Source organism: Diabrotica virgifera, chromosome 1 (genome assembly GCF_917563875.1).
Source record: "Diabrotica virgifera virgifera chromosome 1, PGI_DIABVI_V3a".
Classification (NCBI taxonomy): Eukaryota; Metazoa; Arthropoda; class Insecta; order Coleoptera; family Chrysomelidae; genus Diabrotica; species Diabrotica virgifera.
Genome location: NC_065443.1, coordinates 318,188,173 through 318,243,951, shown reverse-complemented (window position 1 = coordinate 318,243,951; position 55,779 = coordinate 318,188,173). Strand labels below are relative to the sequence as shown.

Here is a 55,779-nt window from a genome sequence, read left to right as displayed (position 1 = left end):
AATATAAATTTTTATGTGGCTAATCCCATATAAATAAAATATTTAATTGAAGGATAGACCTGTTAGAAGTTGATGCAAGGGGGAGAGGAATACTGAGAAGAAGAAAGGACTGTGTGCCAGGAGACGTGAGAGAGAAAGGTTTAGGTGAAGAAGACACGATAGACAGCAATCCCTGAAAGGAAAAAGTCTGAGGAACAAGAAGAAGAAAAGGGGCATTTAATAATGTTACTACCAACTCTTTGGTAAACAAAATAAGTAGATGAAGCATCTATCTATCTAATAAGCCCTAAACATCCATCCTTGGATGTAGGCCCCCTCTTCCTTCTTCCATGCCTCTCTATCTTAGGCAACTTGCATCCAATTTGACCCAGTGTGTTTCTTCAGGTCATCCGACCATCGCATCTGTGGCCTTCCCCTTTTTCGTTTGTGGTTCCACGGTCTCCAATGTATAATCATCTTAATCCATCTTTCATCCTTCTGCCGTAGGGTGTGTCCGGCGAACTTCCATTTAAGCTTTGCTACTTGGGTAGAGACATCTTTCACTTTTGTTTTGTTACGGATCCATTCGTTTCTTCTCCTGTCTGATAGTTTAATGTTCAGCATTTGTCTTTCCATGGATCTTTATGTCTTTGCTATTTTTTCCATTTTTTCTTTTGTAAACGTCCATGTCTGAGAGCCATATATTAGAACAGGCCAGGGGGTATACATTGATTGAATACTCTTGTTTTTAAGTATTGCGGGTATTTTCTGTTCTTTAGAATATAAGACAGTTTTCCGAATGATGCCCAGGCCAATTTTATTCTTCTCTTTATTTCTTCGGTTTGATTTTCTTTATTTAATCTAGTGATTTGTCCTAGATATACAGGGTGTCCCGAAAAGAATGGTCATAAATTATATCAGACATTCTGGGATCAAAAATAGTTCGATTGAACCTAACTTACCTTAGTACAAATGTGCTCATAAAAAAAGTTACAGCCCTTTGAAGTTACAAAATGAAAATCGATTTTTTTCAGTATATCGAAAACTATTAGAGATCTTTTATTGAAAATGGACATGTGGCATTCTTATGGCAGGAACATCTTAAAACAAAATTATAGCTAATTTGTCCACCCCATAAAAATTGTATGGGGGTTTTGTTCCCTTAAACCCCCCAAACTTTTGTGTACGTTCCAATTAATTCATTATTGTAGTACCATTAGTTAAGCACAACGTTTTTAAAACTTTTTGCCTCTTAGTATTTTTTCGATAAGCCAGTTTTTATCGAGATGCGGCTTCTTTTTTAATATGTCCACATAAAAATTTTATGGGGGTTTTGTTCCTTTAAACCCCCCAAATGTTTGGGTACGTTCCAATTAAACTATTATTGTAGTACCATTAGTTAAACACAGTGTTTTTAAAACTTTTTTGCCTCCTAGTCTTTTTTTGATAAGTCACCTTTTATCGAGATATGGCTTCTTTTTCAAAGTATACCTAATAATGTAAATTATAAAAAAAATTTCAGATTATTTACAGGGCTCTATAATCGTACTTAACCATATACAAATATGTGGTGGATTCGACAAATATTCAAAATATCTCGATAAACACTGGCTTATCGAAAAAGTACTAAGAAGCAAAAAAGTTTTAAAAATATTGTGTTTAACTAATGGTGCCACAATAATAATTTAATTCGAACGTACACAAAAGTTTGGGGGGGTTAAAGGGAACAAAACCCCATAAAAATTTTATGGGATACACAAATTTCACTTTAATTTTTTTTAAGATGGTGCTGCCATAAGAATGCCACATTTCAATTTTCAATAAAAAATCTCTAAGAGTTTTCGATATATGAAAAAAAATCGATATTCATTTTGTAATTTCAAAGGGCTGTAACTTTTTTTGTGTGCAATATTGTATATAGGTAAGTGAAGTTCAATCAACCTATTTTTGATCTCAGAATCTGTGGTATAATTTATGACCAATCTTTTCGGGACACCCTGACTCTATTACTTGTTCTATTCTTGTTTGTGCCACTGTAATTATTGGTTTTTCTTGTTGATTGCTTATGGTTTTTGTTTTACTGTAATTCATCTTCAGTCCTATCTTGGTCGATTCTCTATCTAGTTCTTCCAGCATTCTTTGCAATTCTTTACTTCTTTCTGTTATTAATACAATATCATCAGCATATCGTAAGTGATTCAGATATTTCCCGTTTATGTTTATACCCAAGCCACCCCAATGTAGTTTTTTGAACACATCTTCTAGCGCTAGGTTGAATAGCTTGGGCGAGATGGTATCTCCTTGTCTTACTCCTCGGTTTATTTTAATAGGCTCCGTTTGTTTCATTAGCTTAATAGTTGTTGCCTTATCATATATATTTGTAATTAAGTCGTCGGTATATCGGTAGTCTATTCTGCTGTTTTGTACGGAATTCTTTACTGCCCAGTGTTCCACACTAACAAATGCTTTTTCGAAGTCAATAAATGCCATGTATAACGGGATATACAGCCGCCGAGGAAGGCCGCCTACACGATGGACAGATGATATCAGGCGGATTAGTAAAAACTGGCAAAAATCAGCACAAAACCGTGAAGTGTGGAAACAATTGGGGGAGACCTATGTCCAGCAGTGGACGTAAATTGGTTGGATGATGATGAACGGGATATGATATTCGTTAGCTTTTTCGATTAATATCTTTATCGTTAAAAGGTGGTCACTTGTACTGAAGCCCTTTCTAAATCCGGCTTGTTCTCTTGCCTGGTATCCATCTAATTTAGGCCAGGGTAATAAGACAAAAATATACCCTGTTCGTGATACTCCAGCAGCCAGGGTACTGAAGCGTTTTTCCGACAGGTAATACCTATAGGAACAAATTATAACTAATTCCTGCGTAGGATCTGGCGGCCATTTTTATTTATAAACAATTATATATATATATATATATATATATATATATATATATATATATATATATATATATATATATCGGTTTTAAAACGTTCTCCTACGTCTTCCGATGCCTAGTCGCCATTCACTTCGGTCCATCCAAAGGTCTTCATCCAATTCTCTTTCTCTCATTTCTCGATTTATGCCTTCTCTCCAACTCAGGCGGGGTCTTCCTCTTTTTCGTCTACCATGAGGGGTCCACGTTAGGATTTGTTTCGGGAGTCGTTCTTCGGACATTCTTTGTACGTGTCCATACCATCTAAGCTGTTTGGTACTAATGTCATCTACTATTGTGTGTTTCACATTCATTATTTCCCTAATTCTGTTGTTGGTTACCCTTTCTAATCTTGATTTTCCTGCTGAGCGCCTCCAGAAATCCATTTCTGTTGCTTCAAGTTTTCTCTTGTATCTTTCTTTTATTTGCCATACTTCACTGCTGTAAGTGATTATACTCTTAACAATTGTATTGTATATTCTATGTTTGTTGTTGTTTGATATTGACTGGTCCCAGAGGATGCTATTGAGAAGAGTAATTGCTTTTCTTCCCTGGTTGTTTCTTTCTCCTATCGTCCGGTCTACGCTTCCTTCTTGTGTGATGGTCATACCAAGGTATTTATATGCGTCGCAATGTTTAATAATTTCGCCATTCCCCAGTGTAAGGTCCTGCTGTGTCCCACCGATACACATATATTCGGTCTTCTTTATGTTTATTTCCAAACCACCTTTTTTGTACTCCTCTATTAATTTCCTTGTCATATATTCTATATCATATAAACAATTAACTGTCAACAAATGGCATTTCCCCTTTTTTTCAAATCAACGGAAAACAGTGAAACATGATTTTTTTAGTATAAATAGTGTGACCAACTCCAATTCAGTCGAATTCGGGACAAGGCTGAAAAAATATACCTAAAATCCGGGACGTTTCGAAGAAAATCGGGCCATTTTTTTAATATGGAACTTTATTATTATCATTTTATTTATTATTTAACATTTTTGTGTTGACACTGATATTTTTGATGGGATTCAGCCACAATTGAATGTTAATTACATTTTTGTTAGTTTTTGACGTTTCGACTTCCAATCCGAAAATTGTTCTCAAAAAAGGAAAAATTAGAAAAAAAATCAACCAATTGTGGCTTAATCCCATCAAAAATATAATTTTAAAACATGCCAAAGGAAAATCGCTCCAGAAGATTTTTATGTTGATTACTTCTTACTATTATATGTTGTTTCTTAAAATTATATTTGTCTTGCGATGAAATATAATACCACCATGTAAAACGTAGGTATGCATTTTGGATGTGGTATTAGAATATTACACTCTAGAAATTGTCGACTTTTTTCGTCTCACCAATTCAATTTGAAATGAATTTTTAGAAGAATAACGTAGTCAAAATTTGAAAATAAAAGGTTACCAAAACGTTGAAAATTCGGATGGCCCGGAAGCCTTGTCCGGGACGCCGGGACACGACTTCGTAATTCGGGCCATGTCCCGGATTTTTCGGGCTAGTTGGTCACACTAAGTATAAATATCTTCAAGATTATGGAAAAGCTTTAAAATGACGTGTTACAAAATTTAATATACTCATTTATTGTTAATATAATTGTGAAAAAAGGTCGGAATTGCAAAAAAAATATTTTATCAATAACTGTTGTAAAAATTAGTGTACAGAGTTGAAATTTTTGCCAAATGAGGGCTCTTTGGTGCTTAATATGTGATAAAAATTTCAAAGCGATTCATTCAATGGTTTAAATTTTATTCAAATTGTTTATCCCAGAGAACATTTTTTTGCAATAACTAAGTCAGAAAAAAATTACCTTAGAACCATTCCACAGGTGTTAAATGAAAAAGCATGAGCATGACCTACATTTTCAACATGGTTTAAAAAAGTGAATAAAAAATGCATTTATTAGTAATAAATAATTATGCAAAAGTATCGTCAATGTTTCTTTATAAACTTTTTGAATAACTTTTTCCAAAAAAATTAACTTTTTTACCCTGTTTTAAGTGCACAGCTACCAAGTAATAATACCGATAGCATAATTGATAAAAAATTGTAATAAATATGTATAATTTCTTATATAACAAAATAAAAAGTTTATAAGGAAAGATTTACGATACTTTTGCATAATTATTTTTTACCAAGAAATGCATTTTTTATTCGCTTTTTTTAAATCAAGTTGAAAATATAGCTCATGCTCTTTCGTTTGACACCTGTGGAATGGTTCTAACGTCATTTTATTCTGACTTATGTTATTGCAAAAAATGCTCTCCAGGATAAAAAATTTGAATATAATTTAAACAATTGAATGAATCGCTTTAAAATTTTTTTCGTACTTCCGGGCCTAAAGTGACAACTTCACTCCCTTGTGACAGGTACTAAAGTGTCACATTTAATCCCTCCGGGATTAAATATTGACGAAACTCCCGGAACGATTAAATCACAAACAAACGAATTTAAGGGATATTTTATTGAAAAATATAATTAATTAGAATGGTAATTAACGTTAATATTCAAATTAATATTGTGACAGTTCGTCATATTGACCAGTCTTTCCTGGGTTAATGCAGCAGGTAACTGACGAGTAACAGATAGGTCCTTTTCATATTGAACTGGTGTTTGTTTCGAAGATCCTGCGGAAACAGGAAGCGAGAATGAGGACTGTGGCATAACTATAGTGGACGAATCGGCGACTTGACCAAATATTTTATCTGAAATTTTTTGTTTATTTTTAATAGACGATTCAATATATCCCTCGGCCACGTTGGAGGATTTCCATCCTCCATGTCTCTTCAGCACGTCTATTGTTGCTCCCGAATCAGCTAACAAAGACGCAGATGTGCGTCTAAAACAATGTCCCGTATAAGACGTCGCATTTTCTAATTTCAAGAAAGCTGCTATTTGCCGTGGAATTGTACCAAACATGTTTTTTCCTACTACTCGCGTAGTACATTCTTTGTTGATGTATTGAACAAAAAATTTTGAATGAGTTGTCCCTGTCTTTCGCAATGCCACATATTTCCGAAATATCGCCACAAAACTGATGGCACTGTTTTCTGAATTTTTGATCACAAAATTTCGGTCAATTTTATTTTTGGTGTTTCTAATCGCAATTAGGAAGGAATCGCCCAAATCTCTCACATCGTCGATTTCTAAATCAACCAACTCTTTTCCACGACAAGCTCCCGCAACGCCCAAAATAAGTGCAACCTACAAAAAAATTGATTTCTTAAAATTTCTGAATATAAACAAATTTCCAAATTTACCTTAAGCATTAAATATTTATCATCCGGAGCCTCCCGTAAGAACTGATCTACCTGCTCAGACGTGAGAATTCTTGACTTCTTTGGCTTAAATCCCTCATTTCTTCTCTTCAAAAAAGCTAATAATTTTGGAAATTTACTTATATCAATATCTTCTCTAATGTTAATAACCGATTTCAGCATTGAGTAATGTGCCCAGAGAGTTGAGGCACAAACCGCTTTTGATTTATCATCGAAGTAGACTAACAGCGCATTTTCAGTAGGTTGTCTCACATTTTTTAAGCGGCACCACTTTTTAAAAGCATCGTACTGCTGCTCGTATAGTTTTCTAGATTTCGGTGGTAACAATTCTTCACCTACTTCGGCTGCTCTTTTATCAATATCAGATACACCTTCTTCACTCATGATACCAATAATTATCAATAACAATGTTTCTTTACAATGACACTAGTAATGACAATGTTTCTAAATTATAACTGTCACAACGCAATGTTACTATGGTAACTTATTTTAAAGACAGTTTATTAAATGAGTTGAAGAGAGAAAAAACTGATTGAAATTATTGAAATAATTAATAAAATCATACCGGAAGTACGAAAAGTATCGTATATACCTTGCGACTGAAGTACATTTAATCCTTCAGGTAAATTATGGCCCTCCCTGCGGTCGGGCCATAAACTTTACCTTCAGGATTAAATGTACTACTTCAGTCCCGCGGTATATAATGTACTATATCACATATTAAGAACCAAAAAACCGTTATTTGACAAAAATTTTAAAGCTGTACACTAATTTTACTGCAGTTATTGCAGTAATATAAGTTATTGCGAAAATATTTTTTTTTGCAATTCCGACCTTTTTTCGCAATTATATTAACAATAAATGAGTATATTATCAAACTTTGTAATACGTCATTTTAAAGCTCTTTCCATAATCTCGAAGATATTTGTACTAAAAAACCATAAGTTTCCCTGTTTTCCATTGATTTGAAAAAAAGGTGAAAAATGCCATCTTTTGACACTTAATTGTTTATAAATAAAAATGGCCGCCAGATCCTACGCAGGAAATAGTTACAATATGCTCTTATAGCTATTACCTGTTGAAAAAACGCTTCAGTACCCTGGCTGTTGAAGTGTCAAGGAAAAAACCTTATTACCCTGGACTAATTTAGTTGTTAATCTGTTTGTTAACATCTTGGTTAATAGTTTGTACATCACATTGTACATCACAGATGAAGCATACCTGCGATAATATCCAGATGGATAAGGGCATCCCTGGAGAATAGAATAGTAATATCCACTCTGGATACAGAAATGCTAGAAAATAATAATTATTTTTTAGCTACAATATTTCTATCTACAGCGTGTCTACTTGAGTTGGAAACATATGGGAAACTTTTTTATTATTAATTTTACGAAAAAAAGTTATTCTTTATAAAAAGTTCTGCATGCCCCAAAACCTAAGATTCAATTATCAGATATCAAATTTTCTCAATATTATACGAGGTATGTCAAAAAATATGAATTTCGGCTAAGGGTAAAGTACCTTTATTTCTCTCAATATCGAAAATTCTTATTATGAAAAGTTGTTTGGAAATAAAAACCAAGCTCAAATATGTAATTACATGCTTCTAATTGGAAAAAAATATTTTCCAAATTTTTCTCAAATTTATTGATACTAACTTCGTTTTTATTCATTACACATACGATAACTCTTTTATTATTACTTTTACGAAAAAAAGGTATTCTTTATAAAAATCTCTGTATGTCCTAAGACCGAAGATTCAACCAACAGATATGACATTTTATTAATTTTATACGAGTTATGTCAAAAAATATGAATTTCACTCAAGAGTAAAGTACCTTTATTTTTCACAATATTGAAAACGGTTATTAAAAAAGTTGTTTAGAATTAAAAACTATGTGTCAATATGCAATTACATCCTTCTAATTGAAATACTGTGAAATATAAAGGTGCTATAATATTGAGCGAATTTCATATTTTTTGACACACCTCGTATAAAATTAATAAAAGTTGATATATCATGGTTGTGTCTTAGATTTCAGACCATGCAAAGTTTTTTATGAAGAATAACTTTTTTTCGTAAAATGAATAATAAACGAGTTATGATATTTGTAATAATTAAAAACGATGTTGGGTATCCATAAATTTGAGAAAAATATTTTTTTTTTCAATAAGAAGCATGTAATTGCATATTTCATCTTAGTTTTTAATTCCAAACAACTTTTTATCTTAAGAATTTTCGATATTGAGAGAAATAAAGGTACTTTACCCTTAGCCGAAATTCATATTTTTTGACATACCTCGTATAATATTGAGACAATTTGATATCTGATAATTGAATCTTAGGTTTTGGGGCATGCAGAACTTTTTATAAAGAATAACTTTTGTTCGTAAAATTAATAATAAAAAAGTTTCCCATATGTTTCCAACTCGAAGTAGACACGCTGTATAATTATTATGGATAGTGAAATGTCTATTTATTTCTATAATACAATAATACATACTTAACTTTTGCAATTGCATTAAATAATACAATCTGGCAGGTAGTTAGACAATAATTGGAAACATATGTAAATGTAAGAATGGAGTAAAAAAAGTTGTATAAAAAAAGAATGTGTGTACTTTGTACGCACGTAAGAAGTTATACTTCTATTATATGATTTCAACGAAATCAATATACTTAAAACAGTTTCTCTACTACTTTCCAAAAATTTTTATTAAAACAATACCAAAAATTAAAAAAATTAAAGAATAAAACACACACAAACACATTGAAAAATGCCACAAATGATTTCTGAACAATAATTGTTGCCAACAATTTTAATTAAATACGTATTTTCTGAAAAAATTATACAGGGTGTTTCATTAATAATTGTCCATATAGTAACTGGAGAAACCTTAGCACAAAATACGAAGATTTAACCTAGAACACTTAAATAAAATGTGGTTCCTTACTGAGTTACAGGGTGTTTTATTTAAAAATTTAAAAAATATTTTTGCTCAGCATTTTAAAACTATTCGACGTATCCTTTTCATACTTGGCAGTAAGTATAGGTACTGTACAAACTACTAAATTATGTTAAATAAACGTTTATGGCTATTACCAGAGGCGTACGACGGGGGAAAGTAAATGATTGACCCTTTCCAAATTCTACGCCACTGGCGAAATTGCTATTTTAGTTCAATTTTTGGATTCTCCAATACTTTCTATGAAAATAATATATTCTTCATTCGTAATGATAAAGTCATTAGTTTTCGAGATGTTTGAAGTTAAAGATGAAACGACACGGTTATTTTGATCAGTGTATTGTGTCGCTTCATTTTTAATTTCAAATATCTCGAAAACTAATCATTTTATCGTTACGAATGAAGGGTATATTGTTTACATAATAAGTATTGCAAAATCAAAAAATTACACTAAAATAGCAATTTCGTCAGTGGCGTAGAATTTGGGAAGGGCCAACCAGCCACTATCCCCTGTCGTACGCCTCTGGTAGTAGCTAGAAACGTTTGTTTACCATAATTTAGTAGGGTGTGTAGTAGTCGCACTTTCTGCAAAGTATGAAGAGGATACGTGGAATAGTTTTAAAATGTTGAGCAAAAATAGTTTTTAAATTTTTAGATAAAACACCCTGTAACTCAGTAAGGAACCACATTTTATTTAAGTGTTTTAGGTTAAATCTTCGTTTTTTGTGCTAAGGTTTCTCCAGTTACTATATGGACAATTATTAATGAAACACACTGTATAATAATATACTTGCAATCATAAAATCTATAAAAAAAAAAATAAAAAAAATGATATAACTTGCATTGGGCTTGAACCTACTTCCCGTGTATCCCTCCGTACGAGAGTCGAAGCGATTTCAAACTGCACCACCTTCGCGTATACGTCATGTGGGAATATACACAAACTGAACAACATTTTGACATTTTGTTTATATGAATTTTTATTAGTTTGATTTTTGTCGAATTAAAATACAACAATATATAGAGCAAGAAAACGATACATTAGATGAAAATTTGTAGAAAGTTTGTTCGTAATCAGATTATGTAAATTAAAGCATTGCCTACTAGGGGAATAGCATAGCAAGTACTAGGTAAGTACATTATTTTTTTTACATTTTCCAAATACAGAAGTTTGTATGTAGGTATGAAGATAATTTTTTATTGGAATACAACTGAAACATTTAGAATTACGTACCTGTGGCTTTTCAAAACTATTTAAAAAGTCACTATAATTATAAATTTGATTTTATTTCTGTCCTCACAACAATAAAAACTAATATATTATACAACATTTTTGTTTACCGATAACCTCCATATTGAACAATTATTGACAGATCATTTCAACACCCAATCAGAGCCCGTATAAAGACTAATACCAAACTGTCGGTGTGCGCGTGCGCGCAGATCAATATAAATTCACCCTCAATCTCAATCGCGCCTAAAGAAGAATAACTTCAAAAATACTAAATTTAATAGTTAAAAGTAGTTTATATTTTTTGACATCTTTTAAAACCTAACTTCAAACCATCTTCCGGTTGCAGAGTGAAAGTTTTCTTCGATTCTTGTACGGGAATTTGAGTGTCTGCAGTTGGAACTATCTCAAAATTATGCAGTACATGTGCAAACCAGCTCTTGATCTCCATCAGAGCAAATCTTGAACCGATACAATTCCTAGGTCCTAGTCCGAATGGTAGATACGTATATGGGTCAATCTTATCCTTGTTTTCGTCGCTGAATCTTTCTGGATCAAAACGTTCTGGATCGGGGAAGTATTTTGGATCACGGTGGATTGCTTTAATAGGGATGATGATTAGTAAGTCTTTTTGGATGATTATTGGCTTCTCGTTGGGAGCTTCGGGTTCTAGCGTGTAGGTTTTGTTACACCATCGGTCTGACAAGGGAAAACTTGGCCATTTTCTTAGACTTTCTAAAAATCAGGCATGGTTTAAAGCACTATATTTATAATTGTTTAAGTAAACATTACAGTCCTAAAATCGTTTTAAATAGATAGCGACCACATAATGGTAAAAGCCTTGATAGACGTAGATCTTGGGAAAGAGAGATACCGTAAAATCAAAAACAAGTCTACAATAACCTGGAGAGAGCATAATAATATAAATTCTCCACAAGGAAAAAGTTTTCCTGTAGTTGGCTGTATACCATATAATACAAAAAAAAGTAAAATCCTGTATAAAAGGTATATTTAAAATCCCTCAAGAGGGCCACATCAAAATCACATAACTAGTTTTCGACTGGTTTATCAGTCATCATCAGTGCTTACGTGCAATGTACATTCTAACCACCAAGATATTGTTTAACAAAAATATCTGGGTCAAAGCCCATTAAAAGCAGTCCGTCAAGGGAACATTGGTTTAAAATGCTACATTAAGCTAGGATGTTTAAAATATTAGGATTTTAAACATCCTAGCTTAATGTAGCATTTTAAACCAATGTTCCCTTGACGGACTACTTTTACTGGGCATTGACCCACATATTTTTGTTAAACAATATCTTGGTGGTTAGCATGTACATTGCACGTAAGCACTGATGATGACTGGTAAACCAGTCCAAAAATAATTATGTGATTTTGATGTGACCCTTTTGAGGGATTTTAAATATACCTTTTATACAGGATTTTACTGTTTTTTTTTTAATATAAATGCATTTGAACAACACATCAGCAGCATCCTAGAAAACTATAAGAACACAAACCTAAATGTTAACACTCTGAATGGAATCAGAATAGAAACTAAAAAGGAAAGCCAGAAGATACACTGTCAAAAGAAGTCACAAAACAAAAAAATAAGCCCCCAAACGCAAGAATCAATGGAAGAGAGGAGAAAAATGCAAAGTAATAGAAGCAAAGAACACCCTGAACCTAGAGAGATAAAAAAAATAATACTTACAGAAATCTATTAGGACGGACAACCGAAAACATAAAAGTGAACATATCGAACAAACAATTGAAAATAACAAGTGTTTCAATAACGAAATTAAAGGATAAAGATGGAACTATTATCACCAACAGAGATGAATTACTAAGGGGAGTAGAAAACGCTATAAAGAATTATACAAAAGTCTAAAAACCATGATGAGCAAATAACAGAAAATAAAATTCAGGAAAAGAATTAGTCAACCAAAGATCGGAACTGATGCGTGATATATCAACAGATAAAATATGTAATTCACTAAAGAAAATGAACAGAAATAAAGCTCAGGTAGAAGACATCGTACATCGTTATAGAAGCCATAAAGACAGGAGGAGACAGACTTCTAGACAACATAAAGGAACTGTTTAACTTATGTCTGCACCAAAGTGCAACACCTATAAGATGGCACTTACCATTTTATTACAGAAAAAAGGCGATCCAATAGACTTCGAGAACTACCGATTTATAAACCGGTTAAACCATTTCTACAAGATTCAAAAGAATAATAACAAATATGTAGACTGAAAACAAAATTAGATTTTAACCAACTTAGGAAACAGACAGGTTTTAGGATAACTTTGGCACTAACAACCACCTGCACTGCGCAAAAGGTATATATTATAGAAAAATCCATCGAATACAACCGATCATTGGTCCTGGCTTTCGTATACCTTCGCAAAACATTCCATACGATAGACATTAACAAACAGCTTAATGAGAGCGTTGGAGGAGAGTAGTATAGATTATTGGTACTCCAAACTGATCGCGAACATATTACAATCATATATACAATAATGAAATCATGACCGTACGACTACACAAAGATACAAAATGTATAAAAATCAAAAGATGAATTAGACAGGATACTCTGAGACACACAAAACGAGGAAATCAGAAGAAAGACAGGCGTTACAGATGTTGCAGATCAAATAGTCTGGCTCAAGTGGATTTGGGCGAACCATTTGGCCAGAATGAATGAAGGGCGTTGGACCCAGAAAATTACAGTGTAGAGACCACGAGCAGATGGAAGAAGTAGAGGTAGACCATCTATGAATCATCATGATTGGTCGACGTCAAATGGGTCGCTGGAAATTCGCTACAGGATTCTCAAAACCGACAGAACTGAAGGAAATTAGGGGAGACCTATGTTCTGGACGTAGTAGGCTGAATAACATACCTGAGATAACCATGTCTAAATATTTCATCTTCATTAGTGTCTCGTAGTTCATTTTACCGTTACATTCTTTAAAACCTGCGTCAATTTCTTGCCTTAATCTATCTTGTATATCTGGATGAAGAGCTAGTTCGTAGGACATGAATGATATCAAACTAGATACTGAATCAAAACCAGCAAAGAAGAAAATGATAGCATGTGCAGTAATGTCTTCTACGTTGATCTCTTGTATAGCCGAAGAGGACTTTTCTGAAAAAAAATGTATAATACAGATGTGAATCATGTAGTCCATAGATAAACAGGTGAAGAAAAATTGAGTATAAAACATTATTTATATACCTACATAATTATTAGATAATTTATTTTTGTCCATTTTTTATACTCATTGCTATTTTATTTGTTAAATTACTCGCTTAAAGGCTTAAATGACTCGACAACTAAGGCCATTGGCATGGTATAGTTGATTTTGCAATCAGATTATCCAGTGGCGTAACAAAATCTGTCGCCCCCCCCCGCAGAATTGGAAATGGGGCCCCCTTGAAAAATTACTAAATGCGACATGTGTCACAAAAATTTATATCTGTTATAGCCCAGTAAATGAACGTGAAATACGGCGATATCGTGTAATTTTCAATGTCACCACCGAAGTGGTCCAGTCCTTACTACTTTTCGAGTTCTTTACGAGTGAAAATGTTCAACATTTTTCAACAAAAAATCAGTTTTCAGGCGGGTTTTCGCATATAACTCAAAAAGTAAGTACCTATTCATAAGTAAGTAGCAAAAATGCAGCTTATACAAAAATGAAGTCTGTCGACCAAGTTAATGCAAATTTGTAGCTCATGAAGAATTGTTCTTATTTGTCAAATCCAAATCGAATATTTCAACATGAAACAACCAAAAAATTGGGCACTTTTCGGGAAAAACTCATTAAAATTTTTTGTGTTTAAAATAAGTTTTAGTTATTTTTACTTTTTATAAAAATCATCATCATTTATCATCAAAACTAAGCGAGTTACCGGTTAGTAAACTAATCATTACCGCTTTAAAAATTACTTCACCGGTTCAAAGTTCTTATTTTTAAATGGGTTTTATTTGAAAGGGCTCTATTTCTTTACTCTTTGAGATTTTTCGTATCACTAATACAGGGCGGATCCAGGACCGATTTTCGGGGAGGGGGGGGGGGGATGAACTTTTTTTATGATATATGCATAGTTTATAGTTAGCTAGGTTACCTATAGTTATAGTTTCGGTTACCTCACACTTTACCTTGTTCAGCCCAACCTTCACTACCGTTCAGCACAAAGATAAAAACATTTTTCTCGTAGGAAGCAAGATATGTGTTTAAAACAAAAACATTTGAACTGCAAATTTTAAATTTATATTATTGTAAATTCTCGAGGGATGCTCTCTGAGCCCCCTCGAACTTTGAACGTAACTCGCTTAGTTTTGCGATAAAAATGCTATAAAAATAGAAATAAAGCTCATTTTTAAACATTAAAAAAAGTTTCAATGAGGTTTCCCCGAAAAGTGATTCGTTTGTTGGTTATTTCACGTTGAAATATTCGATTTGAAATTAAACGAATATTTTCATGAGCTACAACTTTCCTTTTATTGTGTCGATAGATTTCATGAATAGGTATGTACACCATTTTTTTTTTGATTTTTATAAGCTACATTTTTGCTAAAAATATTTTTTCGATAATTTTTCGATAATACATATTTAATTCGATGAAATACTTATTTTTTTAGTTATTTGCGAAAATCCGCCTGAATACGTGGTTTTTTGTTGAAAAATAAACATTTGTACTCGCAAGTCACTTGAGAAGAATTGACTTTGATAAAGAAGCTCTATAGAACAAAAGCTACTCATAATTAGTCAATTTATCCATTTCGGACTTATTTTAAACGTATATTTTTCACTCCGAGAAGGGGTGACTTTCACCCCCCAAGGAAAAGCAACCAACGGCACAACTCCAACTTTGAAGTGGAGGATAAGTAGAATCTAAATCCAAATTGCCTGGCAAATACGTCGTGACGCTGATAATTACACTCCAAAACAGTCATTTACTGGGCTAATAGTGTATTCATGCACTGTTTAGAACCACTTACATTTTTCATCTTTATTGATATAACATAGAATAAAATAGAAAGAACATTAATAAACGACTACATTATTACATAGTATTATTCTATGAGATGAACAATTTTCTTCGTGCACTACTATCAGCGAATATATCTACAATTTTATTAATACATACAATACATACATACGATACATTGTATCTATCTGATGGGCAACTTCATTTTCAATACTGTAATTGATTCATTATACATTTTCAATACACAATAACACATTTTTACATATATTTATTAGACGACAAGATGGGGCCCCTGACATATTGGGGCCCCCCGCAAGCTTTATGCTGCGGGGGCCTCTATTACGCCCCTGGATTATACTGTTACGTGTAGTGTGTGTTAAGTAAATGTCTTGTTACTTAGTATCGACTATTAAAATAGTTAAACACGTATTTACGAAAATATATTTATTAAAATGGTCAAAATCAATCACACACCAAATTATATTACTTTTCGCCACGAACTTAGGATACCAATTAAAATATCTATCGCCTTCCGCTGTGTTTATGTCATCACAGAACTACCAGTCTCCCCGTATCGACTCTGTCCCAAGCTGATAACCGTATAAGGAAATTAGTCACACAAGCCGACAACCGTATTAGGAATTGACTGTGACTTCTGTCCCAAGCTGATGACCATACAAGAAAATTAGTGACTCAAGTTGACCACCGTATTAGGAATTGAGTGTGACTGCATTAGTAAAGTCGACTTCATTGTCTTTACAAAGAGACGCTAATTGTATCCGAACATCTGCGGTCCCTTCGGTGAGTGCCAATCCCACAAGGATAGAAAATGTTTTTACTTATTAATTTTCAAAAGAAAAATTCTCTACCCAGCTGGGATTCGACCTCACAACCCTTGGATACAAACTAGGTTCTCTTACCACTGAGTCACAGACTGGATTAAAAATAATTTGAAACTATATTATGGAGGAAATATTTAAGGGTTTGTCTTACCAGATTCTTTCTTTGCTTCCATTAATAAATGAATCATATCGGCTCGAACGATATTTTTTTCTTCTCTGTCTTTTATTGTTTTAGATATGAGATCCAAGAAATATTGTCTCGAATATCCATCAAATAAGAAAACGTTGAATAGCTAAAATGACGTATTAAAAATAATTTCATCATAAAATATTTTATTTTATTATAAAATTATAAAATGATTATTATACAAATTACTAAATTTACTAAATCGTGGATAAAATCCACGAAAAAAATAAACTTCCTGTAGCTGGCTGTATACCATAAATCACAATAATACTAGATTTGTTGTAAAAGGTATATTTTAAAATACCCTAAAAAAGGGTCACAAAACAAAACGTTTTTGGATTAAGAAATCCATCATCAGTGTTCTAAAAGCCAAAAAATAGCATGCCTGAGCCACCAAAATGTGTTGGGTAAAAACCTTTTAAATATAAAAGATTATATTATGTTACATATTTATATAAAATGTTAATGATGTTCTAGATATGCCTGGATGTTACCCAGGGCAACACAGGACTCTTACCACGTGGTTGGAATTTTTTTTTGGAGAAAACCTCACATATTGGATTTCAATGGCCAACTATTGGATTTCAGTTGGCCATTGAGATGCCACATGCAACGGATGCAGCTTTTTCTTCTACCGAGTACATAATAGAGTATTGGGGGAATGGGTTTCCTGCCCCTCCTTACTATTATTTGTAGCTTCCATATTTTGGCCCCGTCCTCCCATTTCTTTTATATGAATCACCCACTTTTGGTTCCTATGTTCTAGTAGTACCTGTTTGACTTGTCACTTTAGTTGGTTTGCCATATTTTTGTGTTCCAGACTTTGTGTTCCACACATTTTGTCCCAGACTCTGTTCCTTTTACTTATGATTTCTGTTAGTTCCTGGTTGCTATCTCTAAATTTACCCATGTGTAATATACACTCTTCTTCAGAAGTGCTGTTTCTTAGAGCTTCATTGGTGAGGCTTATTGGTGAATTTCTATGCTTACTAATCTTTTGAAAATTGCCCTTTCTTTTCTTTGTTGTTGTGTGGTCTTGATCCATGTTCATATTTCTAGGAGTATGGGGATGTCATCTGATCCTTCGCTTAAGGTTTGGATTTCTCTCTGTGGTCCTAGATTATTAGCTATTACTCCTGGTAAATGAATTAGTTCAATGACTAACTTACCATGGTGTCTTCTCTGTTTACTAGATAATTATTTATAATTCGTGCGTTTCTGTTTGTACCTCTATTATTCTAGTTAGGGGATCTGACTTTTAGGTGTCTTATTATTATGGACGGTCCTTCCATATTCAGGAATGTATCCAGACCGTCGTTGTTTAGAGAATCTATGTGATTTACATATGAAAAAGTGATCCTGATTTATCTTCTTTCATCTGGACTTTAATTTTGGTTGCCTCCATAGTGTTGGAGTCTGTTGAAAGGTATGAATTATTATTTTTCTCGCTAGGATGACGGTTCCTCCTAAATTGGCTCTATACTAGTTCCTATAATCGTTGCATCCGGGAAATTTTTATGTTGTGTGTAAGTTATTAGCGCACATTGCGTCGCTGTATCATGGATTTTGGGCGTGGTGGAACCCCTCGCAGTAGAAACATTTGGTTGATCCATTACTTTTCTTGAGGCCTTTAATCTCCACTCTCATATAAGTTATCCTAAGTTAAAAAAAATCTAAAAAAAATTTTGCGACACATATATAAGGGCACAAAAGAAAATGGAATTTGGCGAAGAAGGTACAACTTTGAACTATACGAAATATACCAGGATCCAGATATCATAACATTCATTAAAATAGGACGGCTGCGTTGGATGGGACATGTAGAAAGAATGGAAGAAGGCGAAATACCAAACAAAATATTCAAACAGATGCCAGTAGGAAAAAGAACAAGAGGAAGACCGAAGCTGAGATATTTAGAACAAATAGAAAATGATAAAAAAAAACCTTAAAAATAAAAAACTGGAGAAAAAAAGCACGAAACAGATCAGAGTGGAGAAGAATCCTGGAACAGGCCAAGACCCAGAAAGGGCTGTCGAGCCAATGATGATGATGATGATGATGAAGTTAAAAAAAATACTAAATTTGATGTAAAAGGTATATTTTAAAATACCCCAAAAAAGGGTCACAAGACAAAACGTTTTTGGATTCAGAAATTCATCATCAGTGTTCTAAATGCCAAAAAATAGCATGCCTTAGCCACCAAAATGTGTTCGGTAAAAACCCTTTAAATGTAAAAGATTATATTATTATGTTACATATTTATATAAAATGTTAATGATGTTCTAGATATGCCTGGATGTTACCCAGGGCAACACATGACTCATTTTTTTGATATTCTTTTTCGAGAAAACCTCATATATTGGATTCCAAGCCGAAGTAACGACGGGGACTCAAGAGAAATAAAAGAGATGAGAGTATTCCGAAGAATATCAGAAAAAAAGCTTACTGGATAAAGAGAGAAGCGATAACATAATAGGGTACATAATGTAGAAGTCGTAAATATTTTCGTAACCAAATATAAACAGGAATGGAACGAACATTTTAGCAGAATGGCAGAATATAAAATAGGCAGAATTCTTGAAGACACATTGTCAAATAATCGAAGAAATGTTGGAAATCCATGGATGATATTGTGCGATAGTCTCAATAATTCAGAAGACCAATATCGATGCAGAAACAGGGCTAATTACCTTTATATTATAAAAAGGAAGAATATTGGTTGTTTTCTCTTTACTGTTTTAATTTTTTCTATAAGTTTCATAACATTTTACGCTTACCTCTAATAATTTAGGAACTAACATAAACCCGATAATCTTGAAAGACTTTCTTGCAGTAGTAAAATTTGTAAGATCTTCACTCATTACATAAAAATCATTATTCGGATCCTCCATAGCGTTACTGCGGAAACCAAATGCAGTAGAAGCAATGACGTCGCACGCAAATCGTCCAACAATATCCATCATCGTTACTTTCACTACTTCTTGGTCCTTTTGGCTTATATGTTTTACAAACTTGATACAACATTCGTCTATCAGCGCAAACATAGTTTTCATTTTGCTACTGGTGAAGGACGGGGTAAGAATATGGCGCATGTTCCTCCATTTTTGATCTAAAAAACATTATTTAAACTAGAAAAAATGAAACTATGACGTATTCATATGTCTAGTTAACTTTGAGAATGGCTTCGACAAGATACAATACAGAAGGCTTGCCAACATATTACTTAACATAGAAATATATGATCAGGATGTGACAATTATTACAAAATTATACCGATATCAGAAAGCCATAATACGAACAGACCAATAAAAATCTAAAGGGATACCTATAAGAAGAGCAGTACGGCAGGGATGTGTACTATCCCCTCTACTTTTTAATATGTTCTCAGCAGGAATGCCTAAGCATGCACTAGAAGACATCAATGGAGGCAAATCAATTAACGGAACACTAGTGGATAATCGCAGATATGTAGATAATACAATAATCCTTGCGGATGGTAGAGAAGGGCTGCAAATTTTGGTTGATCGCATTACTCAGTACTGCGAGATGATTGTCAGTAAGAACGAGAATGAAGACGAAACCATGCACGTTAAAGGAAAGGCTTTAGAGAAAGTACCCAGATATAGTTACTTAATATGTGATCTAACTGAACAATGAGACCAAAGCCGACGGATTGAGATGGCCAGCATTAAGATGAAAGAAGTATTATACAATTTAAGATTGGGAATATAAATTAGAGCTGTAGTATCAACATGCTACATATTCTTTGTCCTTATATGTGGAGTTGAATCCTGGAGAATTATGGACGCAACTGAAAAAATACTTACCAGCTTTGAGACTTTATCAAAGAAGGTGGAAAATATCATGGACACGACACGTAACATACACGGATACATTAAGAAAGATGAATAAAGAAAAAAATACTGAACACTATGAAGGAAAGAAAAATGAGCCTTTGTTCACATAGTAAGAATTGAAAAATATAAATTGATGCGATTGATTGTATAAGGGAAAGTGGACGAAAATAGAGTTCTGGAGAGACGACGTACGTCCTGGTAAAGCAGTGGAGTATAAAAACAACAATAGAGCTCTTCAGACCCTCTGCAGAAAGGGTAAAATGGGCCATGATAATCCACAATATACTTAAAGGATGAGGAACACGAAGAAGAAGAAAAATGAAAAAATGAATATAAAAATAATTTGATATTTCTTACGAAATATGTCTTGTTTATATACCTTTTAGTCCTATTAAGTTTTTAGTAAATAGTGGGTCTCCGTTTTCAGGAAGAACCTGCCTTCTATTCATAAAATATTCCGCATCTTTTAACGTTACTTTTTTCAATAGCTGTGGATCTTTTATCAGTAATACAGGTGTAGTAAATTGATATATACCCACAATTCTGAAAAATAAATGTTAAATATATTAGTAAAACTCTTTGGAATGTAAATACAGAAATAAAACTCCTCATCATTTATTCGAAAACTCTTTTATGCCGGTGAAAGGAAAATACATATTAGCGGAGTTCGGATAAGTAAGACCAATGACGATCTTTAGTTAATACCCAAAAATCGTGAGGACGGCCGATTAATACAAGCTTGAGATAATATTGACTCCCGATTTATAGAAAGATAATGTAAATAGAGCTGTACAAAAAACAATATCTCGAGAATTTTTTTATCGAGTTATGAAATAGCAAAGAAAAAAGCAAAATAGACAAAAAAAAAAGAGACGAGAATACTGGGAAATTGAGTTACAAAATTATGGAGACTCGTATGTTAAACAAAGAGATTAAGAATTTTTAGAATAGAATAGAATAGAATAGAAATATGCTTTATTGTCACTGAAAATTTTTACAATTTTATGGACAAAGCTTACATACAGTCAAAAGAAAACATAATATCAACAACAAATAACAAATAACAACTACAATTTAATAAAATTAGATAAATCGTCAATATACAGTAAATAAGATATAAAACCAAAGACAAAAACAATTAATTGCAAAATTTATATACATTGCAAATTGAAAATTGGACATACTTACAACAAATAAAATACAACATTAGGAATTGACAGTTTAAGCTACTGCGTATGAAACCCCAAGAGGTCAAAATTAAAAAGCTACGGGTCAGAATACTTTGAGGAACTGCTAAACCCAGAGGAAAATATCAATGGTATACAATCACAAACCAGTCTGGAGTAAAACAGCAATGAAGCCGAAATAAGCGAATCATGATCGAATCAGGAAATAGAGGAAGTAGTAAAGCAGCTGAAAAATAACAACAGTCCAAGAGAAAACGGTATTAACACAGAAATGTTCAAGGAAGGTGGACAGCTATTATTCCCATATGTGGGAAAGAAATATATTACGCAAGATATATGGAGAAGTAAAGGACAATGCGGCGTATGGAAAATAAGAATAAATAAGGTAGTAATGGAACTTTATAATCAACCAAACATAATACATAAAGTAACAGCACAAAGAGTAAGTTTGATGGGAAATGTTTATGGGATACCCACAAAGAGACATTTAAAAAAAATATTAATAAGAGGAGCGAGCGGTCAGCGCAGAAGAGGAAGACCAAAAAAAGAAGTCAAATATGAGTGGAAAAAAACGATTAAAAAAATAGAAGCCATGGGCCATCAATCCATGGGCCTTCAATCCATGGAGTTCTGTTGACAATATCTAAATCATCTGCTCACTATGTCATTAGATTAAGGTAATAGAAGTAATTTTAAGCGGAAAATTTAGTAGTTAATTATATTATTATTCATTATATAATATTTTTCTTACCTGCTGTTAGGATCTAGATCATAGGCTCTCTGGAACATCGATGCAAACGATTCTAACCTAAGAAATATTCTCCAACTATCTCCAAACAACCACATCGGCTTTTGCTGAAGAACTCCTCTTTCCCTCCAATAGCTCATGGGTTTTATGGCATACCAATAAAACAGCACTACTACTAATCCTAAGAGAATTAACTGAAGCATCTTTTGGCCTAATCTAAAATACTCTTAATGGAAATAACTTAATAATAACCGCGAAAAATATTCTGAATGAATCGTCGCGCAACTTTTGTTTTTGTGAAATGTGGTTAGATAAATAAAAACAATCGTAATCATTTTTATTGTAGAGGATGAGATAATTGAAGGTCCTCAAGGTTAGTACGGTACTTTATATCACTAAGTTGGATACACTGAGGTCAATTGTTTAATTGAAACAAAGCTGATCGAAATATCTGTATCACAAATTTGAGTGACGCGCCGAAAATGATAAAAATAAAATACTGATTCCAACTAAAAATGAAAAAATTGGTTTAACGTTTATAATAACTTCTACATTTATTCTTTCTGCAGATTTGCGGAAATAAAAAGCAATAAGTCAATAATGTGATACATAGCCAGTTTGCAACTTTGAAAATTTGACTGATAGTTTAATAAAATAATTAAAAATAATGAAAATATATCTAGCAGTTAATAAAATGAGATGGCTAAAGTTAACAATTTGCACAAAAGGCACCGTTTTAAAAATAATCGTAAATATTTAAGAAATCAAATAGATTACAACAGATTACCTGTAAATGAAAGTATCGGGAATGCTCACAGAAATATTTTCACATTTCCAAGAGTTATATTAATAGTGTAGGAAACAGAGGTTGAACCTTGCAAAATGGACACAGGTCCGGTTTTATTTTTTTTCTGGCATATTAAGGGGTGCTTATTATAAGACTAACTTTTTCTGAAAAAATTTCGCCCTGGAACCCCCCTTTTCACCCCTTTAAAGGGGGTAATTTATGGTTTTTGCAGAACGTAGCCCTTCCTGTACCTTTTACAAAAATTTTTTTTTATAGAAATATGAAGAGGACTATATTTTCTACGATTTATTTCCGACAGCATCTCTCTATCATCCACCGTTTAGCAAGGGTGGCGCCCCAAAGTTGACAAGTTTTTAAAAAAGATGTTTTTAGAAAAAATATATTTTTCGCTAACTGTAACGGAAATTAAAAAGAAATGCTACGGAGATTATTCAAAAATATATGATTGATTTTTTCGTATAGGTTTCACTTAAGGGTAATTGCCCTTTTTTTAATTACAGGGTGTTACATTTTAAAAAACCCCTTTTTATACCATCTGAACCGCTTACGCTAGAGTAAAAAGACTTTCAGCGATTACCCATGTACTGGTGTTATTTACAAATTTGTATAATGCACCCCCATTTTTTCCCCGGAACCACCCAAAAAAGAAGAAGAATTAATAAATAAAGTGATTTTCTTGGAATCCTTCACACACAATGCCCTTCATTAATATGCTTCATATATCATTTTGTGCAAGTTATTATTACCCATGCATGGACACTAAACGCGATTTCCTAGTGCAACCCTTGTAGCCAAAAACAATAAATAAAATGGGGGGTTAAAATTTTTTTTTTGTTTTTTGCTTTTTGATCCATATGGGCATATGCTTCATCAATAGTGCTTTTCAAAAATATATATGGTTATTGCAACATCCCTGCGCAAACCACCCCTATCCTTGAAAATATACTGCAGAAACTACCCCTATACCTTATCCAGCATGTTTTTACGATTTTCTTATTACCTATTCATTTTTTTTAAACAAAACTTATACAAGGTTAAAGACCACTATTTACTCTAAAAATTAGGTCCTATTCATTTTTTTCGTTTAAGCAACCGTTACGGCACAGTGGCGCCGTAAACCTCATATATGCTTTGACGGGCTCCAGTTTTTGTTTATTTTTTCGTCATCTGTTTGTTTTATTGATAAAGTACTTATGTAAAATAAAACAACACAGTGTAACCTACAAATCATGACCTATGCACATTTTACATTCTTTGCTCCCCAAAGCTACAGTGGTGGCCCAAAATAAATTTTTTCATATTTTCGCCACCTACATGCATTTTATTGCGTTAATGCTACCTTAATAGCACAATATTCACCCCTAAGTGGTCGCTAAGCAGTGGCGGATCCAGGGAGGGGTGATGGGGGCGATCACCCCCACCCCTCTCAAACCAAGTGATATTATATTTGAAGATTATAAAAATATTCATTTATTTTTATAGAAATACTTATATAATATTAATATTATTTTTATAAGAATGACTTTTTATGCTTTAGCGACAGTGGTGGATCCAGCATCGTTAAGAGGGGGGTGCCAATTGGTTAAATTTCTATAAAAATAAATGAATATTTTTATAATCTTTGAATATAATATGACTTGGTTTGAGAGGGGGGGAGGTGTTCACCCCCATCACCCCTCCCTGGATCCGCCACTGCGTAGCGACCACCTAAGGGTAATTATTGTGCTGTTAAGGTAGCATTAATGCAATAAAATGCATGTAGGTGGCGAAAATATGCAAAAATTTATTTTGGGCCACCACTGTGGCTTTGGGGAGCAAAGAATGTAAAATGTGCATAAGTCATAATTTGTAGGTTACACTGTGTTGTTTTATTTTGCATAAGTACTTTATCAATAAAACGAACAGATGACGAAAAAAAAAAACAAAAACTGGAGCCCGCCAAAGCATATATGAGGTTTACGGCGCCACTGTGCCGTAACCGTTGCTTATACGAAAAAATGAATGGGACATAATTTTTAGAATAAATAGTGGTCTTTAACCTTGTATAAGTTTTGTTTAAAAATAATACATAGGTAATGAGAAAATCGTAAAAACATGCTCGCCAAGGGATAGGGGTAATTTCTGCAGTACATTTTCAAGGATAGGGGTGGTTTTCGCAGAGATGTTGCAATAACCATATATATTTTTGAAAAGCACTATTGATGAAGCATATGCCCATATGGATCAAAAAGCAAAAAACAAAAAAAAATTTTCAACCCCCCATTTTATTTATTTTTTTTTTGCTTAAGGGGTCGCACTAGAAAATTGCTTTTGGTGTCCATGCATGGGTAATAATAACGTCCACAAAATGATGTATGAAGCATATTAATAAAGGGCATTGTGTGTGAAGGATTCCAAGAAAATCAATTTATTTATTAATTCTTCTTTTTTTTGGGGTGGTTCCGGGGAAAAAATGGGGGTGCATTATACAAATTTGTAAATAGCACCAGTACATGGGTAATCGCTGAAAGTCTTTTTACTCTAGCATAAACGGTTCAGATGGTATAAAAAGAGGTTTTTTAAAATGTAACACCCTGTAATTAAAAAAAGGGCAATTATGCTTAAGTAAAACCTATACCAAAAAATCAGTCAATTATTTGTGAATAATTGCCGCAGGATTTCTTCTTAATTTCCGTTAAAGTTAGGGAAAAATATATTTTTATTAAAAACATCTTTTTTAAAAACTTGTCAAATTTAGGGCGCCACCCCCGCTAAACGGTTGATGATAGAGAGATTGTGTTGGAAATAAATCGTAGAAAATATAGTCCTCTTCATATTTCTATAAAAGAAATTTGTTGTAAAAGTTACAAGAAGGGCTACGTTCCGCAAAAACCACAAATTACCCCCTTTAAAGGGGTGAAAAGGGAGGTTCCGGGGCGAAATTTTTTCAGAAAAAGTTAGTCTTATAATAAGCACCCCTTGATATACCAGAAAAAAAATAAAACCGGACTTGTGTCCATTTTGCAAGGTTCAACCTTTGTTTCCTACACTATAATATCGTTATATTAATAATTATATTACCATTAAATCAAATCATTAATCTCTTGTGGCTTGTGGCCAGTGGCGGATCTAGAAATATGCCTTATGGGGCACTTCCAATGAAAAACCAACCAAAAGACATAAAAAAGAAAAAACCAAATTACATAAAAGACATAAATAATAACTTATATCCATTAAGTTCCCTTAATTTTCCGAGTGGGTTTATTGGATTAAATTTGTTTTTTCATGGGGTAATTTTAATAAATTTTTGACCTTTTTAGGGGGGATATCCCCTATCTCCCCTCCTCTAGATTCTCCAGTGGTCGTGGCAGTTATTAAATCACCAATATTTCTTCAATGGATCTTTAGATTGTTTTTTTATGAATCTCAAACCATGTTTTACATTTAAACTCTGTGTGAATGAGTTTAATCTTTTGAAGTAAGTTTTTCGGTTCATTCCGCCAACCATACTCTTCTACTCCTCTGCATATTTGATTTGCTCTGCTTATTTTTTTCGATAACAATCTGTATTAATCGTTTTTCGTTCCACACCATATCAACCAATTTGCACCAACAGATATTTAAATTAGGCAGATAGCTCGGAGCAATCTTCTTTAGGTGACATCTGTAATGGAGGTTGGCGATGATTTCTGCAAAATAACGTCTCTATCATGTGTTTTTCTTATTAGGGTGTGGAGGTCTATTCCTGTCCAGTCCTTGATGTTACGAAAGCTTGGTAATTTGTTCTCTACCTGAACCAATTTTTCATCAAATATATATACCTAAAGATAAAATATATGCTATCTTACTCCTTCACTTCATCCACCTATCTTTCTTATTTAGCCACAACTGTTCAATTCCCCACTTTTTGGCATTATATCCTCCTGACTTTAAGATTTTCAATGCTTTTATTATTTAGGAGGTTTATTAAAGTTGTTCATTCATCCCTTAAAATTAATTTAGAAGACTCATGAACCACGAAGTAAGGGAAGATTTGAAAGGAGAAGACATTGTCAGATTTATCAATGCACAGAGACTCAGATGGATGGGACATATAGAAAGGAGAAATCCAGAAGCCGTTTTCAAGAAAATTACCAAATGGAGACCTGTCTCAAGCAGACCACGAGGAAGACCCAAAACCAGATGGGAGAACCAGATAGCCGAGGACCTTAAGAAGATGGGACTTAGAGAATGGGCAACCACAAGCAAAAACAGGAATGAATGGAGAAAAATTGTAGAAGATGCCAAGTCACACAACCAATAATTGTAAAACCAAAATGTTAATGCGGATTGATTCACCGCGACAAATGAATCGGAAGAGCCCAAATAGGGCGGCAATCACTCCACTAGGAGTATAGATGCCATGATGATGATGATGATGATGATGATTAAAGTTATTATTAATGTTAAATTAATTAAAGTTAAAAATGAAAACAAAATAAATTTTATTTTAAAAGATACATTGGACATCAACATTCATACAGGAACATTCTCACATTATCTTCTTTATTGGCTTCAATCCTAAAGGCATACCATTAGAAAGTTGAAGATTACCTTCTAAGGTACGCTTTTTCAACTGCGCAGGAATTTCAGTTTTCCCAACAGGGACAATTTCAAAATGATGCAACAAATAAGCGAACAAAACCTTCATCTCCAGTGTAGCGAATCTCGAGCCAATGCAATTCCTAGGACCTAGTCCAAAGGGAAAGTAAGTGTACGGATCTATTTTGTCCTTATTCTCGTCGTTGAATCTCTCAGGATCGAAGCGTTCTGGATCTGGGAAGTATTTGGGGTCTTTGTGCATACACATGGTCGGCAAAGATACAACCATTCCACGTTTTAGGTTCAACGGTTCCTCATCTGGACTTTCTGGTTCTATGAAAAAATCTTTGCTGCATTCTCTGTCACTCTCTGGGAAATTTGGCCATTTTCTTAAACCCTCTGAAAAATTAAAAGACAATATATACCTATATTTGCAACAATAATAAATAATAGAGAAGCAACAAATATAGAAAAAATAAAAAAATAAACGATAGTTTTTGAAGTCATGCTCAAACAATTTGAATTCTTTAAGGTCTGTTTATAGGTAACTTAATTTTACCTGAAATGACCATATCGAAATATTTCATTTGCATCACTGCTTCATATGTCAAATTTCCATTACATTCCTCAAATCCTTGATCGATTTCTTCCCTCAGTCTTTTTTGAACTTCAAGGTTTGTTGCTAGTTCGTAAGCGATGAAACACATCGTGTTGGAAACCGAATCGAACCCTCCCAAGAAGAAGACGAGAGCATGGGAAATTATGTCTCCATTGGTGATGCTTACATTGTTACCTTCAACATAAAAATACCAATAAAATAAATAAAATCAAGCTTAAATATGAGCATTATTAGAAAGGTGAAAAACAGGTATAAATGTACTTTCGTGTTTTGATTTAATTTCATCTTTGTTCTTGTCGCCGTTCTTAGCTTGGAGTAGAAGATTTAACATATCTGGACGTTTTATCTTTCTTTCTTCCCTTGCTTTAATGGTACTTTCTATAATATCAATAAAGAATCTTCGCGCAGGACCATAAAAAACGTTGGCTTTTAGTAGCTGTAACAAAATTTAAAAAATAATAATGTAAACTTTGGAAGAGAAATTTTTATCTTTTACTTAGCCTTAATGATAAATACTGTTTTGTCGTAGAAAAAAATTGAGCAGCTTTACAATCGATCACATGCCTATAGACCTTTCAAAAATAAGAAATCGCTCCCGTTCTACGTGGTGGGGTCAGGAATATGACACGGTTCTAAAAAATCGACACGACTTCTTTAAAAATTAAGAGTTACCAGCAACCTAGATAAATTGTCAGGAATGCCAACGAGTTATCTAGTCCAAAAACAAATCTGAAGCTAAAAGCAAAACAAAGTTGAATAGGATTGCTTGGTTTTAGACAAAACATTTCATCAACAGTATGGCATTACCGGCTTTTCGCCGATACAGGCGATTTTTGAGTATTTTTTTAAAGATTAAAAGTATCTTTGGCAGTAGTGTTGTTTGGTGGTAGTATACAGTCAATGAAATGGTACAAGGTAAATCAAAAGTAAAGATTAATGATGAATATTAGTGCTGAATAGGTCATTAAGAGAGGGGGGGGTCCCATCCCCATTAAGAAAGGCGTGAGACAAGGAGACGTAATGTTTTCTTTGTTTTATATTTTTAGGTATTTCTGATTTAGCTATAGTAGCTATCACCAAAACTACCTAACAAAAGTTTGTAATGTACTGATAAATTTAAAAATTTATTAATTTAAAGTTTTTTAATTTAAAAATATTGTAGCTATACATACCTTCAATAATTTTGGCATAAATACAAATCCAATCACCTTCAGATTGGCCCATAATGTAAAATTGGTAAGATTGCCAGCCATCGAGTAAAACTCGTCATTGGGGTTGTTTAGAGAATCTGTACTGACACCAAAAGCAGTGGAAGCAATTATATCATTGGCAAATCTGGAAGTTGCATCTTTTGTATTAATTTCAATGATATCTTCATTTATTTTTGAAAAATGCTGTACAAGGTTTTTCGAGCATTCACTCATAAGGTCGAACATCATCTTCATCTTGCTGCTAGTGAAAGAAGGACTAAGTACTGCTCTAATTTCTTTCCATCGCTCATCTGCGAATATGTTCACAAAAATCAATTAAACTTAAAAAAAAACAATAAAATCCTTTATAAAAGGTATATATTTAAAATCCCTAAAAAGGGCTATATCACATAATTAGTTTTCGATTGGTTTACCAATCATCATCAGTGTTTACGTGAAATTTGCATGCTAACCACCAAGATATAATTTTACAAAAATATGTGGGTCAAATCCCTGTACCCCAAAATAATTTGACAAGTCAAACCACAGCTCAGATGTTACCTGGGGCATATTAGTAAAACACTTTAAACATCCACGCTTAAGTTAGCCTTTTTAACCGATGTTTCCTTGACGGATTACTTGTAGAGGGCTTTGACCCACATATTTTTGTAAAATTATATCTTGGTGGTTAGCATGTAAATTTCACGTAAGCACTGATGATGATTGGTAAAACAATCGAAAACTAGTTATGTGATGTAGCCCTTTTTAGGGATTTTATTGTTTTTTGTATTACATGGTATGGTATACAGCCAACTACAGGAAAACTTTTTCCTTGTGGATAATTAAATTTTAAGAGTAAACAGTAGCGATCAACAGGTAGCAACAAAATATAACTTCGGGAGATAGTATCATAAAGTTTGGCAACAGTGGTAATCTTTGACATTATCTAAGATTAATATTTTGACAATATCATAGTCGCGCTAAATGGAAGTAATAGAAAACGAATTTATTATTAATAAATAGATATTTATAAAAATAAACCAAAATAGGTAAAAATTTTATGTTAAGATAGGTATTTAGAAAGGTATTTACATGAAATATCTAATAATAAAACAATAATAAATAATATAATCATTTTTTGTTGTGAAGCGAAACAAATTTCGATTTTCGCATAATTTTGGCACGGTTTTTAATGGACTTTTTCTTGAAAGGTTTCACTTTATTTTTCGTTGGATTTACTTTTTCCATTTTGTTAAACTATTGATAATATTTTTAGAATAAAAAATCCTCCTAAAACTTTATATACTCGCATTATAATTCGAAATATTTTTACGTAAAATATACTTACCTACTGTTCTTACGATGTCAGTTGGACCAGAAGCATTTTTGGGGTCCGGTCAATAATTCTACGAAGAGCATAGAAATAAAGATAAACCATATAAACATTTGCTTGCTTCAAAATTGATCACTCCTTGTATTAGTCCACATGGACGCGGGTGTGGCTTACTACTTTCTAACGTATCTTATTGGGCAATACTGAAGAGTAATTGGTCAAATTGTTCGGAAGTGCTTAGGCTCAAATCATATCGTTATCTGGTCAAAATACCTTCTCATGTTTCAAAGGCGGCAAGCAATATAAACACTATATAAACAGTGTCGTCGTCATAACTTACAATTATTTTATTTTTATAATACATTTTTTGTCTCATTTCTTTAGTACTTAAAAAATGAATAAGCACATTAAATTGCATTTGTAAGTATTATATACTTTTAATGATCAATTTTAAATTTTATTGTATTGTATTATACTCAAACTGTATTGTTTATACAGGATGTCCCATATATTATGCGAGATTTAATGACGTCAATTTGCTCAGTCCGCAGATTGGATAATGAAATTAATGGAATTTTTCATATTTTCCTTTGTATGTGTCCATGTCTAAGAGCCATATATGAGGAGAGGGAGTGTACATTGATTGAAGACTCTTGATTTTAGATATTGGGGGTATTTTTTTTTCTTTAGAATAAAAGACAGTTTTCCGAGTGATGCCCAGGCCAATCTTATTATTTTTTTTTATTTCTTCGGTCTGATTTTTTTTATTTAATTTAGTGATTTGTCCTAGAATATCTCTTTTAGTTGCTTTATTCTTGTTTGTGCCACTGTAATTATTGGTTCTCCTTGTTGATTGGTCATGGCTTTTGTTTTACTGTAAGCGATGTTCAGTCCCATCTTTGTCGATTCACTATCTAGTGCTTCCATCATTCTTGGTAATTCTTCACTATTTTCTGTTTTAATACAATATATATACTTACAAGTCAAAAGTGACATTTGGAAAAATTGTGTAGCTCATGTTCAAGTAAAATAAAAATATTATCTTGCTTTGTCACCAATATTGTCTTCTTCTTCTTTTCCTTCTTCTTCTTCTTGTGTAGACATGACTGTCTGTTTTTCAATGTGGCTCCAGTAAGTTGTCATTCCATCGTTTTCGTGGTCTTCCCACTTAGTTTTGGATCCCGCGTATGAAAAAAAAGTTGATTAATAGCAAGCTGAAAATTTTTTAATAGCTTAAGGGTGTGTAGTTGGAGAAACTTTGATATATGGGAACACTGGAATAGGGGAAGTTTTAATTGTGGAACAGGTTAAAAATTTGGAACGGCTAGACCACGAAAACGGCACATGTATTTTGTCCGACAGAACAGACTTAAACTCTCCGAGCAGAGATTAAACTCTCATGCAAAAATCAGCCTACTATTTATCACCAAATGGGCGTTTTAATAAGTGGAACATGTAGAATATGTCAAATGACAGGAATTATGACAGCTGATAAATAGCAGTCTGATTTTTGCATGAGAGTTTAATCTCTGTTCGGAGAGTTTAAGTCTGACCGTTCCAAATTTTTAACCACAATTATAACTGCCCCTGTTACAGTGTTCTCATATATCACAGTATATCCGACTAGACACCGTTTAAGCTATTAACAAATTTTCAGCTTACTATTAATCAACTTTTTTTTTCATACGCGGGATACAGACCTAACTGATCGTCTTCCTATTGGGGAACCGTCTCTCGCCGTCCTTACTACTTTGTTTTTTGTCATTTGGCTCATGTAGTTGTTCCATTATACTCTTCTGCTTTTTACCCAGTTATTGATGTTGTCCACCTTGCATATCTGTCGTATATCTGCACTTCTACCTCTTCCCATATCCCATCGATTTTTCAAAGTATTTTCATCTCTGCTGTTTCTAGCATTCTTTCTGTCCTTTCTGTATCAAGTCGTGTTTCTGCCGCGTATTTATGTCATTATTGGTCTGATAACTGTTGTGTAAATTGCGCCTTTCACTTCTTTTCCAATATTGGCGTGGTAGTTATAAACACGACAAGTGTCGAATCAAGTTCTGAACACACGGATAGTGATATATTTCAACTTGTCAAAAATATGTCCTATGTATAAGTATGTAGTATTATACAGTAGTAAAAGTGATCTCTTCATTAGTCATGAATTAGACAATTCGACTGGAAGAGGAATTGTTCGTTTTCATGTATTTTATGTGTACATTCAAAGTGTAGTCTTATTTCTTTAGTTCTCAAATTAATAAGCACGTTAAATTTCATTTGTATTATGTATTTTTAATTATCTTTGGTGTCAATTTCATAAAGAAATGTGAACAATTAACAACATTATTACTGTTTAACAAATATTGAACCATAATTTAAAAATAAAAGTTTACTCATTAATTTCTATTGCGCCGCCTATGTTTTACAAACGGTGCCGACAATCGGTGTCGAATTTTGTTTTTATACTGGTCCAACTGACATCGTAAGAAGAGTACCTACATATAACTAAAACTCACAATTAACAAAAATCTATTCTTTCAAAGAGGCCAACAACTTATATAACAACAACAAATATATAATAAATTAACTATCAATAAACACTACTTTCCTATGAAACAACAATAACGGATTCTTAAAATAATATACTACTGCACTGAACAGATATCGATAAAGATGACAGAACAGATTAGAGAAAATCTGGCGCAGGTTTGTCAAAATGACAGTGATTATTTCATTCATAGGAGATTCTGACCAATAGAAAGCTACAGAAATCTGAATTAAATCGATAATTTGTGATAATCTCCCGTCGTTAAGTATATTACGTCAGATGCCCTTCGTTGCTACGAAAAAATACATTCAGTGACATTAATGACAATTAATGTTTTAAAAATTATAAAAGTGATGACTTTCAATCGTCAAATATTTATAAAAACTGTGTGTTTAATGGTACTTACATAAATAAATTACAATAAAATTTTGGTTTTGAACAGTTTTATTCATGAAATAATCGCAACAAATTGCACTCGACCTCTGAAATTAAATAGAATTTTTGCTCTCGTGACACTTTGACATAATTTCACTCGCCTTCGGTTCGTGAAATTAAAACTGTCAAAGTGTCACTCGGGAAAAATTCAATAATTTCAGAGCTCTTGTGCAATTACTACTGATTATTTCATTCATAGGAGATTCTGACCAATAGAAAGCTACAGAAATGCAAATTAAGGTGATAATTTTTGATAATATCCCGTCGTTAAGCATATTACGTCAGATTCCCTTCGTTGCTACGAAAAAATACATTCAGTGACATTAATGACAATTAATGTTTTAAAAATTATAAAAGTGATGACTTTCAATCGTCATATTATATTTATAAAAACTGTGTGTTTAATGGTACTTTGTACTTACATAAATAAATTACAATTAAATTTTGGTTTTGAACAGTTTTATTCATGAAATAATCGCAACAAATTGCACACGATCTCTGAAATTAATATAGAATTTTTGCTCTCGTGACATGCACTTTGACATAATTAACTCGCCTTCGGCTCGTGAAATTAAAACTGTCAAAGTGTCACTCGGGAAAAATTCAATAATTTCAGAGCTCTTGTGCAATTACTACTGATAATTTCTCTATGTTGCCTAATTAGTTATTTAGTTATAATATGTTCGATTTCTTGCTAGAAATAAAAAAAATTAGTAGTTCCAAGATTACACGAAATCTAGACATGGGATAAAAAAGTTTATTTGAAGAAAGTTTATTTTTTTTTCTTCTTAATGGCGGTACAGACTCCTTTTTTCAATATTTTATTTAGTTATAGAGTAATTTCCACGTACTAACATATTTCTGAAATTGGGCTCTGTACCGCCATTCTTTATTATATTACTAATATGTGTGCCAAATATCTCGACAAAATATTCAAAATTAGAGCCGCAATATTGGAACGCGTTTGTTGCTACCTGTTGATCTCTACTGTAGCCTCTTAATTAAATAAAAATTTTAAGAGACGCGAATTAAATTCGATCATTAAAGCCGGCCACTCGCGGTACTGTGTCGTTCAATTTTGTCGAATTCGACTAATAAATTTTGATCGTGTGTGAAATGCGTGTGCATCCAATGAAAACGTACAGTTTGACCACACAGACTGGCCTGTCTGTTGTAGTGCTGCAGAATTGATATTATCATCGACGATCTTGTCGAATGACACCGCATTACCGTGAGTGGCCGGGTATACTTTTTATATACATATTGTGTAAACTTCATACCTTTAAGTGACAGCAGATTATTTGACCAAAGTGAATCAGCTCCTTCGGGTATAACGGCTTTATGATTGGCAAAATGGTCAAATTCCTTCACAGTGATTTGTTTCAAAAGCTTTGGATCTTTTATCATTAGAACTGGTGTTGTAAGTTCGTACATTCCTATATACCTAATAGGAATAAAAATATATTTAATAAATAAAATGTATAATAAAAATGAAGTACATACTGTTAATCTGTGGTACACATTAGCAGTGTCAGCCAGCAACCATACTATAAATAGTAGACATAACTATCATTACACTCCTTTTTTACTATGTACTATCCTGCCTTTACAATAATCCTTAAATCTACTATAATTTTCATAAACCATTTTTTAAGCTGGAATAAATTCTAAGAGAATAAGTCGGTACCAAAAACATAAATAAACAACGACGTCGCTGAAATTGTGAAATTAAGCAGTTCACGGTGTCAGATTTCGTTTGTAAGAGTGAGTAATTAGGCCAGGAACCGAAGCTTTTCACCTCGCAATTTTTACAGAATGGATCGATTTGCTTGAAAATTTGAGAATAAGTAGTGGATAGTCCAAGGATCAAAATCTATATGATGTCGAAAAGCGCTTTTACCATGGGAGTGGTTGTCACCCCATCTCGAGGGTGGACATTTTTTATTATATTTTGACCGCAAAAGCTGATAAAAACATTCATTCTAAGCAAAAAATGTTCTATACATTTTTTTGATAAAATTAATAGTTTTCGATTTAGTTGCTATCGAAATTTTGATAGTTTTGTATAGAAAAAATCAATGTTGTTCGATATACTCATTTACGATTCACTCAATTTTTGCCGTAGAAAAAATTTTTTCAAACCAAGTTCTTGGGAATTAAATAACCTACAATTATATATTGAAACATTTTTTCGTATCTCTGATGCTAATCTTTCTATTCTGAAGGAAATGACATTTTTTACCAAACTACAAAAGTTCGTTATTCGCTTTTAATTTCAGTTTTTGAAGTTATACTCCTTTAGGCGCGATTGAGATTGAGGGTGAATTTATATTGATCCGCGCGCATGCGCACACCGACAGTTTGGTATTAGTCTTTATACGGGCTCTGATTGGGTGTTGAAATGATCTGTCAATAATTGTTCAATATGGAGGTTATCGGTAAACAAAAATGTTGTATAATATATTAGTTTTTATTGTTGTGAGGACAGAAATAAAATCAAATTTATAATTATAGTGACTTTTTAAAGAGTTTTTAAAAGCCACAGGTACGTAATTCTAAATGTTTTAGTTGTATTCCAATAAAAAATTATCTTCATACCCATTTGGAAAATGTAAAAAAAATAATGTACTTACCTAGTACTTGCTATGCTATACCCCTAGTAGGTAATGCTTTAATTTACATAATCTGATTACGAACAAACTTTCTACAAATTTTCATCTAATGTATCGTTTTCTTACTCTATATATTGTTGTATTTTAATTCGACAAAAATCAAACTAATAAAAATTCATATAAACAAAATGTCAAAAAGTTGTTCAGTTTGTGTATATTTCCACATGACGTATACGCGAAGGTGGTGCAGTTTGAAATCACTGCGACTCTCGTACGGCGTGATACACGGGAAGTAGGTTCAAGCCCAATGCAATTTATACCATTTTTTTATTTTTTTTATAGATTTTATGATTGTAAGTATATTATTATATAATTGTTTCAGAAAATACGTATTTAATTAAAATTTTTGGCAACAATTATTGTTCAGAAATCATTTGTGGCATTTTTCAATGTATTTGTGTGTGTGTTTTATTCTTTTATTTTTTTAATTTTTGGTATTGTTTTAATAAAAATTTTTGGAAAGTAGTAGAGAAACTGTTTAAAGTATAATGATTTCGTTGAAATCATAATATAATAGAAGTATAACTTCTTACGTGCGTACAAAGTACACACACACACATTCTTTTTTTAAATAGTAATCATTCTAAGCCAGTCAAACTTTTAGAATCTATTAATAATACATAAATAAATAAGAATGAATAAGACCAATGGCTAAAAACACCGCTAACTTACATTATTATGCTTCCAATTGGATTTCTCCTTTCTTTTTTTAAGTATATTGATTTTTTAACCGTAACTTTTTTATTATTTACCCTAGAAAGTTTGTTAAAAAATAATTTTGTAGGTTTTTACAAAAGATCTATAAGCCTGTTAATATTAAATCTTTTTCAAAATCATCAATCGCAAAAAGAGGTGACTTTGAAAAGAGTTGGTAAAGGTGGTTTTTGCATGTTATTACAAGTTTTAATTGTCAATAGCTCACTAAATTTTTGCAAACCTGGTTCTTGGGAATTAAATAAGCTACAATTTTATATTGAAACATTTTTTCGTATCTTTGATGCTAATCTTTCTATTCTGAAGAAAATGGCTTTTTTTACCAAACTACACAAATTAGTTATTCGCTTTTAATTCCATTTTTTTTAAACTAATCATTCTAAGCCGGTACAACTTTTAGAACCTATTAATAATACATAAATAAAAATACCGAATAAGGTCAATGACTAATTTTAATTAGGGTGGTGATTAGGGGCTTGCTTGCGATCACTTTTTCGCTGAAAAAAAATAGGGACTGACATTCTTTTCATAATAAGTCACTTAATTTTTGAGCTAGAGACTTCTTTTTATTTCTGGAGATAGATATTTTTAAGTACTTTAAATTAGTTTGAACAAGTTGTCCTCGAAAAATGCATAGTTTTCCCGTCTTTTGACTTTGAAACTACAATATTTAGCATTTGACGAAGAAGAGCCAACATATAATAAAGTATAGCTCGATTACTATTGATCTTAAAGAAAATAAAAAAAAAAGATTTTGTTTATTTTTTCAAAAGGTACATTTTTTTAAGTAAAGTTTTTTTGATAAACGGAAAACTTTTTGAGTTATTAGCAGAAAACTTATTAAAAACATTGATTTTTTCGATATAAAACTAACACTTTGGATAGCGAATAAATCGAAAACTATCAATTTTATCAAAAAAATATATAGAACGTTTTTTGCTTAGAATTAATGTTTTTACCAACTTTTGTGGTCAAAATATAATAAAAAATTTCCACCCCCGAGATTGGGTGGCAACCACCCCCATGGTAAAAGCGCCTTTCGACATTATATAGATTTTGATCCTTGGACTATCCACTACTTATTCTCAAATTTTCAAGCAAATCGATCCATTCTGTAAAAATTGCGAGGTTTTGTCCTATTTTAAGCTTCAATACTTGGACTAAATAGGTTATTCTTCATGTGCCTTGCCCGCTCCGAACGTTGGCAATTAACATGGCTATTCTGATTTTGTTTAAGGCAGATCTGGGTAGTTCGGCAGATGACAATTCGAACCATTGTCGCAAGTTTTGGAGCCACGTGTGTCTCTTCCTCCCTGGACCCCATCTGCTGTCTGTTTTCCCTCGGATGATTAGCTCTAGTACTCTACATTTATTGTGCCCCATAACGTCACCCAAGTATTCCAACTTTCTTTTCTTTATAGTTATTCATACCTCTCTCTTTCTTTACCTATCCGGCGTATTACCTCCTCGTTGGTCACGTTCTCGGTCCAGGATATACGTAATATACGTTGGTAAGCCCACATTTCGAAAGTCTCTACTTTTTTCATTAATGTTGCGGTCATTGTCCACGCCTCCATTTCATATAACAAACCGGGAAATAATAAACCGGGAAAACCGGGAAGTAATAGGTACTTTTCCAAATATATTATTGTTGGACTATACTGAGCACTCCCGATAAAATTAAAGTGTCTATATACTTGATATTATATTTTTATATTACTTGTGTACTTGTAATATTTGATATTTATTTGATACTTATATGGAAAATACGGATTCAACTAAAAATAATAAACTAATTTTCCTAACTATATGCAACTAAAGATAATAACTGTAGGATTGTAAATAGTTTACCTTATATTTTAAATTCCCATGTATATCATTTTTCTTAATTATTAGTACGAGAACGGGATAAGGGTCTCACATATGGACGTTGGCCCAGATGTGCAGAACGAATTGGGGATTACGGCGACGGTAGCGGGCTACTTTTAACTTTATAGTGAACCAAATTTTATTACTAATAGGGATCGAAATTTATTGCAGCAGAATTTTAATAGTTTCGGATTTTAAGCATGACGAGGGGAAGACAGGAGATTGTTTTATCGTAGGGGTAGTATAGGCAGTCGATTATAACATCACAGCGACGACAGACGCGTTCTTAGGGATAATGCTTAGAAAAAGACGAATTAAGACGGGTATTATATTGATTAGACGCAAATTATCTATAAATACATTTCTTTTTTGTAAGAATAAGAACACGTAAGATTTTGGTCGCAATTACACACTTTTACACTTTTACATTTCGTCAATTTAATAGTATCAATAATTTAGTCATCTATTTTATTAATTAAAACTGTTAAATATCAAACGGACTTTTATTACGATTGTCTTTAAAGAAAACCTACATAACTAATAAATTAGTTTTTAATAGCAGTTTTTTTTATAAAATTAATTAATTGCTTAATCTATGAAGATAAAATTTCTTTGAAAAAATAATATACATATCTATAGATAAAATCGATAACTTAAAGCACACTTATTGTATGTCCACTTTTTTCAATAATTGAGTTAAGCACTGTACCTTCATGACCACCTAACATTCTATCATCCTGCACAGACATTGTATGTCCTAACGCGTTTGGTGTGGTATAAATCACATTTCAAACTCTGCGCTGTAATGATTTGCTATGAGAGCTTAAACATTCAAAGCCGATTTTCTCAAAAAGTACCTGCACGGACATACAATAAGTGTGCTTTAAGCCATCGAAATACTCATTTAAGAACTAATATCTAAAATTGTTTTTGTTCTATTTAAATTTTGTCGCCATAATTTTCAATGCCTACATACCTTGCATTTGGAGCTAGTTGATAGACTCGTTGCAACATCTCGTAAGAACTTTCTAAATTAAAAAGTACCCTTAATTGACTTCCAAAAAGCCAATAGCCATCCTCTGATATAACTCCTTTTCGTCTCCAATAACTCATTGGTCGTATAGCATAGTAGTAAAAGAGAGCTATAATAACCGCTAGTAACCAGAACGTCAGCATGATGTAAAACTAGAATAGAATCATTTCAAATTAAACCAATGTAGAATAGTGTTATGCCAGCTCTTGCTACACCCCTGATTGAATTGCAGGTGTTCGATAGATGAATTCTGGAAATATTCCGAAGAGTGGGGCTACTGCATATAAGTGTAATTAGATTTTAGGATTTTAGGAGTCTGAAAAATGGACTCTAAAAGCCAGCTCCATCAACAAACTTGTTGATGGAGTCTTTGAAATTTGGTGCCTACGTCGAATGCTTAGAGTATCATGGACGGACAGAGTCAAAAATGGGGAAGTATTAAGGAGAACGGACTTATAGGCTAGGGAACTTTTTGATTGTGTAAAAGGTAAGAAGATTACATACTTAGGGCACACATTATGAGGAGAACAATACACTTTTCAGCAACTGGTACTCGAAGGAAAGATAGAGGGTAAGACGGGTCTAGGACGTAAAAAGATGATATGGCTGTGTAATAGTCGCCAATGGACATGCTTCACAATGCTGCTAAAAACAGAATAATTTAATCATGATTCATGATCATCTAACGTCTCTCGTGACAAGACAATGTACGGTGAATGCCTACGCAGAAATGCATGGCACATTGAAGAAGAAGATAGGTAGTCTAAAAATATATTTGTATTTATATTTATTAAGCTTAACAGGCCTTAAAAACCTAGGGCTAAAATGTTTACATTTCTGATTACATTAAAAATGTAATGTGTACGAAGACCTGAAGAAAAGTATCATTGAGAGATGGAAAGAACTAGTATTGGACAAAAAGGAGACAGAAGGAGGTGATGAAGGAGTGTATAAAAGGACTGAAGTGTAATTAAATAAAATTTATAAGACTAAAATAAAATTTTTATTGACAACAACAATAAGACCTAATATAAAATATACAGCAGAAACAACACCAGACACAAATAGAGCGTTACAAAATGATACAAATAGTTGAAATGAGAAAACTAAGAAGTATACAAGGCAAAACTACGTGACAGAATAAGAAGTAAAGACATCAGGCAAAACTATTAGTCCAGGGTAATAAGCTAGAAATAAGCCATGTTCGGGACACTCAAAGATCCAGGTAAATGACTACCTTTTTTAGTTATTGTATATCTATAGTATGAAAATCTACCTGTTTCCTGCCTAGAGTTCGCGTCCGTTTTTAATTATTAACAATTTAGTGCAAAAATCGTGATTTTTCGATTTTTTGCACCCCATTCAAAAGCTAAATAGTTGACATAACATTACAAAACTTAATTTTTTAGAACATTAAAAAACCTTCAAAATGCAGATTTTTGAAAGTTAAAAAATTAATTTGTTGCTACGCAAACTGCAAAATAAATGAAAATCGTTATTTATTAATAAGTTTTACTAAAATTACTTTAGAATTTTAGTGTTTCACCCAAAGTTGTGCATTGGGGTACTTAACAAACCCTCAAAATTTGAGACCGATCCATTAATTAGTTTAAAGTTATTCTATTTGTTTTTCCCAGAGACCTTTATTTTACAATAACATAAGACAGAAAATAATGAAGATAAGGCAATTCTGCGTAGGTCAAATGAAAGTAGAACAGTGATATGTACTATCAAATTGTACTAAAAAAAGAAAAAAAAAATATCTCATATAGTCAAAAATACTAATGCCAAATTTTTGAAATTTTGTAGTTTATAAACATTTAGAACAAGTTTAAAAATATTGTCCGTAGAAAAATAATTTTACATACTCGTAAAGTTGGTATTTTACACGAATTTTTAAAAATATTGTTCAGTTGGTGACTAGTCGTGGTAAGTGAAGGGGGGCTGGGAGCCGACAAATGCACGAGTTAAAGAACTAAAAAAGGCAACTTAAAACTATTATCATTTTCTATATCTCGGGATCTGCTGAATATTTTTAATTCGTCTATTTGCAATTTGACATTTATTAATTGATATAAAGTTTAATTTGTTTAAACAATTTTTGAAAAAATAATTTTTTCCCAAAAATCAATGTTTTTAATCAGACTATCATTATTAATCATACAAAAAGTTAAGGTATACTTTAATAAATAAATTATCTTCAATAAATAATTATCTAATAAAAATATTTTATTTATTAAAATGAACTTTAACTTTTTGTATGATCATTAATGATACTATGATTAAAAAAAATAGATTTTTGTAAAAAATATTTTTTCAAGTATTGTTTAAACAAATTAGACTGATTATTAATTAATAAATTTATAAACAAATTACATATTTGTAATGTACGTAGAAATTACATACCAATTAAAAAAAGAAAGATGAGAATCCATTGAGTTGATCCGGAGATACAGAAAATTGTATTAGTTTAAAATTGCTTTTTCGGTATTTTAACTCGGTGGATTCGTAGGTTCCCCCTAGTAACCCTTTGAACTATAATTTTGAAAAATAGTAGAGGGCGCTGTGAAGATACAATGTTTATGTATTTAAAAAATTACAAATCTCATTATTTAAAATGGCATCAATGAAATTCCTAAATTATTATAAACAAATTAGCTGTGAATTAAAAAAAAAACACATGGCTAAATTTTTTTATTTGAAAATTCATGTTAAAATACTAGCTTATCGAATATATAAAAAGATTGTTCCTACGGACAATACTTGTAAAGTTATTCTAAATGTTTATAAACTACAAAATTTCAAAAATTTGGCATTAGGGTTTTTGATTATATTGATTAATTTTTTATCTTTTTTTAATAAATTTTGATACTATCACTCTTCTACTTTCATTTGGAATACTCAGAATTGCCCTATCTTCTTTATTTTCTGTCTTATGTTATTGCAAAATAAAGGTCTCTGGGATAAACAAATAGAATAACTCTTAAACTAATTAATGGATCGATCTCAAATTTTAAAGATTTGTTAAGTACCCCAATACCCAACTTTGGGTGAAACACTAAAGTTCTAAGATAGTTTTTGTTAAAATTATTAGCAAATAACGATTTTCATTTATTTTACAGTTTGCGTAACAACAAATTAACCTTTTTAACTTTCAAAAATCGGCATTTTAAAGGTTTTTCAATGTTCTAAAAAATTGAATTTTGTAATTTTATGTCAACTATTTAGCTTTTAAATGGGGTGCAAAAAATCGAAAAAATCTCGATTTTTGCACTAAATTGTTAATAATTAAAAAACGGACGCGAACTCTAGACAGGAAACAGGTAGGTTTTCTTCCTATAGGTCTACAATAACTAAAAAAGTAGTCAGCTACCTGGATCTTTGAGTGTCCCCAGAAAATCCTTATTACCCTGGATTATATACCCTGGATATCCTGGACTATAATACAGAACATAGGAAGGTGGGTCAGACAGAGACGAATATATTGAAACAAACATAAAGAGAATGGAGGACAGCAGACTCGTTAAAAGCGCAAAAACGAATAACCCAATAGGTAAAATACCACAGGGTAGACCACCAAAACTATAGCGAGAATGCTGGACTTCATCGTCCGAGGAAGACTTGATGGCAATGAACAGGCAGTAGCCTACTAGCATGATCAATCATAGATATTATAGAACACGTAAGAAAGATAAAAAACAACAAGTCACCTGGATTGGACAACATTAGCGCAGAATTAATAAAAGAAGGCGGAGACTCCCTATTGAATGCGATACACGAACTTGTAGTGAACATATGGAATAATAAACAACTGCCACAAGACTGGAATACCGGAGTAATCATTCCACTACATAAAAAGGGAGATCAGCTTCAATGTAACAACTACCGGGCAATAACGCTACGGACTGTGGCATATAAAATACTGTCAAATATTGTGTCTGAGCGATTGAGACCATATGCGGAACAAATAGTTGGGGGATATCAATGTGGTTTCTGCAGGCAGAAGTCCACAATAGATCAGATCTTCGTTTTGAGACAAATCTTGGAAAAGACTAGTGAATTTAATATAGAAACACATCATCTCTTCATTGACTTTAAGAGTGCCTATGATAGTATCCATCGAGAATTTCTGATCAACGCCCTGAAAGAGTTTAATATCCCAACTCATCTCATTGAAATAGTAAAAGAAACACTTAAAGTACAAAGCAGGGTTCGAATTTAAAACGCACTAACAAATACAATCCATGTTAGAACGGGCCTACGACAGGGAGATGCCCTATCCTGTATTCTATTCAACATCACATTAGAGAAAAAAATTAGAGAGTCAAAAGTCAACACCAGAGGAATAATAATAACAAAAAGTGTACAAATATTGGCATTTGCAGATGATGTTGATATCATAGCTAGAAGCAAAAGAGAAATGATAGAAGCATTTAATGCTATAGGAAGAGCGGCACAAAACAGTGGCCTTAATATTAATGAAATAAAAACCAAATACATGAAGGCCGCAAATCGACAGGCCAAAGAAACCTACAGAATCTTACAATAGGAGACTATAACATCGAAAGCGTAAAACATTTTACATATCTAGGTTCACTAGTTACCGCAGATAAAAATGTCAGCGAAGAAGCTAAGAGAAGAATACATATTGCTAATAAAACATATAATGGACTCATTAAACATCTAAGATTTAACAACATCACGAGAAAAACCAAATGCAAAATATACAAAACCCTGATAAAACCGGTCCTTAATTATGGATCAGAGACATGGACACTGACGAAAAGCGATGAGAACTTATTAGGTACGTTTGAACGAAAAATCCTCAGACACGTATATAAGGGGGTGAAAGAAAATGACGTATGACGCAGAAGATATAATTTTGAACTATACGCAGCATACAACGAACCCGATGTCATAACATCCATAAAGATCGAACGTCTGCGCTGGATGGGCCATGTTGAACGAATGTTGGAGACCGAAACTCCAAAACGTATAAAGAGGCAAGCACCAGTAGGGAGAAGGTCAAAGGGAAGACCCAAACTTAGATACATGGAAAAGATCTGAAAACACTTGAGATTACCCACTGGAAGAACAAAGCAAGGAACAGAACAGAATGGCGGAAAATCCTAGAACAAGCCAGGACCCAAAAATGGTTGTCGAGCTACTGATGATGATGATGAAGAAACATACAATGGAGATTTGCTGGTATGTTGGTCTCTAACCCTAACACGACTAAAAGATGATAAATGCACAAGAGTTAGTCGTATGCTTAACAGTGTATGATGGTGAAACTCTACTTAAAATTCTACTTACTGAAAGTTAACTGCGTCCAATGAAGACTACTACCAAATATTATTTCTTTAACTAACTTTTTTTTATGTAACTTATCATAACAATAATCGACAAATTCAACAAAATGTAAAGTTTGAAAGGATATCAGCCTATCCAAAAGTTAGATAGTGTAGTGATTACTATTAGAATAATCAGGGCCGTCTTAAGCATACACGGCGCCGAGGTGCAAGACTCATCTTTGCGCCCCCTTTCCTCAGAAGATTATATAGGTTATAGGTACGCTAAAATTAAAATTAATTATGTTTGCTTTATTTACTTATATATTAAAGAACATGGTTTCACTATTCAACTAAGGTCAATAGTATACTATACTATATTATCAAAGTCAACTTTTCTAGCTTTTAAGTTGGTAAACGTTTTTATTATTTCGGTAATATCTATTTTTACTTGCTTTTCTATACTTATTAAAGCCAGGTTTTTTAATCTGTCTTGGCCTATTGTTGAGCGCAGATAATTTTTGATCAATTTAAGTTTAGAAAAAGACCTTTCTCCTTCAGCTACTGTTAATGCAAGTGTTAAATATATCCTTAGACATATAGAAAGATTTATAAAAAATATTGGTAACAATTCTAACTCATGGAATAGATCTTCACCATCTTTATCAGACAGTGGCGACGCGTGACTTTTTCTAAAGTGTTACCAAAACCAGATGTAAAAAAATCCTATTTAAAAAAATATTTTGAACCTCCCAAGTATAAGTTTTTGTTTTTAATCCTGTGGGATAAAATTAAACAAATCACTATTCCCAAATTATATGTATGTAATTATGTATATGTAACAGGTATAACAATAAATAATAAACAAACTAAACATATTATTCTACCATAAAATTAACATAAAAAAATGAACAAGTAGGAAAAAGAACAGATGTTGAAAACTATTGTTTATATTTTAATTCTTCCATTTTCAATAATATCATTTTTCCGCAAATCGCCAGGAAATTTTGACATTCCTGTCAAAATTTCTTGAAGAAAAAGTCAGGACTTCCTTACTGTAAGGAAATGTCATTTCCTTACTGTAAGGAAATGTTATTTCCGTACAGTTGTTAGTGTTCTACATAAATAATAGAAAACATTGTCAAGTTTGACAATTCAACCTCAATACGTTTCCATAGTAACCCAAGTAATTTTATTAGGAATTTCAAAGCACCATTTATTTGGGAATAAAATTATCGCGTTTTTTTAAAATCAATCAATATCTGTCGAATTTTAAACGATTTGCGGAAAAATAGTATGTTTACCTCGTAGGAAAAGCCACATTCCTGGACTCTGTGTTGCTAAGTCTCGGCTTGCGCCTCGACTTAGCAATCTTCACAGTCGTCCAGGAATGTTAAGCTTTTCCTACCCGGTAAACAATGTACTATTTTTTTTAAATAATATATAAAAAAATATACAAGTAGAATGACTTTTCAAGTAGTTGATCAATTACGCAATACGTAGCAACATTCTTCCATGTTTAAATGCACGCACACTGTAATCTGTAATAGGTACTAAACATACTAAACCAACGTTTTACCAATCTTCAAAATGGTAACAATACTGATATGCACCGCGTGCCCGCGCGCCGTCTCTAGACCCGTCGGTCCTTCAAAATTTTCAGAGCTAGTCCCGAGCGATGGCGAGGTTTCTCCTGCGTTACAGTTACCAATGCCAGTATTAGTAACGGCATATGATAACGTGTCATGGATTCACATATCTCGCCAATATTTTCGTGCGTCTAGTTGGGTATTTACTGAATTAGGTACTATAACAAGTATTTCTGTTGGTAAAAAATATAAATGGAATTATTTCGTAGTTGTCATAAAATATTTATTTGCAAGATTTGTAACTGTTACCAATGGTAACAGTGGTTACATGGACGCTTCACCACTGTTATCAGATATATTTCCATGCCCTAGTTTTTTTTGTAAATTTAAACATTGTGTTTTTTTTTCGGAGTCTCTCCAACTCAATATATTTTCCAAGAAAGAAAAATTATGGTTATGTTCCCTCAACATTTTAAATCTTTACTTTAATTTTGCAATGGCAATATCCAATAAATAATAATGGAAGTTAACTTTATTTTATTTTGTGTCTAAAAGAGGCTCGTCTGCAGCCTCGTAATTGAAATATTTTTTTCGGGGACGTGTACGTACAGTTTCAGAAAATTTAGTTTCACAATCTAGTTCTTTAGCAATTGATACGGAGTCAATTAATATCTTCTCACACGCAATGACAGTGTGGTTATTGGCTAAATATTTACTGACTTGATCAAGCATATTGAGAGCTTCCGAAATAATAATATCGCTCGTTTGCAAAGTTTTGTTGATAATATTAAGCTTTACTAAAATATTGTACCATGTCACGACAGAGCAGATAAACCTATAGTGTAGGAAACAGAGGTTGAACCTTGCAAAATGGACACAAGTCCGGTTTTATTTTTTTTCTGGCATATCAAGGGGTGCTTATTATAAGACTAACTTTTTCTGAAAAAATTTCGCCCCGGAACCCCCCTTTTCACCCCTTTAAATGGGGTAATTTATGGTTTTTGCAGTACGTAGCCCTTCCTGTACCTTTTACAAAAAATTTCTTTGATAGAAATATGAAGAGGACTATATTTTCTACGATTTATTTTCGACAGCATCTCTCTGTCATCCACCGTTTAGCAAGGGTGGCGCCCCAAAGTTGACAAGTTTTTAAAAAAGATGTATATATATTTTTCCCTAACTGTAACGGAAATTAAAAAGAAATGGTGCGGAAATTATTCACAAATAGATGATTGATTTTTTGGTATAGGTTTCACTTAAGGGTAATTGCCCTTTTTTTAATTACAGGTTGTTACATTTTAAAAAACCCCTTTTTATACCATCTGAACCGTTTATGCTAGAGTAAAAAGACTTTCAGCGATTACCCATGTACTGGTGTTATTTACAAATTTGTATAATGCACCCCCATTTTTTCCCCGGAACCACCCAAAAAAAAAGAAGAATTAATAAATAAAGTGATTTTCTTGGAATCCTTCACACACAATGCCCTTCATTAATATGCTTCATATATCATTTTGTGCAAGTTATTATTACCCATGCATGGACACTAAAAGCGATTTCCTAGTGCAACCCCTGTAGCAAAAAAAAAATAAATAAAATGGGGGGTTGAAATTTTTTTTTGTTTTTTGCTTCTTGATCCATATGGGCATATGCTTCATCAATAGTGCTTTTCAAAAATATATATGGTTATTGCAACATCCCTGCGAAAACCACCCCTATCCTCGAAAATATACTGCAGAAACTACCCCTATACCTTATCCAGCATGTTTTTACGATTTTCTCATTACCTATTCATTTTTTTTAAACAAAATTTATACAAGGTTAAAGACCACTATTTACTCTAAAAATTAGGTCGTATTCATTTTTCTCGTTTAAGCAACCGTTACGGCACAGTGGCGCCGTAAACCCCATATATGCTTTGACGGGCTCCAGTTTTTGTTTATTTTTTCGTCATCTGTTTGTTTTATTGATAAAGTACTTATGTAAAATAAAACAACACAGTGTAACCTACAAATCATGACCTATGCACATTTTACATTCTTTGCTCCCCAAAGCTACAGTGGTGGCCCAAAAGAATTTTTTTCATATTTTCGCCACCTACACGCATTTTATTGCGTTAATGCTACCTTAATAGCACAATATTCACCCCTAAGTGGTCGCTAAGCAGTGGCGGATCCAGGGAGGGGTGATGGGGGCGATCACCCCCACCCCTCTCAAACCAAGTGATATTATATTTGAAGATTATAAAAATATTCATTTATTTTTATAGAAATACTTATATTATATTAATATTATTTTTATAAGAATGACTTTTTATGCTTTAGCGACAGTGGCGGATCCAGCATCGTCAAGAGGGGGGTGCCAATTGGTTAAATTTCTATCAAAATAAATGAATATTTTTATAATCTTTGAATATAATATCACTTGGTTTGAGAGGGGGGGAGGTGATCACCCCCATCACCCCTCCCTGGATCCGCCAATGCTTAGCGACCACTTAGGGGTGAATATTGTGCTATTAAGGTAGCATTAACGCAATAAAATGCGTGTAGGTGGCAAAAATATGCAAAAATTTATTTTGGGCCACCACTGTGGCTTTGGAGAGCAAAGAATGTAAAATGTGCATAAGTCATAATTTGTAGGTTACACTGTGTTGTTTTATTTTGCATAAGTACTTTATCAATAAAACGAACAGATGACGAAAAAAAAAACAAAAACTGGAGCCCGCCAAAGCATATATGAGGTTTACGGCGCCACTGTGCCGTAACGGTTGCTTATACGAAAAAATGAATAGGACATAATTTTTAGAGTAAATAGTGGTATTTAACCCTGTATAAGTTTTGTTTAAAAAGAATACATAGGTAATGAGAAAATCGTAAAAATATGCTCGCCAAGGGATAGGGGTAGTTTCTGCAGTATATTTTCAAGGATAGGGGTGGTTTTCGCAGAGATGTTGCAATAACCATATATATTTTTGAAAAGCACTATTGATGAAGCATATGCCCACATGGATCAAAAAGCAAAAAACAAAAAAAAATTTTCAACCCCCCATTTTATTTATTTTTTTTTGCTACAGGGGTTGCACTAGGAAATTGCTTTTGGTGTCCATAGATGCGTAATAATAACGTGCACAAAATGATATATGAAGCATATTAATAAAGGGCATTGTGTGTGAAGGATTCCAAGAAAATCAATTTATTTATTAATTCTTCTTTTTTTTTTTGGTGGTTCCGGGGAAAAAATGGGGGTGCATTATACAAATTTGTAAATAGCACTAATACATTGGTAATCGCTGAAAGTCTTTTTACTCTAGCATAAACGGTTCAGATGGTATAAAAAGAGGTTTTTTAAAATGTAACTCCCTGTAATTAAGAAAAGGGCAATTACCCTTAAGTGAAACCTATACCACAAAATCAGTCAATTATTTGTGAATAATTGCAGCAGGATTTCTTCTTAATTTCCGTTACAGTTAGGGAAAAATATATATTTTTTAAAAACATCTTTTTTAAAAACTTGTCAACTTTAGGGCGCCACCCCCGCTAAACGGTGGATGATAGAGAGATGGTGTCGGAAATAAATTGTAGAAAATATAGTCCTCTTCATATTTCTATAAAAGAAATTTTTTGTAAAAGTTACAGGAAGGGCTACGTTCCGCAAAAACCACAAATTACCCCCATTAAAGGGGTGAAAAGGGAGGTTCCGGGGCGAAATTTTTTCAGAAAAAGTTAGTCTTATAATAAGCACCTCTTGATATACCAGGAAAAAAATAAAACCGGACTTGTGTCCATTTTGCAAGGTTCAACCTTTGTTTCCTACACTACTAAAGTTCTTTAATTTTCAATGAGCTTGCGATGTTTCTTGTGTCATTGTCGTACTTGTCAAAAATTGAGGATAATACATCGTAAATCCCCATTACATACATATTAAAACGTATTTTGAATGAGTAAATTCTACCCTCACAAAGCGGTTTTAATGTAACGGTAGGTATCTTATTCATTATGACATTCCACCGTAATGTTGATGAGGAGAAAAAACATAAATTTCTTGAAAAATTAGAACAAAGATTGTTATTTTCAATTAGCATTTAACAGCATTTTAGCACTAAATTAAGGCTGTGATCCGCACAAGAAACATAAGAGCACGAGGATTAATTTAAATCTAAAAATATTTTTTGAAAGCCAATATTTTTTCCTCTCATATTTGCCCCATTATCATATCCTTGGTCTCGTAAATCATCTAAATCAATATTGGTTCATTAATTTCAAAAAATTCTAACAAATAATTTGCTAATCCTTGTTCGGCGGCCATCATAATAGTAATAGTTTACATACATAGTAGTATTACATACATACGGCAATCATACTTTTGTCAGCAGAATCGGAACTTTGCTCCTAATCTAAATGGGTTTCATATTTCATTTTCATATACCCGTGTTGAGCTGCCCCCCCCCCACTTGCAAAAATTAAAAAACAAATAGCCCTGATTTATGAGCTATTTATGAGCTCTCATATTCCGCAAATAAAAAATTTTGAGCTCGTTACAATGAGCAGGAATTTAATATTTTAGTGGGGGGGGGGGGGGCTGACTCAGCCCCCCACTACTTAAAAATAGGAATATTGAATCAATGTTTGAGGCAGAATTACGAGCTATTTATGAGCTCTTGAAATGATATAGTTTCGATTTTTGAGCTCATCCCTTTCACCCGCGAACAACCGTTTAATTGATTTTACTTAAGAGAAACATGCTGAAAAAAATTAAAATATATCGTATCGCTGATATAATTTCTATAGCTTATATATTCTAAGAATAAACTCTTAAATCATGCGCATTTCGATTATTGAGCTACAACCCCTTCGCAAGAAAACCACCCCATCATCCAGGCTTAAGAGAGAATTGTACTTAAAATGCATTAAATTAATTATTTGGCGACTAAATATCGTTTAATAATTTATGAGCTCCCAAAATACGCGCCATTAGGTCATTAAATTGCAATTTTTTTGTATAGTGCAGTCACTGAAGGTAAAAATCAATTATCACCTTCAATTTCGGTGAACCTTCATCGATTTTCACGAAAATTTGTGAGTGGTTAGAGAATACCTCAAGAAACAAAGGTGACATGGTACCACCTTGCGCCTTTACCCCGAGGGTGGATATCACCCCTTCTCGGGGGTGAAAATTATTTTATTAAATATAACTCCACAAATTGATAGAAATACAAATTATAAGCAGAATTTGTTATATAAAGTTATTAAAATAAATCAATATTTTTGAGTTATTAAAGATCAAATATTTTAATTTTTTTTTTCACAAAAATTAAAATATTTGATCTTTAATGACTCAAAAAGTATTGATTTATTTTAATAACATTATATAACAAATTTTGCTTAGAATTTGTCCCTCTATCGATTTGTGGGGTTATTTTTAATAAAGTAATTTTCACCCCCGGGAAGGGGTGACATATACCCCAGGCTAAAACCGCGTGTTGGTACCATGTTACGTTACTTTTGGTTGTTAAGGTATCCTCTATCCACCCACCAAGTTTCGTGAAAATTAATGGAGGTTCACCGAAATCGAAGGTCATAGTTGATTTTTACCTTCTGGTGCGGGAGCACGCCAAATAGAATTATATTTTAGTAACGTCACGTTGCCTAGCAACCGTCGATTCTCCCATTATAAAATTCTATTTTTTGACGTCAGCAAAATAGAATTATATTTGGCGTGCTCTGGGCCCAGTACTGCACTATAGAAAGAAAACTGCAATTCAATAACTAAAATACGTGCATTTTGCAAGCTTATAAACGATATGTAGTCGCCAAATAATTATTTTAATTCATTTTAAGTAAAATTCTCACTTAAGCTGGGAAGATAGGGTGGTTTTCTTGCGAAGGGGTTGTAGCTCAATAATCAAATTGCGCGTGATTTAAGAGTTTATTCTTAGAATATAAACTATAAGAATTAAACTTCTATTAACTTTTTTGTAAAAACTTACAGTTTTTCAGTGATTTGCGAAAAACCGCTTTAAAATATGCATTTTTTTCACGAATAATTAAAATCTTTGATCTTTAATAACTCAAAAAGTATTGATTTATTTTAATAACTTTATATAACAAATTCTGCTTATAATTTGTCCTTCTATAAATTTGTGGGGTTATTTTTAATAAAATAATTTTCACCCACGAGAAGGGGTGGTCTCCACCCTCAGGGTAAAGGCGCAAGGCGGTACAATGTCACCTTTGTTTCTTGGGGTATCCTCTAACCACTCACAAATTTTCGTGAAAATCGATGAAGGTTCACCGAAATTGAAGGTAATAGTTGATTTTTACCTTCAGTGACTGCACTATACAAAAAAATTGCAATTTAATGACCTAATGGCGCGTATTTTGGGAGCTCATAAATTAGTAAACGATATTTAGTCGCCAAATAATTAATTTAATGCATTTTAAGTACAATTCTCTCTCAAGCCTGAATGAAGGGGTGGTTTTCTTGCGAAGGGGTTGTAGCTCAATAATCGAAATGCGCATGATTTAAGAGTTTATTCTTAGAATATATAAGCTATAGAAATTATATCAGCGATACGATTTTAATTTTTTTCAGCATGTTTCTCTTAAGTAAAATCAATTAAAGGGTTGTTTGGGGGTGAAAGGGATGAGCTCAAAAATCGAAACTATATCATTTCAAGAGCTCATAAATAGCTCGTAGTTCCGCCTCAAAAATCGATTCAATATTTCTATTTTTAAGTAGTGGGGGGGCTGAGTCAGCCCCCCTGCTTAATTAAATTCCTGCTCAGTGTAACGAGCTCAAAATTTTTAATTTGCGGAATATGAGAGCTCATAAATCAGGACTATTTGTTTTTTAATTTTTGCCAGTGTGGGGGGGGGGGCAGCTCAACACGGATTTTTCATATCGTAGGTGTAGTAAGCATTAGTGGCTTTCCTTATTAATTTATTAATGGCTTTGTAAAAATACCGAAAATGCACTTGTATATTTTTGTTATTTGTAGCTTTTTAAGGACAAAAAGCGTAAGTTTGAGGCTAGCAAGAGTTCGGTTTGCGCCCCTTGGCCTTGGCGCCCGGGCACCCCTTGCACCCCCGGGTTAAGACGGCCCTGGGAATAATAATAAACATTTAATATAAACACCACAATCTACTTAATTTAATAGCCAATGCACGCTTATATTATGATAGTCCTTGAGATGATAAATCCATAACTTTATTCAAGAGATACAGATAATACTATAAATAAATAAAAAATGCATGATATAAGTATTATAGATAGATAGTTTATTGGTAATAATACAAACAGTATTTTTACAAGTCAGATATTATATAAAAATATAAGTGAATATGTTGCATAAAGACGTCAATCATAATCATTATCAACATGTACGCTTCCACTGCTGGACATAAGTCTCCCTTAGCTCTTTTCATTCGTCTTTGGCTTTTGCGGCTTGCATCAAGTTACTGATAACATGCTTTAGGTCATCAGTCCATCTGGTTGGTGAGCTTCTTGCCTTGGCCCTCACTCGACAATACGTCTTGTCCATTGGTTTTCTGATAATCTGGTGATGTATCCTGCTCAATTACATATTTTCGATAGCGTTTGTTGTTGTTGTTGTTGGAACCCTTAGTGTGTCCTTTCTGTTGAAGCTGTTGGTAGATTCACCGAGCTACACAGGATGTGACCAATTTGTACAGAGTTGGAAGACAAGTAAGTGGGCAGTACTCGGTAGGATCTTTGGTGTTATTTTGAACTTTCCAGATTTAGCCATATGGCCCACATTCCCTCTAAGGGGAAATTTCACTCATCCCAGATACCTATGGTATCAAAAATATTGAGCTCTGGGCTCTGGTGGGACTCTTTCCGTGTTATCGAGTCCTAGGTAACTTTGATACGCCGGAGTATCTCCCAAAAATTTTCGTGCGCATCTGAACGTTGAGAGTAGCACAGCTTTCTGCATAGTCTTGTAAATATGTTCGTTTAGACCCAGCTATTTGACGTTTTCTGTGAGGATCTTCTTATTATTGAGGTTCCTATTATTATATTATTTTTGATTATATTATATGTTATTACAGCATTTATTTTTTGGGTTAATGTTATATTTTTCTGTCAGTTTTCTAAGAATATTTACTGTAAAACTATGTAGGGATTTTAAAAATTGAAATATAGTCGGTTCGCTAAACTCAGGTACAACTGGCTAGTGATTTTATTAGGTCTTTTTTTTTGTTTTTTGCCAATTTTGTAAAAATTAGCAAAATTACTATCTATTTAGTAATTAGTAACTGTTTAGTAATTATTTTTTTGCCAATTTAACTAAATTGACAAAATTACTTACTAAAATCACTAGCCAGTTGTGTCTGAGTTTAGCGAACCGACTTTTTTATAACTATTACATGCCTCCAGATTTTTTTATTAAATCAATTTTCTTATATTACTATTTTATTTCTGTTTCAGAAAATCGATCTTTGCGCGTAAAGGTAGGAGTATATGTCCGGTGGAGATATGAAATAAACAAATATATAAAATTAGCAATAATGCATGTTTTTAAAAAATATTTAAATTAATCTCCATGTTGTATAAGAGTGAGAGCGTACTGTATTTGCTTGTAAAATGGGATCACATGCAGTTTTTGTGGTCAATAAGTTGACTAATTCTTCACTCTTTCGGGTTTCGAAGGTTAGTTATGCGAGGCTGATCCGAGTCTTCACAATAGCTGTCTAAAATAAGAACTTTGAAATGAGACGAAATAAGTGGATAACGATAGTATTCATTATACTTTTTAAATTATATGAAATTATTTGTACTATCACCTAAAGAAATACAAACATTGCAATAAATTTTTCTTAAATTCAATGATTTTCAACAGGAGATCCA

The 55,779-nt window shown here is 32.8% G+C and overlaps 1 protein-coding gene across 1 annotated transcript; it reads right to left on the bottom strand.

Moving 5' to 3' along the window:
* Window positions 1–10,676: 10,676 nt before the first annotated feature.
* Window positions 10,677–45,503, bottom strand: LOC126878664 (uncharacterized). Its single transcript, XM_050641511.1, has 13 exons — window positions 45,348–45,503; window positions 39,975–40,183; window positions 35,024–35,187; window positions 29,407–29,735; window positions 28,496–28,670; window positions 28,175–28,408; window positions 27,569–28,014; window positions 22,251–22,471; window positions 20,692–20,855; window positions 19,233–19,564; window positions 16,420–16,561; window positions 13,331–13,576; window positions 10,677–11,150 (listed from the first exon to the last, which is right to left on the bottom strand). The coding sequence occupies exons 2-13, from the start codon at window positions 40,172–40,174 to the stop codon at window positions 10,711–10,713; spliced, it is 3,093 nt and encodes a 1,030-aa protein (XP_050497468.1). The 5' UTR covers window positions 40,175–40,183; window positions 45,348–45,503; the 3' UTR covers window positions 10,677–10,710.
* Between the last annotated feature and the right edge of the window lie 10,276 nt (window positions 45,504–55,779).

Bases quoted from the DNA above. Each gene is read 5' to 3' on its own strand.
- LOC126878664 (XM_050641511.1), bottom strand. From the start codon at position 40,174: ATGCTGACGTTCTGGTTACTAGCGGTTATTATAGCTCTCTTTTACTAC. The intron at 35,188-39,974 runs GTATGTAGGCAT...TATTCCTATTAG, and splicing joins CAACTAGCTCCAAATGCAAG to GTATATAGGAATGTACGAAC. The intron at 19,565-20,691 runs GTATATAAACAA...AATGTTTTTTAG, and splicing joins AAACTTAATAGGACTAAAAG to ATCAAAAATGGAGGAACATG.